At 41.0% G+C, this 72,089-nt stretch overlaps 1 protein-coding gene across 1 annotated transcript; it reads left to right on the top strand.

The window, feature by feature from the left end:
- Positions 1–13,594: 13,594 nt before the first annotated feature.
- On the top strand, positions 13,595–52,624 carry tnmd (tenomodulin). Its single transcript, XM_007894541.2, has 7 exons — positions 13,595–13,654; positions 13,916–14,053; positions 35,429–35,569; positions 36,842–36,955; positions 45,311–45,464; positions 48,481–48,596; positions 52,415–52,624. Exons 1-7 carry the CDS (start codon positions 13,595–13,597, stop codon positions 52,622–52,624), a joined length of 933 nt encoding a protein of 310 aa, XP_007892732.1.
- The last annotated feature ends 19,465 nt before the right edge of the window (positions 52,625–72,089 follow it).

Here is a 72,089-nt window from a genome sequence, read left to right as displayed (position 1 = left end):
TTAGGAGATGAACCCACACGTGAGCATCCAACATAGAATTGTTCATGGGAAAAGCAGGGTGTATTCAAGAAAAGGCCAGCAACCTTTAAGCTCTGCCCCTGTGCCTTCTTAATTGACATGGCAAAGCACATTTGAACAGGGAATTGAAGCCTTTTGAACTCAAACGGGCAGTCACTTGAGAGCAAGGGGATGCGGAGATTGAATACATCTTCCCCTTTGAACTGACCAGTCAGAATAGTTGCTTCTATAGCATGTGGCATCAACTGGTTTACCACCAACCTTGTGCCATCGCATAGCTTCAATGCATCTAGATTCCTCAGCAGCATGATTATGGAGTCCTGTAACTCAGTAGTTAGAGCACTCGCCTTGCAATCAAGAGACCTGGATTTGATTCCCGTCAGGGAAAAACCTTGGGCAAGTTTCCTTAGTCCACACGCCTGATAATAAACCCTCAAAAAAAAATTGGTCACTTCAATCCACAACAGTTTGTAGGACATTATGTGTGCAATCGGCTGCCGGGTTTCGCCCACAAAATATACAGTCAATTCACTTTACAGTATCTTCTGTGAAGCGCTTTGAGACATCTAGAAGACGTGAAAAGCGCTATATCAAATGCAAGGATTATTTTGTTTTATTATTATGCATCCAACCTTCAGTACAAATTTGTATGGAGGCATACCAGATGGTTGCAAAGAGTTTAAAAATTTAGTTGGGTAGTTGACAGCATTTTCAGCAGGGATGTTATTGAGTAGCTGGGAATTGATCAACCTGGCAGACTGATTTTTTGGAGCAAGGATTTCTCGTTGACACAACCACTTATGATTTGTGTAGTTATGGCTGAGTTTCGGGAAAACTTTGGTTTTGAGCTCTGCTATACCTTGTACAATGGTTGCACAACCTTGGGGGATCTGAAATTGGCCATCTGTTGGATCCACTGGAATTTTGCCACCCTCAATTTCCAGAAGGAGGTTGGCATATATATGCCCGAGCTGTGGAACTGCCATAAAGATGGACTCACATGTTTGTCCTGAGGTTCGTCTTCTCCACACATGCCCACAGCCTGGAAACCTTAAGACTGGCATTCAGTTCATCAGCATGGGTACCACGTTGACGGGTAGGTTCTGGCGCAGGTCTCTGGACAAAATAAGTGTCATCCCTCCCATCGTCTGGATGTTTTCCCTGATGTCCTGAAGGGTCCTGTCCAGAGCCTCAAAGACATGCTTGTGCGAAATGGTGCATTCATCCTACACAATAGTTTTACAGTCTTTTTTGATCAATGTGGCTGCAACTGTACGCTTCTTGATATTGCACGCTGAATCCTGTATGAGAAAGTTCAGTGGCCTAAAAAAGCTGCCACACATTTGTTGCAGAATATATTAGTGTAGATGTATCTCTTTAGAAGCGTGTGTGCTTTCCCCTGACGCTACTTTATTGCAGCATACCTCATATTTCGGGTCTTAATTTAAGCATCTTTTAAATATAGCTCGTCAACGGTAGGAGATCCCTCCGCACAAAGAAAAATGACCACGACTCTCCCGCTTGCAAGACCTTTCCAATGAGGTATAAATCATGGTTCTCCGTCAATCAGTTATTGCGTTATTGTCGGAAACACGGACACACAGACCTTTGTCTTTATTAGTATCGATTATTTACACCTCCCGTAGCAACAACAACAACAAAATTACATTCGTAAAGCACCTTTCACGTCTAGAGGACTTCCCAAGGCGCTGGTACAGAGTTACGGACCCGAGCTGGGGGTCGGGGTGGGGGAGGGTGGGGGGCGGGGGGGGAAGCAGGGAGATCAAAAGCACAGTAGAAGAGGAGGGTCTTGAGATGCGTCTTGAAGGTGGCGAGGGAGGGGGCGAGGTGGTGGGACTGCGGGCTGGAGTTCCAGAGGGTGAGGGCAGAGTGGTGGAAGGCCCGCCCGCCAATAGTGGGGCAAGCGAGGCGGGGGACGTGAAGCAGGCCGGAAGCGAGCAGGATGGTCGGGGGTTAGTAGGTTGGAGAGGTAGGGGGGAGCAAGACCATGGAGGGCTTTGAAGGTGAGGACCAGGATCTTGAACTGTGTCCTCTGTGTGATGGGAAGCCAGTGGAGTCGGGTGAGGATGGGGCTGATAGGGTCGCTGAGCCTACTGCGGGAGAGGACACGGGCTGCAGAATTCTGGATGATCCGCAGCCTATGGAGGGAGGAGTTGGGGAGGCCAGAAACCATTAAGGACAGAAACGGAAACCATTAAGGAGACACTTGGTAAAAGTCCCAAGTTTGGGCTATTTGAGTTTATCAGCAATATCCTTTGACACGTCATCCAGCACATTGACACTGTGCCCTTTTGCATCACTTTGAATTATTGTTCTTTCTCTTCCAAATTCTCTGATTGAGTACTGACGAGTACACGGTGGTCTGAATGGCTTTCTTCTGAGCTGTAAATTTCTATAGGTCTAACTGTATCCTCGATACAATTTCTCTTAAAGTGGGTTTAACATGAAATATCGCAAGGGTTACATTGTGCTCTCTATTAGGATATCTTTCCATTGACCTGGTTCGAAGCAACATTCGAGTCCTGCAGTAATCCTGTCTCATTTTCTTTTCCTTAATTAAGTGCTTTCATTTTCCATACTTGATAAAAAAAACTGAATTCTTCACCGCTAATTGTCTTTCTGGACCCACATTCAGGATCGTGTTAATTAAGCTGCTGTAGGACATCTGTAATTCATTCACTTCCTTTTACTGATCCTTCTTTCAGGAGTTTGGGGGGACTTGATTGCAATAGATTGGTTGGTTCCTGTACACTATGGATCTGGAGTGCTGGTCGTTCAATGAGTCATCAGGGAAGCAACCTTTACTAGTTTTTAAATGATACTTGGGAAGTTTTGGCAGAAGAGAGAAGCAAAGGCCTGAAATTCCACCTAGTTTTAGCCTGCAAGACCAATTTTTTTAGATAATAATAATAATCTTTGCATTTGGTATAGCGCCTTATCACGTAGTCGAGACGCCTCACAGCACTTCACAGAGGAACACAAGATTTGATAAACATTGCATTCAAAGGCAGCAAGTCTTTGATCTCCCATTGGGTGAGTAATATAGTAATATAATATAATGTTGCCTAGTAAGGCAATTCCACACAACTTTCTGAATATTAACAAACGTCCTTTTAAACAGATGTTCTCCTTAACAGGGAGTAGATCAGTAAATCCATTTATTTCAGGATGTTCTGAAACAATATCCATAAAAGTTAAAAAAAAACTTGCATCAAAGATCCTAGCAGGCTTTTGCTCGCTCTGTCTGTCTGTTGAGTGAAACTAAAAGCATTTTTGTTGCTCATCAGGATTTTTAGCTCTTGCCTGAAGGGAAACCAAGCTATTTATAACATGTTGCTGCTGAAGTGAATACATTTTTTTGTGTGCGCAGAATTTAGAATATATTATTGCCTTTTTACCGAGCATACATCTTCCCTCAACCCATCGAGAGGAAATAAAGGTTACAAATTGCCAGTTTTCCATAATGTTGGCAAGAGATTCAATTATTTTCTAAAATGAATGGGCTGATGAAGTTTATTATCCACCAGCAACGCAAACTGTTTTGACGTGATCATCTTCACCTCAGAAGCAGGCAATCTGAAGGATTAATGAGAAAATAATAAAACCGGCCGACTAAAGGTATTACATTGTATCTAAAGGTGCTAGCATGCTGCCCACAAGGAACCTTTCAGGGAAAGAATTGAAGATGTGTACTACAGAGCAAGCATACTAATTCCTACTGGCTAGTTACTGCTGATTCCATTCAATTAAGCTCTGAAATATTTGCCAGTAAATGGTGTCAGTGGGCATTTAATTTGACAGCAAGTAATGGTTGAACAGTTTCTTATATAAAATCACCCATGGTTTTAAACGACAAGACTGAACAAAATTACGCTTAATACCACTATTTGATCAAGGTTTCCCAAATCCTACCCTGCCCCCCTCTCCCAGCTTTAACTCCACGAGATGCCCAGAAAATCTTTTACAATCGGGTTTCAGACTAAATTAGCTGGGGAGGGCTAAGGAGGTAGGGTGAAGAGGGAACCCAAACGAGCTAAGAGCTATAATAAAATACAATTTTTAATTCTTGCTTTTACTCTCTCTGCCTCTTCCTATGCCTTTCACCTTTAAAGTAGCTTCTTCTTGTGCTCTGCGATAGGTCCTCAGTAGGCACGCTTGCTATGGTGTAAAACAAGCAGGGTAATTCAGTGTTCCCAAGGTAAAGTGCAGCAAATCACAACCGTGAATGGTTAGTTCAAAACCGAGATAGAAGTGAGTTTTAATCTTTGTCTATTTCAGTATGAAATAATTAATGCTAAAGAAAGGGATAATACGCAACGTGTGCATTAAAGCCTTTTGGAAGACATCCAATAGATCACAGTAATAGATCACAGCTTGAAACCTCATGGAAAGTAGAGCATCAGGTTTTGCTTGTGCCTTTGGAACATGGATTCCAGCAATAAAAAGCATTCCGTAAACAGGCAGTGGCACTGACGACAACAACTTACATTTGTAAAGTGACTTTCATGAAGCGTAACGTCTGAGTGGATCACAGTGGTGGGGTTGGATGCTGTGCAACGAAGGTGACCTTGAGCACAGTCAAAGTGGTAGGTTTTTAAGGTGGGATTTAATGACAGACAGAGAGAGGTGAGGCAGAGGGATCAAGGCAGGGAAGGCTCAGTCACTGCTGTTCTCCCAATAGTGCTCATCCAGAGTTGAGGAGGGCCAGCACACAGCTATTGTATACATGCCCAACTGTACACTAAGGCTTTGGTGTATTTGCAGTATGCAAAATGTCTGCTGTGTTTCGCTCCAACAACATTCACTGCAATTGAAAGTATTCACCTCAAGACGGAGGTAGATAGCTATTTGTTAGGTCAGGGTATTAAGGGTTATGGGGAATGGGCAGGTAACCGGACTTGAGGTACAAATCAGCCATGATCTTATAAAATGGCAGAACAGACTCGAAGGGCTGAATAGCCTGCTCCTGTTTCTATATTTCTAATCACCTGTGAAGAGCTTTGATACATTTTGCCATAAAAAGGTGTTATAAATATGCACGTTCTTCCGTTTTTTAATTCTATCGCTTAGATTGTTCGTTAACAATATTCCAAATCGTTGGGTGAACATTTCCTTGGCAGTGACCTTTCAAGAAATATTTTCTGAGTGGAGCTTGAATAGATTTACATCGACTGCTCTTCTAGTGCAGCACTGGGATTCAATACACATCCAAAACCACCCGCTCAAAGTGATCTTGTGAGCGTGAATCGCTTTCAGATTATGTGGCTCAACTCTGATTTATAATGCGGAAGATTTCCTACAAATTGCCATGAAAAATACAAACATTTTTGATACGTTAAAGTATCACTGCAGCAAGTTAAAGGAGTTCCTGTCCATCCATTGCATAGGCTGATTGACGTTTTGCAGGTCAATGAGGACGTACTGGGGCAGACAATCCAATAGCAAAGCAGGGGTCAATATCTACAGCAATGGAAAACTGTCCACCCATCCATAATGTGCTGCCAAATGGTAGAGAACAGTCATCCTTCACTGCACCACCATAGGATCTGACTGCAGACAGCAACCTTTGGGAGTTTTGACTAAGGGAAGTGATGTGAGACATCAGGCACAAGAGACACCGGTCTTCTTGCGCTCCAACATCCCAGAGCCTTGCAGAGGAGGGAATGCACCTGCTGAACTAGCCTGTGGGCAGTCGGCATGCGGGGCTATGATCTGGCACTAGCCAGATGGATGCTGGCATGATGGGACAGCAGGATGAAACGCAGTTGGAATTGGCACAGTTGGCGGAGCAGATGGATTCTTTCGACTGGTGTGAAACCAGCTATCGTTCTCCACAGCAAAAAATATTCCTTGCTCTGGAGTTGAGCTGTTCTGTGCGGCTCAGGGGGATTGAAGGCCATTCAGTGTGTGGAGAGCTGAGGAACAACATCAGCTTTATCTATAAAGTAAAGTACCCCCTCCCCCAACAGTACCACCCTGTGGAACAACCCTCAACAGATGGGTCCTCAGAATCTGAGAGGCATTAAAACAGAAACCATATGTTAAAAAAACACAAAATACTGCAGATGCTGGAAATCTGAAAGAAAAACAGAAGTCGCTGGAATACTCAGCAGGTATTAGCAGGTCAACACTTTGGGTCCATGACCTGGGGCATGTTGGGAGGGAGAGGCTTTTCAGGGCTAACAGAGAGGGGGGAGGCAGGGCAAGGAAGACAAAGGAGAAAATAGGGTAGAGGACAGGGGATGATGGGTTAAAGAGGTGTTAATAATGCAAAACAAAGGAGGGGATCGGGGGAATTGCAAAAAAATACACAGACCAGAGAGAGAAAAGGTGTGTCTGATACCCAGATGATGTGGTAATGGTCACAGAAGAGGGGGAGGGGGAAGGTGAGCTGTTATGGTTTGAAATTGTTGAAATCAATATTGAGGCCAGAGGGCTGTAAGGTCCCCAGCAGATAAATGAGGTGCTGTTCCTCAAGCTTGCACTGTGGCTCATTGGAACAACGTAGGAGACCATGGATGGAGAGGTCAGAGGGCGAGTGGGAGGGAGAGCTGAAGTGGCAAGAAACCGAAAGCTCAAGGTTTTGCTTGCGGACAGAACAGATGTGTTCGGCAAATCGGACGCCCAATCTGCTTTTCGTTTCCTCAGTGTAGAGGAGACCACATCGTGAGCAGCAAACACAGTAAACTACATTGGTGGTAGTAACGTAAATTGCTGTCTCACTTGAAAACTGTGTTTGGGGCCCTGGACAGTGGTATGGGAGGAGGTGAAAGGGCAGGTATTGCATCTCCTGCGCTGGCATGGGAAGGTGTCGGGGGGAGGAGAGCAACTGTTGGTGGTGATGGAGGAATGAACCAGGGAGTCACGGAGGAAACAGTTCCTTCGGAATGTTGAGAGGGGAGTGGAGGGAAAGATATGTTTAGTGGTTGGATCACACTGGAGGTGCTGGAAATGGCAGAGAATTATTTGTTGAATATTGACGCACTTTCCTTTCTCCATAGATGCTGCCTGACCTGCTGAGTGTTCCCAGCGACTTTTGTTTTTGTTTCAGAAACCATCTTTCCCTCAAGAATAGGACTTTCTTCACACATGTGAACCAGAAGATCAGAGCTGATGCTACATCATAAACTGAAAATGGGTGAAAGCTTGGATTGTTACGATCAGTTATTGCATGATTAGATTTGTGAGACAGCCTGGCTCAGTTGGTAACACTCTCGTCCCTGTTTGTGGGTCATTGCCATGCACAAACAGCTGCCACGGTTCACTTACAAAATACATACAGTCAGTATGTCCCATGACACACTTTGAAATGTCCTCCCAACCCGAAAGGTGCTACATCGAATGTAAGGATTATTATTTGATTTTGTATTAAAAGTTATAGCCAAACCTAACAATTCAATACGAGAGCAAATATTAAAGAGTTCTTGACCAGGATTAAAATGGGATTCAGTAAAATAAGGTAACAAAGAAAATCTGACTATTTAAAGATTACGCAATGGGGGAAAGAAATATAATGTATTCCTGTGAGAAAGGGAAATAAGGAGAACAGAACAAAAGACCAAACAGAACTACTCCAGAATACAGTATATGAGAAATCGAAAGTGCGAAGATTGGGAAGCATAGAATTTTCAATTGATTTAATTTAAAAGAGTATTGGAAAAAGTTACAGACTAATAAGGAAAATTGAAGATAACAGCAAGAGTAATGCAAAGAATCTTAATCCTTTTGTTAAGTTCATAGTAAATGGAATCTGAAAGACAGATCCATTCATTAAGGGCGACATTGGAAAGAGAGATAGGAGAGGACAAGGATATGGAAGATGTGTTAATAGATTAATATCAGTCTTCATATTAAGATCAAACCATCTTGAAGTTAACGATTAGTTCTTGTAATGTCTACAACATAATGATAACAATCCTTGCATTCAATATAGCGCTTTATCACACCGTTAAGACGTCTCAGAGGGCTTCACAGAATATACTGTAAAGTGGATTGACTGTGTACTTGTGGCCGAAATGCAGCAGCCAGTTGCAGACAGCATTATCCCACAATCATAGATTGAATGATCCAGTCATTCTTTAGGCTGATCAAATCCTCAGTTGACCCAATCATTCGCTCAGATCTCCCATTAGCCATTCCAACCTGTTGCAGCCATCAAGCCTGCTCTGAGGCTCCATTAACACTGAAGCTCTTTCCCCAGAGAAAGAGAACAAATTGTTATCCCCGTATTTAAAAAAAAATAAGAAATGACCTAAGACATTGCAAGAGCGGTTTGCCTAACATCCAATGCAGAGAGAATTGTTGAAAGCACGTTATGAGATTCTATCAATGTTTAAAAGGAGCACAGAGTAGTCAGGGTGGATTTACAGGTTATTTCTACGACAGCTTCAGCATTGATTTGACGCAATTTTCATGTTGGATCAATGCTAAAAGTACAGTGTAAATCATCTGTTAGGGGCATTGATTTGATTTGGAACCTTGCTCTTGAAATAAAATAAATATATATTTTTAAGTTTGCAGGTCAGTCTCAAGCTTCTTAATGTTGTTAAAAGAGCTGGTCAATGCCATTAAAAGCTAACGGGCAATTCAGACCCAGTTAACGGAGCTCAACGTGTTAAGTTAGTCGCCAATGTGCCTGGCACTCCTCACCACCCACATCAACCTATAAATCAGACCTCCTGCTACTAATCACGTAACTGCTAAAAGTGGTAATAAATCGAGACAATCCCATTATAAGCTCACAAGACAAAGAGGCAGTAAATTTTCTGGTGGGGCAGAGAATCAGCCCCTAGATACCTAGTGTTCACCAATTTGCAGGTTGCCTACCAGTTCTGGGTTGCTACGTACAACGTTGAGCACTAGAATCTTCTAGTGTTCTGCTTCCAGTATCAAAAAGCAGACCTTGTTCACTGTTGATGATTACTAATTTGCTGTCTTTTTCATTACTCATCTCTATCTGTATTGCTCCTACCATATCTAGCTCTGCTCCCATCATCTTCCCTTCTCCTGTTTCTCGTACCAGCTTATCCACCCTTTCCTCTAGATCTACAGAATTATCGTTGACAGGTAAATTACTGCCCTGTTAGCATCAATCTGTCAATAAAAAGAACTGTCCATTCATTGTAATTAGTAATCTTCAACAACTAACACCTGTCCTCAACACACCTTTTCTGTTTATCTCACTTATCTGCCACAATACATTTCCATCTCGCTTTCCCTTCTTTATTTAAGTAGTTTTTCAATAGCATTGCATGCCTAGAACCTATTTTTCCATCTGTTTTTCCTGTGTGCCCACTCTATGCTTCCTATTATTCTTCCAACCTCTCTCTGCTGTAGTGGAGTCCTGTAGCTCAGTGGTTAGAGCACTCGCTTTGCAAGCGAGAGACCTGAGTTCAATTCCAGGCAGAGGGTGAAACCTTGGGCAAGTTTCCTTACTCCACACAGAGCCTAATAATAATCCCTCCAAAAAAACAAAAACAATAATAAATTGGTCATTTTCAATCTACGACTGTTTGTGGGACATTGCTGTGCGCAATTGGCTGCCGCGTTCGCCCACAAATATACAGTCAATTCACTGTACAGTATATTCTGTGAAGCGCTTTGGGACATCCTCCCGACGTGAAAAGCGCTATATCAAATGCAAGGATTATTATTATTATTATTATCTGTCCATCTCTTCCTCATCTACTACTGACATTTACACATATGTTCCTTATTCACCTCCCCATCCAAATCACTTCTTTATCTGTGTCTCTCGGCTCTCTCTACTACCTTTCATGCATCATACGTTGACCCTTTCACACTCACGGCACCTTCTAATGACATCAATCCTCTCCAGCTCCTCTATCCTTCAGACCATGATTAACAAACAGTGTTCACAATAAAAGTCTTGCCTAAGATCATCACTTCTGACTGCTGTAAACATCTGACAAGACACATTCATCACAGCCTTCCTATTGTTCTTCATTTCTTATTATCCCCGTGGCTCTGCTCTCAAATTGTTTGCAACTCATCTGAAGTTCTAACAGCGAAGAAAAACAAAAGGAAAGGATTCATCTTAGTTTGCCAATAAGAAGCTGTTCTCAAATTTGCCGCACCTCTTGATCTAGAGAAACCAATCTGTAAGTCTACCTTAATTCACCATTTAAGACGTTCTATTGCTGATCTTGTGCTGATTGTGCTGATAAAGCAAATGCTTCATTCGTCTCAGGTACTTGTTCTTTTGATCATAATTCCGTAAAGATCATATAGTTTCTCAGGAATATCTAAAAGATAAGCCTCATAAAAGAACATCTGTTTGAATAACAAGGCCAATTGGGAGGTTCTCTGCTACGTTCTTGCAGCCACTAAGTATCTCTGCATCAAAAGATGATTCCCAAACCTAGAAAAAAGTTGTCAGCATCTGTCAGCTGGATTGAACATTTCATCTACTTTAAAGAGCTCAGTCTCGGTTTAATGAGTGGTATAACAACAGCAGAAATCAAAAGCTAACAGTTTGAAAGCTTAAGTGAGTATCTCTAGCAAAAGCCATCGATGCTACTTATTGAAAAATGGCACAAAGTATTTTTTTTTGAAATACACTGTTTCACTGTCTGCAATCAACATTTTCAATTCCTACTAAAATAAATTAGTGCATAAAGTTGCACATCCAAACACTGTCAGGTTATGAAAGCTGCCAAGTGTCACACACCTTCAGTTTACCAGCAGAAACTTTAAAATAAGATCTTAAAGTGAAAGAAAAACTAAAGAACTTGCATTTTTGTAGTGATTTATCACATCAAAACATCTCAAAGCACTTTATAATAATTATCATCAAGTACAGTGACTGCTTCTCAAGGCAAACAAGTCGCCCATTTGCACCCCACAATGCCCCACAAAACTGCCATGAGGTGAATGATCAATTAATCTGGAGTATCATCAGGTAGAATAGTGGTAGAAATTCCCTTCTCTTGTATCTTTGGGATTTTTAACATCCACCTGAAGAAAAGGCCTTTGAGAATATGAGATTTGGACAGACCAAAAGATGAAGTCCAGCTTTGAAGACAAGATGTCAGCCTGGCTCCGTTGATAACATGCTTACCTCTGGTCAAATGTTTGGGGTAGAAAAGATGGGTCTTAATGGAGGGTTTCAAAGTTGGGCAGAGGGGAAGGTGAGCGAGAATGGTAGGATTCTGGGATGGAGTTCTAGATCAGGGGGGGACAGAATGGCTGAAAGCACATGCATCAATGCTGGAGCGGGTGGGTGGATGGGGAACATGAGCCATTCCAATGTTTGCATAGCCAGAGGGAGCAGCCAGGTTGATAGGGTTACAGGAAGTCATAAAGGTAGGGAGGGGAGCGGGCATGGAGGGATTTGAAAGTGAGAACAAGGAACTTGAATTCAAACTGCTAGGGTTATTCCAAAAGCTAAACTAGTGGGCGATGTGGAAGCACCAAAAAAGGGTGGAAAAATACCTAAACTATATTGAATGGAACTCCAACCAATACTTTTCTGAAGCATGTTGTCCAGTACGTCACACTGAAATGTACATGAAGTTCTACGGCAACTGATTGCAAAAATCTGAAAGAGTCTCAGTGATTTATTCCAGTGTGGTCCAACTTTTTGGTTGCTGAGGGCCAGATGCTGGATCTGAGAAATGTCTGCGGCCATATCAGCAATATTTTATCTTGAGCGGACAGTCCCGTTGCCGACTGAGCCTGAACCCGTGGTAACCATCTCCTGGTTGGCTCGGGGCCTGCATGTCACCTGTATTTGCTCGTCGGACAATGACATTGGAAATGGTTCATGGGCCAGATGAAATCATCCCCGGGCCAGATGCAACCCGCGGGTCCTCAGTTGGACCACCCTGGTTTAATCTATTGGACGTAGCCAGATGTTGTGTAAGCTGGACTCCGAAACAAAATGTCATTATATACTGAACCCATGTGCAGTGGCGTATTCAGTAACGACAGAAAATGGGATATTAAAGTGCGATGGATCAATGCCACGTAAGTGATATTAAATAAATCAAGATAACAAGATAATTTTTTATCAGAAATATAATCAACTCTATTTATAAAAAAAATTCATGGTACCAATTTATGTACATCGATCTTTCCAGGAGGCAAAATTTCCCATATTGATTTCAATGAAATTCTGTTCCATTCAGAATATATCAATGGGGGGGGAGGGGTTATTCTCATTTAACTGCCAAATTTTCCATTTCCTGCACACAATAACACTGCTTTGCGATTTTGCAAACCAATTCAGTGGGTTGCACAATCATAGGAAATAGATATTGACCGGAAATGATTATGTGCTATAATACAAAAGCAATGAGTGTCTTCTCTTTACAAATGCTGTATTGTGAAATGCCAAAATTATACTTAGAAAGAACCGTTATGCGAACGCCATGTGGATGGCTGAGAGCAAGGCTTCTTTGGGTCAATGATTCCCTATGTGTGGCTCAGATGTTATTTAGGAAATCTGTTAAGAATCCTCCCCCAACCCCCCACGCACCCCCACTCCCCCACCCCCAATCAAAGCCTAGCACACGTAAAACTTACCAGAATCTTGCTGATAGGTTACTGAAATGAACGAAATGATGTGAAAGAGTAAAGAAATTATGCTTATAGTTCGTTATCACAACAAATGTTTAGATTTTGCTTTTGTTTCCTCTCTCGTCACAGAGGTTTGGAGGAATAAAAGTTCTTTGGCTCATTTTCTAGAACATCCATCCTACTTATGAACACATCTTTCCCTAGCTCCTGGCTTTAAGGATCCTATTGGGGGGGCAGGGTCAGATACAGAGAAAGTGGGGCAAGGTGGGTCGAGCGAGACAGGGGCAAGGTCGAGTGTACAGGGTAATAGCTTGAATTCTAAATGGTTTGGAGAGAACAAACATATTCTAAACGTTGACTTCTGTCTGAGTGAAGTTACCCAATTATGTGCTGGATACCAACATGCTGTATTTGTTCTCACTGTGCAGGACATCACACTTTTTTGGTTCACCGTGAAATTCCATGTACGTACCCAAGTAAGACCACCCTTGTGAGAAAGTAATATTGAAATATAAGTGCACCAATAAAAATAACAATGCTTACAATTGATCACACTCCCTGGACTCATCAAAGCGTTTCACAGGATTTTGCTGTAAAATGCAGCGACTGTGTATTTATTGGCAGTCAGTTGGTGCACAGCGGAGCACAAATGCAAAAAAAAGTGGACTAAAGAAGTAAACTTTGCATTATATCAAATGTATTATTATTATTATTGCACATTAAGTTTATTCAAACTCTCTGGGACTCCACGAACAGCAAAAAAAAGTTGCAAAACTTTCTTCCTTTAAAAAGTTTGTTTTCAGTAAAAAAAGAGCTTCAGACAAAAGTTGGGGTTAACTGGATTTCCCTTTGATGGTTGTGCATTTGCAGAGTCCCTTTAAGAGGTGCATCTGCTCCCCTTAAACTGAGAGCAGTCTCTCGTTTGATTAGTATAAACCTCTCTCCTGGATCACTGGACTCTCACACAATACTTCAGACTCGGAACGAACAGAATCAACGCATTAAAAAAGTAACGATGGTCGATTGCACAGCAAATATCAACCCCAAACTTCAAGGGCAGTACCTATCCGAAGAAGTGAGACTTTCTTTTAAATGTTTAAAAGTAAAGATATTTTATTGACAGCCTTGGTGGAAGAGAGATTTGTTTTGGGGAGATGCTCTGTATAATTGATAGACAGGGGGGGGAAAATGTTTGCACCGATCAATCAATCATTCAGTGCAATGCCAAAACGCTTTATTTTAATCATTTAAGCGCTTTAAAAAAATCAGTGCAAGAGCAAGAAAAAAGACTCGTTTTTTTTTGTCTCTCTCTCCTCTTCTTCTTACAAATCTCCAGGTCTTAACAGCCAGGGAAAAACGCAAGAGTTTTGCGAGGTATTTGAGGACTGGGTCGTTGGTGCTTTTTGCTGGGGTAGTTTTGCTACTGCTGGGTTGCTTCGGCATTCGCTACTACTGGAAAGGCAATGGAAACAAGGTGAGCAGTTCATATCTCCCATCCTTTTTAACAGCTATTGAAACATTTATTGCAGTCAAGCTCTGATAACTCGTCACTCCAAGGGAAATAGCTCAACTGACAACTCATCAGAGTTGATTAGTTATCCAAAGTACAGTATCACAAAAGCACCAAAAAAAAATTTGGTCACTTAAATCCACGACTGTTTGTGTCACTCTGCTGTGGGCAATTGGCTGACACATTTCACCCACAAAATTCACTTTGCAGTATGTTCTGTGAAGCGCTTTGAGACGTCTCAACGATGTGATAAAGCACTATATCAAATGCAAGGATTATTCTCATTGTCAGAGTTGACAAGTTATTCAAAGTACAACAACTCAAAAGTGCAAAGTACTCAAATGGCCAGGATTTTGAGTGAGTGACTAGTTATGTGAGCTTGACAACTTATCCCAGGGGTAAGTTAATTGATTCCCACTGTGTATATTTTTGGGTCTATTTAATCACAGTCCATTTGATTGAAATAAATCCTGGAAATCAAGACACTGTGGGGGAAAAAAAACAAATTGGCAACTAATTTAGAGCCTCAGAAGTTTGACGTTTCAGCAGTTGTTAACTTCACGCTGTGAAGTTTTTTTTCCTAGGGGTTTTGGTGACCAAAAAGTGAATGCAAAAACAGTTCAATTACTTTTTTTGGAAAGTTTGCTGCAGCCTAATGGAATTTCCATACAAGAAAGGCTACAGCCACGTAGAGGAAGAAAAAAACATTTGGATGATCCCAGACAAATTTGTCTGAAAGCTGCATTACCTAAATTTAAATAAAATTACCTTTGCCTTGAAATATTCCAGAGTTAAGTCACCTCTCGTCCCCTCCCCCACCCCATCTGAAAATGAAATTTTCTTTTGTGTATTATTACTCTCGTGATTGCTTGCAGGTGGGGAGCAAACAGGGGCTGTACAGACCATTGGATATCACATGCCAGGCCCCAGATTCTACATAGTCTTAGCCTGTAAGGCCATTTTGAACTTAAAAGGGCACAGGATTGTGAGGGAAAAAAATTATTCAAGACTTTTTAATACTGCGTAAAGCTAGGTTCGAAATTGTGATTGAATTTAAAAGTTGGCCAGTTTCAGAGAGCGGGGAAAAAAAAGGACATGAAGCAGGCCACTGTTAGTTGTGAGACAAGTTGCACATTGACAAAATCTCCACTCCACTGGCAGTGAATGGCTTTTGCAGGTGAATACAAGTCCCAAAGTCATGCAAATTGTGAGGTATGAAGCTGCTTGTATTGGCCAGTGAGCCGGCCTTCATGGCCATTCAGTCAGTCAGAACAGTACTGAATATCCAGGAGAATAATAATAATAATAATAATAATCCTTGCATTTGGTATAGCACATGATCACATCATTGAGACAGAATACACTGTAAAGTGAATTGACTGTGTATTTTGTGGGCAAAACCGGGCTGCTAATTGTGCACAGCAGTGTGCCACAAACAACAACAACAACAACAAGATTACATTCGTATAGCGCCTTTCACGTCGGGAGGACATCCCAAGGCACTGGACAGAACTCTGCAGCTCGTGTACTGTCTCGCACCAGGTTTTGCGACCACATCACTCCCACCCTCGCTTGCCTCCACTGGCTCCCCATCCTCACCTACAAGGCCATTCACGGCCTACTATCCCCCTACTTACCTGCCCGTACCCTCCGTTCCTCTGGCTCCAGTCTGCTCCACATCCCCCGCCCTAACCGCCCTACCATCGGTGGCCGGGCTTTCAGCCTCAGCCCCTCGGCTCTGGAACTCCAACCCCCAGGTCCTTCGCCGCCTCCTCCCTTTCCTCCTTCAAGGCCGGTCTCAAGACCTTTCTCTTTGACCGTGCCTTCAGCTCCCCTCTCGACTCTCTACCCCCTCCTCGCTCCCTCCCTTCCCTCCCCTCACCCTGACCATTTCCCCCCTGCTCGGGTCCCAACCCAATTGTCCAGCACCTTAGGACGTCCTCCTGACATGAAAGGCACTCTATAAATGCAAACATGTTGTTGTTGTACAGCATTTCAGACCCGAGCTGGGGTCAGGGAAGGAGAAGGGAGGGGAAGGGAAAGGAGGTGGCCGATGGCATGGGCGAAGAGGAGGGTCTTGAGGTGGGACTTGAAGGAGGCTAAGGAGGGTCGGAGTGACTGGGGGATGGAATTCCAGAGGTTGGGGCAGAGTGGCTGAAGGCTCTCCCGCCAATGGTGGGGCGGGTGGGTTGGAAGATGTGGAGCAGGTTAGAGCCGGCTGAGTGGAGGGAACTGGCGGGTTGGTAAGGGGTTAGGAGGTCGCAGAGGTAAGGTGGGGCGAGGCCATGGAGGGCTTTGTAGGTGAGGACAGGATCTTGAACTGGATCCTCTGAAGGATAGGGAGCCAATGGAGTCGGGCGAGAATGGGGGAGACGGGGTCATGGAATTTGGTGCGGGAGAGGACACGGGCTGCAGAGTTCTGGATTATCTGCAGCCTGTGGAGGGAGAAGTTGGGAAGGCCGACAAGCAGGGCGTTTGCATATTCAAGCCTGGAGGTGATGAAGGCATGAACAAGAGTTTCAGCAGCCTGAGGGGTGAGGTAGTGGACATGGATTGAGTACCACATTTTTTTTGAAGAATTATTACCCCCGAAAAGCGATCCACCAATTGACTAAGAACCTGAATCCTACTTACTGCTAGGTAAACAGAAATGTGTGGAGTAGGGAAACTTGCCTAAGGTTTTGCCCCACCCAGGAATCGAACGCGGGTCCTCTCGCTTGCGAGGCGAGTGCTTTAATCACATTGCTATGGGACTTAGAATGTGACAGGACACGCACTGATTTGGCTCGAGAATTATTTTTTTAACTCTGCTTTGCTTTTAAAAAAAAGCCCTTTTCAGGCTGTAAGCGACACCCAATGAAAAACAATCCACAACATCTTGCATCCACAGGGGTAGGGTCTTAGAGTGCTAATAGATTAGAGGCGATTCTGTAATCCATTTCATTGTTTGTTAATTACATTATTATATAGTTAGGAACACCTGTAATTCCCTGTGTACATTCACACATTCATTTGTAAGTTGTGTAAGCCTGACGCCATCAGGTGCCTCCGTGAAGCGTACACCCTGCATGTTTTATTGAAGGGCCTGATAGAGAATGTTTGATATCCTTTCTTTACTAATGAGAATCATGCATTATGGATGGTGTATCGGTGCTCATAGACATGAGCAGTGCTGAATTGTTCCGACAGGTTACTGAATGCGGTGATTGGAAATGACATAGTGGTGCTCAGGGCGGGTTTGCTAAGGTCTCTTTTTCACTCGGAATTGAGGTGTGTGGCTGGCGTTTCACAGGGTTTCACATCGCACGTACGGCTGATTGATGCAGTCAACCAGCAGAAAGCACAAAAAAAAGTTAATTTCTTATCAGTGGCAGCACTCACCTTGATGAGAACCCCTTCATTAAATTATCAGAGTCTTTATGTCTCAGTATAAAAGCTCATAAAATTGACACATTTGCATTCTTCCTCAATTTAGTAACAGCAATTTTATAAAGGAGAGCAACAGATTAGATTTTGTGCTCGTAAAATGTTATCTCCTCATTCTTTGCTGGCATGAAATAAACAAAGTTGCTCTTTGTTCTTAAAAAATGGCCAGAAGTTAATTTGCTTCATATGTTCTGTTCCAAACTGAAATCCTAGCTTTGACTTTGTATCACAATGGAAGCCGAGGTAGTGAAATAAAATACTAATGGACAGTGCACTTAAAGTAACCCAAGCTTGCTGAAACTAGGCAACTTGGAACAGAACACGGGACAATTAATGTGCCATTTTGTTCTGACACATTTGATTTGTCTACATGACTTATTGGCGGTTGATACCACCCAAGGGGCAGATTAACTATTATGAACCTTTCCTGCTGTTCAAGAAATCAATTGCTATCGTTAGACATCGTGGAAAGCTTGAGAATTATGTGATAAAGAAAAAGGCTTGCGAAATGTATCAGATTTCTTTGTTGCCCTTTATAATTATTTCAACATAGCGCCTTTTACAGTAAGTACTTTCTTAATTGATCTCATCAATAGTTAAATTAGGTTTCGAGCACGTTAAAGCGAAAACAAGGGCATGAGCCCCACTAATGGGTTGGCTATCAAAGGCTACTGTTCAGTAATCAACTGCATTCTGCAGGCAAAATATTCTACTTTACTAACTACCGAAGCATTTATTGTTGGGAGCCCATAATTCTCAATTATAGCCATGCAGCGCTCATAATTCTAAATTATCTGAGTTACTCGCATTCAGGAAAAGAAGCTGTCAGAAGGAACTTGATGGTCTTACCTTTCTTTTCAGATTTATGTGTTCAGCTAACTGCTGCCTAGCCAAGCCCATGGGTAAAACAGAAAAGAAACATTGCCAACTTCAAAAGTTTTTCAATGATGAATTTAGCTCAAAGCACGGAAGGTGAAAAGAATAAATCACCAGTATGTTTTCCTTTGTGAGGAGTGCAGCTCCTTATATTTATTTGCACTCCTTTATCAACCAAGGTACTCACCAGAAAGTCCTCTGGTCTAGCTACTGTGTTTGAGACATCCAAGAGTAGCCTAGTGGTGACCCCCACTCAGATATTCATACTCCCTCGCTGCAGTGAAGCAGCCCATTCATTGGGGAATTGGTAGCATTGGGAATTAAATCCATGTTTCCCTCAATGTATGGTACCATTTGTTTGTGTTCAAACAAACCATGTTACTTAATATTTCACTTGTGCTCTACATTTGGGTGACAGACTGGTTCAGTTGGTAGCACTCTCGCCTCCGAGTCTGAAGGTTGTGGGTTCAAGCCCCACTTTGGGACTTTGAATTAATTTCATGGCTGTTTGGGGGACACTGCCATGGGCAAATTGGCTGCTGCGTTTCCCTACAAATTACACAGTCACTGCTCTTTACAGTAAAAATCTTGCAAAGCGTTTCAAGTCATTGACGACTCTATATCAAATGCAAGGATTATCATTATATTTGCAAAGGAATTGTCAATAAAGCCTTGTGAATAATTGCTTCCAGCCAACTTCACCCTGACCATGAGTTAGAACTCATAATGATTGCATGTTGATTCAGAACAATTGTTGGAATAGTAAAGCTTCACATTTATGGGCCTTATATTATGCTGAGAGTATCTGCATGTTGCAGAATCTATTTGCATGCAGCAGTAGTAAGAAGCCACCAGCCACACAAAACATGTCTAACCTGCAAGTAAACTATACCACTAATCTTCTTGCTGCAAATTCAGATACATTAGAAGGGATTAAAAAGCTGCTCCTTCTGCTCACCCCTGGAACGTTGTTTCGTTCTCTGACTCATTGCTTGGCCCCTGCTCTGCTGTTCTGACTCAATTGACAGGAGGTTAAAAAAAGGCTATTTAAAGAAGTTTCAGCTCAGTTGGTATAATGATCGGGCGGGGGTTGGGCTTCAAGCCCTATGTCAGGACTTGAAATCATAGTCCAGGTTGACATTCCTGTGCAGTACAGGGGGGAGTCCCTCATTGTAGCAGCTTCTGTCCTACAGGTGAGATGTCTACCTGTTTCGGTGCACGTTAAAGATCCCATGATACCGTTCAAAAAGAGAAATGACTTTCCCCTTCTTGACCAACAATCATCCAGATAAATTGGTCATTCAGTTTACGGCTGCTTGCTTTGTGAAAAAATGGCTTGCGTTTTTAACGTGCACTACATTTGACAGAAATTCCTGTGATGTGGTAAGCATTATTTGAAATACAAGGTTTACTATTGTGTTCTTTTTGGACTGCAATAGGGATGAGAGTTGGATGTGGGTATGGAGGGGGAGATGAAGCTCTACATTTAGGAACTAAATCTGAAAATCCCATTACTCAGTGCAACAGTTTACAATTGGAGCGAAAAACCAGCTGAAGATTACCCTTCCAGTAATTGTTTGTGAAGCATAAGAGGTTGTGAAAATCATTAAAATAATCGTGACTTTCTTTAATAGTTTGTTATCCGTTTCGTGATATTTTTAACTGAATCTTGCCCCCAAAATTGACCGTGACAAAATTGCAGTCTCAGCGATAGTCATGAAATGATTGTTCCCAAACAGACTTCCAATTCTAAAACCCGCATTGGGATATTACGTTGCAACTCTGAGCTCAGTCTTGGCTGATGTTCCAAGCTATGCTGGAGGAATGCTGCTTTGTCCAAGGTGCCTCCTTTGGATGAGACTTTAAATCGAGGTCCCGTTGTTAAAGATCCCATAGAAATGTTCAAAAAGAGAAACAAGCTCCTCCTGGTGTCCCGGCCAACAATCCCAGAGGTAAAATCGCCCATTTAATTCACTGCCGTTTATGGGATGTTGCTGACTCGCTTGCAAAATACACAGTCACTGCACTTTCTAGTAAATCCTATGTCCATAAGTGGTCATGTATGTGGAAAATGGAAACAGTCAGGGAGTTCAGTGAAAGTTGGGGTTTGGCACAACACAGAGGAGTTGACTGGGTTGATGTCAGGGTGAGTAAAAGCGAACAAAATGAAGCAATATGGAATGTAAATGAACAGAGAGCACATTATTGCAGGAAGAAAAGCCAAATGGAGTGCAGAAGATTTGTACTGTATTGAATCTAACAGCCTGTGCTGTGCCTGTATTCTAAATTATATTTTTAAAAATCCTTTTAACACAATTACATTTGCAGACATGAGTCATAAAGCTCAATTGCGCTAGTAACACAGACATTCAAAGCGTTGTTACTTTGGGCTTCTGTTGCTAGGTACTGTAATCAATTAACTCACACATTTGTCCTTCAATACTCTTCATTTGAATATTTTTTTGAGAGTGAAAAAAAATTCAATTATTCTGCAACTGAAAAGTGTAGCAATCCGTGAGCAGATTATTTTACACTGTGCTCCACAAGCACTCTATCCGTCTCCCAGAGTGGAATCAATCTGTTGTTTCCACTGCGTATTTTTTCTTGCTCATTCAAACATCTGCACACGCAACTCAAAGTATATATCCATTTAATCTACTGAAGGCTCTTTTTGTTTGAATTCTGATGAATCTTTCATTTGTATTCCTTGCATTTGAAATAGCGCCTTACCACATCGTCGAGATGTCTCAAAGCGCTTCACAAGATATACTGTAAAGTGGATTGATAGTGTATTTTGTGAATTTAGTATTTTGTGAATTTAGCAGATTAATATGCCTGCTGCCTTAATTGGTCATTTTCAATCCATGACTGTTTGTGGGACATTGCTGTGCGCAATTGGCTGCTGAAACCCTGGTCCACGCCTTTGTCACCTCAAGGCTGGACTATGGGAACTCTCTCCTCGCCGGCCTTCCCGCCACCTCCCTCCACAAGCTGCAGGTCATTCAGAACTCTGCAGCTCGTGTATTGTCCCGCACCAGGCTTCACGACCACATCACACCCACCCTCGCTCGCCTCCACTGGCTCCCCATCCCCCAGAGGATTGATTTCAAGATCCTCATCCTCACCTATAAGGCCATCCACGGCCTCGCTCCCTCCTACCTCTCTGACCTACTATCCCCCTACCTACCTGCCCGTACCCTCCGTTCCTCCGGCTCCGGTCTGCTCCACGTCTCCCGCCCAAATCACCCTACCATCGGTGGTCGGGCCTTCAGCCTCTCAGCCCCGAGGCTCTGGAACTCCATCCCCCAGTGCCTTTGCCGCTTCCTCCCTTTCCTCCTTCAAGGCCGGTCTCAAAACCTTTCTCATTGACCGAGCCTTCAGCTCCCCTCTCAACTCTCTTCCCCCTCCTCACTCCCTCCCTTCCCTCCCCTCACCCTGACCATTTCCCCCTGCTCGGGTCCTGACCCAACTGTGCAGCGCCTTGGGACGTCCTCCTGACGTGAAAGGCGCTTTATAAATGGAATCTTGTTGTTGTTGTTGCTGCGTTTGCCCACAAATATGCAGTTAATTCACTTTACAGTATATTCTGTGAAGCGCTTTGGGATGTCTAGAAGACGTGAAAAGTGCTATATCAAATGCAGGGATTATTATTATTTGTCTCAATGAATGAAAGTTTTAAAAATTAAATCAGAGGCAATTATTTTTCTTCAGCTGTAATAATAATAAGAATAAAAATCAACAATAATGCTTGCCTTTGAGAAAGTGTCTTTCACATCGGGAGGATGATTCAAAGCACTTCATAGTAATATGGATCTACATTTAGCCTGTGAAGGCAGAAATCACCTTGGCTCCAGATTTGTTTGCAACAACCATCAAATGCCACTTAGTATCAAGGGGAAAGGATATGTGATTCAAGCAGCTCCGAGCCAGATGAGACCACTTATTCTCTTAGAAGAATGGCCTTACTATGATTTGCCGCAGCCAGCAATCTGGCTACGAATCAGGAAGAAGTAATTGTATTGAGATGAGTAGCTTTGATGGACGGACAGCCTTCTATTGTTCCCAGTTACCAGCAGTCCAGGGGAACCTTTGGTCACACACATCCTGCTCTCATTCCAGTCCTAATCTTTACCCCCTCACTACTAACTTTGGCCATAGTGCTCAACACGATTGATGCAAACCAGCGTTTTATTGAAACACAAAAAAATCAAGTAATTTATGGGTATGCAGAGTTCAATCCTGTGCCATGCTACAGATCACTCAGATACACCTTGCTGCACATCAGCCATATGCATTCGTAGGCCTTGCCTGTATCGGGCTACGCTTTGCTAAACGCCTTTCACCAATTGACTGACCACCAAAAATAATCATTGCCTGATATTCAGCCCATCAAACCATGGCGGAATACAGATTAATCTCTTATGTGAAGCTTACAGAATCAAGACACAGGAAAACGATCCCTCCCTTTAAACTTTAAAAATGGGACACTGCTTTATAACCAAGTTCTGAAATGATTACTGTATTTCGTTGCAAGAAAATTGTAAGAAAAGTTATAAGAAAATGTGCCCATTAATAGCCAAGTGAAGAAGCAAGAAAGCAAGAGGCTCTACTTAACCTTTAATACCTCTTTAACCTGCTTAAATGCCTCAGCCACCACTATGTTATAACATCTCTAAAGAGAGCCTATTCAATTTGGGTCCAGATGACCTGAACGGAGTGTGATTTCCCATTGTGTTTATCTAGAGGGCTGCTCTGTCTCAGTTCAAGCTCCGAGATGTGTTACATTACCTGCTTGATACATGCACAGACTTTTGATTAAGAGCTGAAAGCCATAAGAGATTTGCAGTCTATAAGCGACCTGCTGTGACAAAACTGTCTGTACCGCGTGAGTGTTTACTGGAGCTCATTTGTGCTCAGGGCAGCGTTTCTAACCTGCGATTCCGATCCACACCGCCTAGATTTTCTCTTTAGTAAATTTATAAATAAAATATTAACATGCAGTTTCTTCTTCCCTCAATTTTTCCCTACTGCTCCTGAAGGCAATGGCGTGTGCTCAGGTAGAGTCCGTGAGCACTAGCCTCATTTCAGCTCCTCATCCTTGCCACCATTCTTCATCTGTGAGTTTGGACAGAGAGCATTAGCAACCTTTTTTTTAAAAAAAACTATGGAGGTATTTGGTGTCACTTGGCTCAGTTGGTAACACTCTCACTTCTGAGTCAAAAGGTTGTGAGCTCAAGTCTCACATTAGGACAATTGAACTCATATATAGTCCAGGCTGGAACTCCAATGCAGTGCTGGTGATATGCTGTTTTGTCAGAGGTGCCGTGCTTCGGATAAGACCTTATGTCACATATGAGGATTATTATCATTTGCAAACAAACAATTACGTCCTCACTCAATTGCTCACACATCTGCACCCATTCCAGTTGGAGTCACTGCACATCACTTAACAATGATAACCCAGGCTGAATTTTTCCCTCTGCCTGGCATGGAGGCACTGGTGCTTCTCCAAGAATAATAGAAACTTACAGGACAGAAGGAGGCCATTCAGCCTCTCAGAGCAAGATGTTCATTCAATCCCACTCCCGGCTCATTCATACACCCCTTCAAGCCTCTATCGTTTATATATCTGTTTCCTTGCCTCTTGAAACCCACAATGGACTTTCCTCACCCTGTAATCATCTAACCCAACTCAGATCAAACAAGGATGTCTAGTTCTGAATGAATCTCATTCTTACCAGGCAGCGGTTTCATTAATTGATAATTAATTAATTAATTGAAAATTATTTTTTAAAAATTATTTTTTAAAAATCTGAATACCACAAGAGTTTACATATCAGTGCAGCTGTACATTTACAGGAGTCTGTGTTAATACTGCGTATCCTGTCACATAGTTATTACACCAGGAACACAGTGGTGTTGCAGAAGTGAAGGTTTTGATGAGTGCTTATAATGAGGAAGCGGATTGCGATGTTGGCTGAGATCCTGGATGCGATGGATGCCGGCCCATTTCTATTGCACAGTAGCTTCAACAGCAGCCTGAAAAGAAAAATGTGTGCAGAGCATTGTGCAAGAGTCATACCTTGCAAATACGCACTTGGCTGCTGCACTTTCCTCATTGACTGGGGTGTGGGAGGGATATCTGTGCAGGTCAGTGAGTGCACAACGGGTTTGCTGGTTTCCATGGGCAGACTGAGCTTGCGGGAGACCATACATAACATCCTCTGCCTCCAACAGCGAGACTGATTCTGTTTATGATGTAGGCACACGTGGCTCCATCTCCAATGACACCGGCAGAAACCACTGCTCCATTACAGAAGCTGGAGGCAACACTGGGTTTACTTTAGTGAGCTGCTGTTGATGCCACAGCACGTCTGCTGTCAGCCACAGTACATCAGAATGAGTGCCCTGTTAGTTAGTCTGTGATAAGCAGATCTTCTCTTTGACAAATCACCCACTAAGTACACCTTCGCCCACTAAATACACAAATCACTGCTCTTCACAGTATATGCTGTGAAGCACTATGGGATGTCCTCCTGACATGAAAGGTGCTAAACTAACTGTAAAGATTATTAATATTGAATCAGGATATTGTGGTAATGGAGATACCAGGCATGAGATGTTACAACTTCCAGAAAAGACTGGATATATTGGAGCTTCCCCCCCACCCTCCGACAAGACCATTGAGATATGCTCTGACAATTACAGGTTTAAAATTATGAATGGGTTTGATAAGATGAAAATAAATAGACTGTCACCACTTGTTGGCAAGTCTACAATAAGGGGGCATAAATGCAAGATGTAAAAGTGTAAGATCCAAGAAGGATCTCATAGCACGGAGGGTGACAGGAATGTGGAACTGACTGGGAGAAGCCACAGTTGCATTGAGTTTACTCTCAATTGCATTACTGTCAATGCATTTGAGAGTAAACTCGCATACGTGAGGGGGACTGGAACAGAGTGATATGCGGAGGCAGACAGGATGGTTGGGTTCTCATGTGCAGTATGATCATTGGCACGGACTAGTTAGGTCAAAAGGCCCATTTCAGTGCCGTGGATTCTACGTAAAATCAGCTTTGTCTCTCCAGTCCTCCACTGAATCTATGCAATACTGGCTTCCAAGAAGTTCCTTAGAAATCCCAAGAAAGTACATTCCTTGGCAGAAGTGAATAATTCAGTGAAGATTTTTTTTCATATCAATTGACTGAGCTTTATTCGATTTCCTTAATGGTGAGCCAAATTGTTTGCCAATATCTAATGAAACACAGGTGATGTATATTTTCCTTCCTCAGTCCAGTTGTCACCATCAGTCAGTCAAAACTGAGAAGAGATTCGGTTGAGTTTTAGTGATGAGTATTTCAATTAGGAATCATTCCCAATTGTATACCTGCAGTCATCCATTTACTTTTCATAAATTCATTCTAAAGCCTCAGTCGTTTCGGACCTCTGCCATTAGGGCTTTGAAAATCATTGTATTGATCAGTTGCTATTTTTATGAGCGGGAAACGATACGTTTTGTTAAGACTGCCACTGCTAACAGTTTTATAGAAAACCAGCTCGGAAGTGATGGTTTTGGCATACTGCATCCGTAATCACAAGTTAATGTTGTCAATCCGCCACGAGTAAGTGTTTGACACACAAAAAGGCAAATATTCTCCATCTCCCCTTACCTTTGGCAGCAGGCGAATTTATGAATGCTGTTGTTGAATTGGCTGTGCTGCATGTTCAGACCCCTTCATGTTATGGTAATTTGTTGTTCAGCTTTGAATAATGAAATAACAAGCACTGAGTGTTATTTATATTCATGACTTTTAATATTGTTTTAATGAGCTGTTTTAATTTCCAAATCCGAAACACACTGACAGCTGTTGCCAGTTGTGTAAATATACTTCAATAACTGTGGGCTGCAAAAAGTCTGCATGTAAAAAAAAACTACCGTGCGAGCTGCAGAAGGCAGAAGAAATATATTTCCAGGACAGCAGCACAAATGCCGCCATCGAGCTTGCCAATATACAAGCTCGCAAGCAGACTGCATGGTCCTTGTAGCTGCTGCCAACAGTAGATTGAAACAAAGCCCTTTAGCACTGGATGTGGTGAACATCTCGTTATTTAATGATAAAAGCGACAAAAGGATTGATAATTCATTGCTGTGATTTGATTTGCGATATGCTGTTACCAGGACTCCGTTGCATTTTGTGTACCTTTACCAACTGCGCTGCTGCCTGTGCGTTCTCTGTAGCTTTAGAGTTATCTGACTCAATTACTAGTGATTATGAGCAAACTGATTAAATATTCTTGCGCACTGCAATACCGTGCTGCAGACCCAGTGTGTTAAATTGGCTCACAAATGCTGCAGATAGGGGAAAAATAATGAGAATCCGTGGGCCAGGGTTTGAGATGCTGGGAATAGGCTGATATACAACAACTTACTGGTGACTGTATAATTTGTATCCCACAGTTCTTCTCAATGCTTATTAGCACATCTTAGGTAGGTGATAAATGAAAGTTAGCTGTAAATAGACATTTTAAATATGAAATACATTGATGTGTGCATTGGTAAGTGGCTCTGATGGTGTCCTATGAACTTTTCTTCCTCTCACATTGCCATCTGTTATCCATTAAGGTATACTCTCCATGAAGAATGAAAATAGTTAATGCAGATGAGGCCATCACATCTGCATAAATGATTGTTTCGGCTACATTTCTAGCAACAGTTTGCAGAATACATCACGGAGGAACAACTCATCTTCATTACAGCACAGGCCCACCCAGCTTTCCCTGATTAAAACGGATCACCCCTCGAAGCATTTTAGTTGAAATGATTGGCACCCACTAAAACAGAAAGACTGCAGCAAAAATATACAAATCGGAACTTATGTCTTTCAGAATGAAAGCTCATTAAAGTGTCTTAATAACTAGGTGTTGACTGTCAGCCAGGCTCAGTTCGTAGCACTCTCGCCTCAGAGTTTGGATGAAGAAGGCTCTTCGGCCCATCTGAACACATCTTTCCAAAACTCCCACCCTCCCATCCAACCATCATATCATCAAGCTGCTTACCAACATCACACTACTGACCGATGAGTTGATCAAAATTCAATTTCACCCATTCTCCTAGGTCTCTCATGGCTCAACATTATAATAGAATAATCCTTGCATTTGAAATAGCACTTTATCACCTCATTGAGATGCCTCAAAGCGCTTCACAGAATATACTGTAAAGTGAATTGACTATATTTTGTGGGCAAAACCAGTTGAGATTAGAACATAATTCCACTCTCAACTGGTAATATGAGAGAATAATAGAGTAAGGTAACCACTTGTCCATGTGTTCATCACCTCTCACCTCGACTATTCAAATGCCCTCCTTGCTGGTCTCCCCAGCTCCAACATCCACAAAATCCAGCTGATCCAAAACTCCGCCGCATACATACTCAATTGCACTGAACTCCATACCCCAGTTCCAGCCAGGCTTCACTGGCTCCTTATCTCTGAACGGATTGATTTCAGGATCCTCACACTCATTTTCAAATCCCTTCATGTCCTATGACCGCCCTACCTCTCCGACCTGCTTACTCCCCAAACCAGAACCTGCTGCCTCCACTCGACTGGCTCCAGCCTCCTTCATGTCCCTCTTGCCTTCCATTCCACCATCTGTGGCTGCACTTTCAGCCATTATGCCCCAAAACACTCTTCCTCTATTCCTCCACCTTGCCCCTTCCTTCCCCATCTATAGGTCATGCCTGAAGACCTTCCTCTTTGACCGTGCCTACGGTCACCTCCTCCCGGCTCGGCGACAAGCTCCACCACTGTCAAGTGCTCTGGGACGCTACCCTTTGTGAGGGGCACATTATAAATGCAAGTTGTTGTAGGCGCTCAAAAATGGCAGCACTGTATGCCACGTGATAACCATCACACCGCACAGCCCGTTTTCCGATCCAATGTTTCACAAAACTGATGATTCAGATCAAACCACATTATGTGAATGACGGCTGTAGAATGGTGTTTGTAGAATTACAAGCAACAGAATCATTAAGGAGAAAGTAACAGTGTCAGTACCAATTAGTCCCTAGCTGAGTTCAATATACTGTATTAAGTATTTTAACTACTTTTCAAGACTATTAACTGTGCACAGCATTTAACAAGTGAGATGGGAGCCAGAGGTTTGGGAAAGGTTCTTGCTTAGCTGCTCTGCTTGGGAACTGTATCGGAAACTGTACTGAGTCAAGAAAAATGGGTGATTTAGAATATTTTTGGGGTTAGCCAGATGTGTGACATTGGGGGCAACTCACCACCATCCTTAAGAGTATCTAACCAGATGGAAAGTTCCACAGACATATGCCAAGAAATATCCCTGTCTCAGTAATGGAATGTGCAGTCTCTCCCTGGAGGGTTGCCCCCTGCTTACCTAATTCCGGAGAGCATTAGGCAAAGCTGGCAAGATTGGGGACCCCAAAACGTGGATTAGTTACTGCTGATGTTTAACCAGTTAAAAAACATATCTTGTCACCGTCTGGCAGCTTCCTGCTGCTTGACCAACTTGGACCACCCTATACATTAAAGTTTTAGCTTGCAGTTTGAACAGGAGCAAGTGGGAAGAATCTCTGCTCCCAGTGACCAGTCTGTCTCTTCCATCCTGGCCATGAGCCAGTCTGGCTAGTCTTTCATCAGCATTTCCCTGAGAGGACTACAGACCTTCCTGGCTGAATAACCAGACTACCAAGACCATAACACAGGGTTGATTCGATTCCAAAATTCCATTGCCAAGCTTTTCACTCTGGAGCCAGCTTAACTGCTAGCAGATTTCATTTATCTCCTCTCGCACCCCCACCACCCGTGCTGAGGAGAATAATAGAATAAAAACGGAGCAAAGTCCAAACATTATTAAGTGGCTCATCTACATAACCTAAAGCAAAGAAGGTGTGAATGAAGTGAATAGATGTGGTGCATCAGCAGCACAAGGTATGATATGATTTATATCCAAGGTATTACTGGGAGGTTGAATATAGCCCAACATTACTCCAGACAGTGCATTCTGTTTACATAACAAATTAAGTAATTAAAATGCTACTAAAAATATTTTAAAATTTCAGATGAAAATTGAACTAGTGTGTGGTTTTGGATTGGCTGCTGTGCAATGCATGTTTCCAGAAAACCATCTGGTTTTAGATGTAATGTCTCCCTGTTGAAATATTAGATGGTAAACGTAACAAGGGGTTTAAGGAAAGAGAGATCATTCATTGGCTAGTTTCCAGTTTCAGCAATCTCCAGGATGCATAGTTTTGCTTGCACCATGAAAAAGCAGGTGAATGGATCACTTTTATTAATGCTCTTTTACATTGAGGCTGTCGTGTAGCCCATAATCTAGATTAGAGTGGTCCAACTCACAGGCCGATTTCATCTTGTCCACCTGGTTCACTCCATAACCCATAAATGTTATGTTTCTCGAAGGGAAACACAAAAATATTGCTTATGCAGCCCGGGGATGATTCTCAAATAGGGTTTCCAGCCCTCAGCAGCCTAAAGGTTCGACCACCCTGATTTAGACAAGAGTCTCAGTATCATGAAGAATCATTGCTCAGACTGAGATAGACCTAGTCCCTTTAAATTCAATGGGTGACCCTCTGCAGACAATATATCCTCTTGGATAATATGGCAAAATGTCTAAATTCAAAATATTAAGATTTCAAAATTGACCAGTAGAGCAAAAGAACATTCGTCATCAGACCAGGTTTTAATCAGGAAAAAGTCAAACACTTTGACTAATTTACATTGAAATGAATTGAATAAACAAAGGATTTTTTTTTGTAAGCAAAAAAAAAACATCTTCACGGTGCTTATCGATTGTGTGTGCAATTGGATTAGCTGCCATTGGAATTTTTGGAGGAACCCTTGTCTCCCTTGCTGCATTGCAGAATGTTCAAAGGAATTTTGAGGCTATTACTCACAGAAGATCCCCAATAGATATGTTAAATAGCATTGCTCATTTGTTTGGGCAGAACCACAGATTTTAAGGAGTTAGATTCAATTTGACACAACCACTTGAATTGGGGCTATTTTGGGTCCATCGGCACTCTACAGCAGCAAATAAGTAATGCACAACAGCATATTAATTGATCTTCAGTTTAGGAAAGTGCTGAAAATGAATTACCTTATTATGTGAAATTGGCAGCCTGTGCTTACTGATCCTCACGTCCACAGTGTGTTTTAATGCACAACTAAATAACAAATGACCTCTTGAATTGGCTTGTAGGTGGTAATTTGTTGCATGGAAGAGACTTTTAGAGAGTGTAAAAAAAAATCCCAGTAGTACTTACTGGATTGAAAAACAATGTTGAAAATGAAATATGGTGCATGATTTCTGAAGCTTCAACACGAGTGCTAAACTGAATAAATTATAAGCCATTGCTCTTATTTAATCATCTGAACGAGGAATCCCCTTCTTTCCACTAACTAAATGACACTTCTGATACCTGCATCTCTTTTTCCAATGACCACTGAGTTATTGGAATGACTTATTGGAATCCAGGAGGTAAACTACTGCACTGCAGATCACCAGATGCTCCATCATTCAGATAAGTGCTTTGCTACGTCTGGATCAATCCCAGGGAAAGATTTTCCTTTTGGCTTGAAACATTGAAAAGTTTGCTTCAAATCAATGATATACAGGATGGTTCTTTTTTGTTTTGTTTTTTAAACAGTTTTGTCAAGTGAACAGCCTACTTTTTTTTCTCACGTGCTTTAATGCAATAGATTAGGCTCATTATCATAACTCTTACAGTGAAATATGCGATCATTATTAAATATCAAATTACAATTGGTCTCCAACTGAAATTGGCTTTATGCTGCGCAGACATCAATGGCAGAGTAATGGCTTTAATGTGTCACCACTAATACCGCAGTCATTTTTCTTCTAGGATATTATTGTGAGCCACTTTTGTGGGCAATGCAAACGTACCACTAATGGCAAATGGTGTGGACTCTGAAGGCGGTTAACTCAGCATGAGATAGCATAAGGGAAAATCGTTGAAATTATAAAGTTCCAGTTGCGAAATTGGACCATCGAGCGAAAGGACTGTTCTTTCCTACACAGTGCTTCGAGACTCTGCCTCACTTGAAGGGTGCTATATAAATACAAGTTGTTGTTGTTCCTGATCTTGAACATGCCATTGGGTGAGGAGTAAGGATAAGTGGCTTTGTCCACTGCTATTTTATTTGCACCGACTCACAGCTTGCAAACTTCTCCTCAAATCTTGCAAAACGATATTCCCAAACCAGCAAGTCAAAATATGAATCTAATTTGCAAATATCCCATTTTGGACCTCTCAGTGTGTGTCCTATGTCTGTCTATCCAGGTAGATGTTAACGATCCCAGGGGACCACTCGAAACGCGATGGGAATTTCTACCATTGTCCCATTGCCAGAAATCCTCCAAATAAAGTTGGACAGGGAAACAATCCCTCTCAATCCACAACAGTTTATGGGACAGTGCTGTGCACAATTAGCTGCCACAGTTTGTTTGTTTGTTTTCTTTGTTTGCAATACACTTTACGATATACTGTGAAGCACTTTGAGACGTCTCAACAATGCAATAAGGTGCTATATCAAATGCAAGGATTATTATTATGATGATGGTTATTATTATTAACTTCATGGCTGTATGTGGGCCATTGCTGTTGGAAAACAACAACAGTGTCCTTCACACAGGTAGCATCTAGGAGCATTTTTAGGCTGATGAGTTTAGCTGCAAGGCACAAGTCATTACTCTTTATACTAAATCGTGCAAGACACATTGAGACATTCTCCCGACATGAAAGGCACTGTATCAAATGCAAGGATTTATAATTACTACAGTAACGCTGTCTAGTTCCTAGGACCTGAGTCCACTGCACAGAAAAATATAGGTATGAAGTGTTTTTCATTGGTTAAAAATCAACACTAACAGTTTACCTTCTCTGATGGGAAGGAGCTCATAAATATGGTGTACTAGGTTCCAGAGTTCAGTGAATCGTGCATTAAATCCTCTCAATGTTGGAGAGTATTAATCCTGGAATGGCTAATTACCAGCTATAATGACACCAGGTTGTGGAACTGAATGGAAGCAAAATGTATTTATTTTTAAAAAAAATACCTGTCCAGCTTTTCTTGGAAAACAAAAAGGATAGGGATGGAGAAAGCATTTTCAATGGAAATAAAAATAATCGTTGAGGGGCAACAAAAATGTCAGTGGTATTAATCTTACAATGGGAATGATTGGATTTTCAACAACATTGCCCCTCTCTCTCACCCTCCTGTGCAAGCATCACCTGTTTAAGTAGCCGGAGAGGGCATCGGTTTGTATAATGTTGCAGTTGATGCACTGTGACATAGTAATCATTGAGAATCCTGCTACAGCCTTTGCATCACTTCCAATTTGCATCAGGCTTAAGAGAATAGCTCGTAAAAACAGCCAAGGCCATGAATCAGTGAAAGACTGGCTTATACTTAAAAAGAAAATTGTTTTGAGAAGTAGGTAAATCCACTTATCGTAGTACATCAGCAATATTTTGTCGAGCATAGAAAATGGAAATTAATGACTGTAAAGGTTCATTATAGCTGTAGGTGTCAGCCTGGCTCAGTTGATATCACTCCCACTACTGAGTCAGAAGACTTTGGTTCAAGGCCCACGTCAGGCCTTGAACTCACACAGTCCAAGCTGACACTCCTAAGCAGTGCTCAGAGTTAAGACATTAAACTGAGATACCGTCTTACTGTTCAGGTAGACTTTAAAATATCTCATGGTTCTATTTGAAAAGAGAAGGGAGTCTTCCGGTGTCCTGGCCAATAATCCCCCAAATAAAATTGGCCATTGACTTCACGACATTACTGTGGGACATTGCTATGCTCAAATTGGATGTCGCATTTGTACAAAAATACAGTCACTACACTTTACAGTAAATCCTTTAAAGTGCTAGGAGATGATCTCTTGAGGTGAAAGACGCTATCTCAAATGCAAGGATTATTTTTATTATTTTAGGAGATTCTGTTTCACCGTATTCTGACATTGAAGAACAAAAGAGGGCATAGAACAATCTCACCAAACTCTTTCCATAGGTTGGTATAAATGGATCTCAGCCCCAATCTCCTGAAGGAAACTTCTCCATAAATACTCTCCAATCCTCAGAAATAAGTCGAGCAGAAGAAAATCTGTTTTCAACATGACCTACTTTTAGAAGGTTCAGATGAAAAGAGTTAATGAAACTCAAATAGCAAATTGGCTGACCAAGAGATCATAGGGTGAAAATTACTATGACAGTAATTGCAAAAAATTCACTGGAGATAATTTAACACATCGCAGGATGCAATTTTCACCCCATAAGATGCAATTTTGGAAGATATTTATGCTTAAAAATAAAGTATTTTCATTGCTTTCTTCTCTTATACTTGTCTATTGGTTTTACTTTTAAAAAAGGGCAATGTTCATTCAACACAGAGAAAATCACACTGGTTTGCAAGTGTACAAATTAGCTTTCAAATTGCTGGATTTTAGAATGCCAATGTGAATAAATCCAGTTAGCACTTCTCAATATACAATTCCAACTGGTTATTAATTTTGATCGGGTGCTGCATTAGCTTCCAACCCGAAATATGGTTGTTCACAGATCAGTTTACAATCTCTCTGCGAGACCAACTTATGAATGTATTTATCCATGACTCCCATTTCAGACTCGAGTGTTTATGAGATAAATTCACCAACACGCACCCACATCAGTTATGGTGGGAAGTGTCCTTGTGTGGACATGGTGAAGGCAAAATCCTACTGAGTTGCAATAGCCATGCAGTTGAGTAATCTGCTGATGCTCGCTCCTGAGGCTCTCTTTACAACAGTGTTTGTTGAGTAAAGTAATGAGCAAGCAGTGATCATGGAACCATAATTAAGCAGGAAGGGGTGGTGGGGTGGGGAAACAATAATGGACATATGGATGTACTTTACTCCCAAGTAAAGATGCTTTCCACCTTCTGAAATGGACGATATGATGTGAAAGAAAGAAAATAAAAGGCAAAGATAGAAAAAAGACAGAATAAAAAAGAAACAAGTGGGAAAAGGATGACAGCTATTTAAAATGGTTTGTTTCTTATTTAAAATTGCAATATTATTTAAGTGGGGTTGGGTTTACTATTGCAAGATTGCATCTATGCTGATGTTATTTGGCATTACTGATTTCTCAGCATCAGTAATGCACCAGCAATGAATGAAACCGGTCAGCCCAGAGAGGCAAGTTTCCATGGACCCAGAAGAAGGGGGGAGTCTAAGAATTAGGATGATGCTTGTCAAAATCTGCAACATTCCCATTCTGAGAAGATGCACTTTGAAATCACAGTCTTACTGGTAATCTCACAAGTCAGAACATTGCTTCCAAAGTCCCAGTAATTGGATTCTGATGCAATCATAATATCTCCATGAAATATAAAAAACTATTTGAAAGCAATGGCATCATCATCTACGATTATAATGATGTAGCTATGGTAGCAAGCACTCAATTAGCTAGGGGCTAATAATTATCCAAAATAGACGCTCACAATGCCTCGTATTCCCTTTCCAAATGGTGATAACTGTTGGCGTGTTATATTAGCCAGTTTGCACAATCTTACCTTCACAGGTCAGAGTTATAGCCTGTTTTAATCCAAAAGCTTTTATCTAAAATGTGTGCACTACCCAGTGTTCTTAAACTTTGTTTAACCTCTTCAACTGCACTTTGGGTCATCTTCTCTCTCTTTCTCCCCCCTCCCCCACCACTCTCCTACGCTCCCTCCCCCACCCCCACGTTTAGGTGCCCAGTCAGTTGTATGAAGCGCTTTGTAATGTCCTCCAGACGTGAAAGGCATTACACAAGAGTATAGTATATGGCACTGTATTAAACTTGTATTGAACATATCGTCAATTTACTTTATGTTCTGTGAAGCGCTTTGGGACGCCGCAACGATGTGATGAGGTGCTACATCAAATGCAAGAATTATTATTTTCGGATAATAAGTCTGAAATATTCCTTGTGATTTTAGGTGTACAACACACTGTACAGGATAAACATCCATGGCGCTATCGAGGAAAGTATAATGGAGATTAATGCTGCAGACAACTTTGAAACCTTCAGCATGGGAAACGGCAGTCACGAGTCTGTGGAAATCCACGATTTTAAAGCCGTGAGTCAAACACTTTGATCTTATTTCTCCACTTTCTAACGCCTCAAAAAAACTGCACCTGACGAAAACCTCTTTTAAGTAATTGATTTGAAAAGGAAGACAGACAACCACTGCAGTCAACAAGCTATGCAAATTAATATAATTATTTTAAACAACAATTTTCATATTTATTCATGTGAAAAGTATTTTTTGTATAACTATCTTCCCAATGATATTCTCACTCACAATAGCACTAAATATGATTAGCCACTGTTCCACTTTCTGTGCAAATAGGCTTCAACCCAAAAATGTTTAAAAGGCAAACATAGCAAAACATTGCAAAGGATTTTTTAATGCGAAATCAGAGTCGTGCAAGTGTTGAATCCTGATAACTAGAAGTGTATCCCATCGACATGTGGGAATGTCCTATCCATCTCCTAAGCGCATTGACGGGAATTCTGTTAGAGATACCGCAAGTTAGATCCCCACTGTACAAATGGGAGCAGAATAACCAGCAAACTTGACGTTCACAATCCACGGTCTGACCTTGTTGCTTTTTATTACTGGCCTTCTCCAAGTAGATATCTGCACCCTTTGATTTTTCATAAGGGTTGAAATACATTTGCTTAACATGCCAGCACACACTTTATGCACCAGAGTTATGATGCTCAGCTGCTGAAATGGTGGTTGTGATTTGTGTGGCCTATCAAATGAAATTCAGAAATAAGAAAAAGATTGCAAATATTTTACGCATTACAGGTTTGTTTGATCCAGACAATATGCCAACGACAACTAAAAGGGTTAGCCTGGACTGGACAGAAAACAACAACAAATTGCAGTTATATAATGCCTTTCATTTTGTGATGCCATCCCAAGGCACTGAAATAGAATCTGCGTAAACCTGCACGGAATTGGCTACCTCTTTCTGTTGAGAAATGTCATTATAAAGACCTGGCATAAAAGATGGTTTATTTAGCTATTGCTACTAAACAACCATGATAAAGGTGACATTTCAATGGATTCCAGCACCACCTCTTTTACCAGTAATTTCATTCATTGATCGCTACTAGAGAAGAATATTGTTAAGCTTATCATCTGTGAGTGAAGGCAACAACAACAACAACAAAGGCAATGGATGGAAAAGCTGTTTTACCTTTGCCAGTTCCAATGCAATGCTGTACATTTGACTAATAAAATATTATGCCGTGGCAGCTATTTTAGTTGTTGTTTTTCTCGTTTTGCTAACATGTCACGTCTACACAGTATGAGGAACAAATTACATATTTTTTTTAGGGACTAACAGGGATACGGTTCGCTGGAGGAGAAAAGTGCTACATCAAAACCCAAACCAAAATTATTCTTCCTGATATCGCTGCCATCAAGAATGATGAAGAATTGATTAGCCCGGTATGTATGAAAAACTACCAGCCTCAAATCCATTTCATGTCAGGTACAATAGTTTCTTAACCCTTTCAGGCCTGCAATAATAAAACACATCTGCATGAAACGAGGGGTATTTGTAATGGGAATAAGATGTCAAATGGGGATTCCTCCTAGTAACCAGAAGTATTTAACAACCTCAGTTCCAATGCTGTCTGCTTCCTGTTTCTGAGGGTCTAGTACTTTTGCTTAATGGGAAACCATCCTATTTTATGACTCACAGTCCTTATAGAATTATTCACTTTGAAGATATAGTCACTACGCAATAATGATCCTTGCATTTGATATAGTGCCTTATCATGTCTTCAAGATGTCTCAAAGTGCTTCACAGAATATACTGTAAAGTGATTTGACTGTGTATTTTGTGAGCGAATCAGTAAATCCTATGAAGTGCTTCGAGACTTCCGCCCAGCACGAAAGGTGCTATATCAAATGCAAGTCTTATTTTAATTATTACAATCCAATTATGAAATGATAGATCTCTACAGCATGGAAACAAGCTGTTCGGCCCAGTTAGTCTATACCGCTATATATAGATAACACTGTACACCCTTCCTAATCCTCTTTCCCAATATATGATCCACTGTTTTTTAGTCATTGTCAGCTTGGGATTCGCACAGTTTTGTGAATCTCACAGTTCGATATCAGCAAACCCTAAGGAGTAAGTAGCAAAAGCAAGCCGGTTTGCAAATGTCATATTTTCAAATCAAATCTTGTGTTACATTTTAAAATGATTGAAGAATTGTTTGAGGTCTCTATAACTACGGGTAATAAAGATCAAGGTTAGAAATGAAAAGAGTGTTACTGTGCAGGGGTTCCACAGTAAAAGCTGAAATGTAGTTCCACTCCTTAAAGGAATAAAGCTCTTCACTCACCATGAGGTGTTCATGTGGAATACGTTAAAGCCATTTTGAAATGTCATTTTTTGCATGATGTTTAATGCTTCGGTAACTGTGCTTAAGAGGCCAATTGAATACTTTGAAATTCAGGCAGGCCCAATTCACAGACTCTTACACTATTGCGAGAGAACGGAACAAAAGCATTGGTTAATAAAACAATAGGGCAGAATTTCGAACCTGCCAGACTCCAGCAGCCGTAATGACAGTGATAAATTCATTTCTGGCCTAACTTGCAATTTATCCATTACTGCTGGCAACCACCAGGATTAGAATATATTCCAGTGGTTCTTAGAACCGCTTTGTGTCAGCCTTTTTAATAATATTCAAAAACCAAGAGACAGTACAGAAGCTCTTCACGTGTGTTTATTTGGTCGGTCTCTCTTGCCAGAGCGATTAGGAATAACAGTGTGGCTTCATTTGCAATCTGTTTTTTGAGCCAATGTTGCTCCACGTCTAGCAACATAAACAGCCCCAGAATGAGGACTTCATTTTATAGCTTCAGCTCATGGCTTCTTCAGTTTATAATTACGTTTTCTATTTCTGCACAAAATTTCTCTCTACATTCAGCTTATTGATTTCCTATTTTAAAAAAAACTTGAATCTGGTCCCAATCAATCTTCTTTTGATGAGAATGAATTTAGCTTCCTTAGTGTTCCCAATAGCTTAGTGATATAAGACCCACAATCAGCTCTGTTGTTCTCCTCCCAATATTTTCTGCTGCCTCTGTTTTTTTTAAAAAGCAAATGTGGGCTGTGGGGATCAGTTTCAGAGGGTCGGACACCATACAGTCGGGGTTTAACATTTACAAATCTTTTTGCAAATCTCGCAAATTGGACCAAATTGTGGCTAACAGTTCCTCGAGTTTTATTCTACTCATTTATTTACACTGCCCCTGGCATCCAATGTAACTATACTTTCAATATTTAATCAGCTCATATACCTAAATGTTTTTCTCAATTCACTTTATCTAATGGTGTACCCTTCATTAATCATATTTGCTACTGATATGCTCTACTTACATTAAGCCCTATCAGCTACTAATGGACACTATTTTACATGTTTCAATCTTCTACACTACATTTGTCCATTAGCTAAGCTTCTGTAGCCTTCTGTAGAAATTTAGCTCTTCAACACATTTTACTTTTCATTCAGCGTAATAGCATCAATAAACTTGGATTGCGTTTTTTTTAACAATATCATGGACAAGCACTTGCCTCGCAAGTAAGAGGATCTGGGTTTAATTCCTGGCAGGGCGTAACGTTAGGCAAGTTTCCTTACTCCACACGTCTCTGTTTACCCAAGCAGTAATTAGGAACCCTGTTGTTAGTCAATTGATGGATTGCTATTCCTGGGGTAATAATTCCTTCAAATAAAATAATAATTTGGTTACTTCAATCTACAACTGTTTGTGAGACACTACTGTGCGCAAATGGCTGCCGCATTTCACCCAGAAAATATACAGTCAATTCACCTTACAATATATTCTGTGAAGGCTTTGAGACGTCTCAAAGACATAAGGCGCTATATCAAATACAAGGATTCTTATTATATTTTTTATGTCTTTATATGTCTTTATTTTGATATCTTTAAATGTTGTGAAACACAGAGTCCCAGGCTTGAACTCGCTGCCATTCTGCATCTCACAACTTCCCAAGTAAAACTTTCAACGCTAATCATTATTAAATTTTTAACCAATTGTTTTAGCCAATTCATTATCAATTTACAAAGCCTCATTTGTTCCAAGAGCTTTTGCTTTTCACTCATCTCTTGCGACGCATCTTATCAAATACTTTCTGGAATTTAATATACATTACAACTATCACATTACCATATTCATTAATTCTCTTACAACTTCAAAGAATGCAATGAATTACTACTTTCCCTTCCTCACTTTTGGTTGTCTGCACAATTTTTGCAAGTAGTTCAATATTGATTTTCTTCTCCTTTCCTTGCTGTCTACAGTAATTCTCGGTGAGTTTATTTCCCTTCGCATCACCGATTTTGACCATTTTGATAATCTCCTGATGCTTTCTCGCTACCAGTGTTCCTTCTCTCCCCAGTTTATTGCTCCTTCTAAACCATGAGCCTGTCTCAATTGGTAGCACTCTCGCCTCTGAGTCACAAGGTTATGGGTTCAAGCCCTACGTCAGGATTCTGAGCTCATAATCTAGGCTGACACTGCAATACAATGCTAAGGGAGTTCTGCATAGTCAAAGGTTGTGTCCTTCAGATGAGATGTTAAACCTATTCAGATGGATGTTTAGGTCCACCTGACTACACAGTTTGCATGTTCAGATTGGCATTAAAGAACACTGGCACTATTCCAAAAGAGGAGGGAGTTGTGTCTTTTCCCCCATCCCCAGGTTATATATATTTGCAATGTTGCAAAAATGCCGAATTGTAATTTTTCTCTTTTCGGAAACAAAGGCCTTTTGTATTGTAACGAAAAATGTAATAATAATCTCCAGAGCCAGTAAAAAAAATACCTTTTATTAATGGAATTATTAAAGGGTTGTGTTTGCAGTGGAGAAGTATTATCAAACAAATGAACACATATTTCTTCGTATCAAATAGCAAGTTTGTCAAATGGATCCATTCTTGCATACATTTGAGAAAAAAAATGTAAATATTCCCATTTTGTACACTTTATAGTTATAGAAACTAATTTTAATATGACCACTCTAATTATAGTATGATTCCAAACTGGCTGTTAGCTACTAAGTACCTTTAATCTCCAGGGACTGAAGCTTAAATGAAGCTCATGAATGCATGAAACAAAAATAATGGTTTCTTAAACGGTGAGGGGTCATAAATTATATAAGTTCTGCCAGTTTTAGTCAAGGTCCCCACACGACCCAGATTTACTCCAAACAATTGATTGAGTTTCTGTTAACTCAGCTATTCTGGCTGAAATCTAGGCGTATGAATGTGACATTGTGCAGTGAAGGATTAACTGCTTGTTCCAGGTTGATGCTGCCTCGTCGAGGTAATGTCAAGGATGTCAACTATTATCAATAAGCCAAGCAATTTTAAAGAGAAGTACTTTGTTATATGAAAGGACTGTCAAAGCTCACCTTTATGAGCACAGTGATAAAAGATACATGTTGTCTATATCATTTCGAAGGATGTGGACCTTCTGACTAACGGAAACACAGGCACCTAAAATAATTAGGCCTGAAGACATCTACTGGATGCCTAGAACCTGGATCATTTATGCTCAAATATGCTGAGAAATATTATTAATCTTCAAGGAACAAACGGAACATTTTAGATTAGAGAAAATACATTTACCCATCCAACCTTACAATGAAGACAACGATTCTCGTTACCGCCCAGCCATCTATCTCGGATTGTTTAATATTCAGTGAAAATATCATTGAACAATTAGATGGGGGATATGTGGAAGATTGTTCTGAGCTGGGAGCACATTCTCACGTGTACACAATATAGCAGAAGTTAAAGAGGCAGAGATTTTGGACAGGTACTGGGAAGCATTTCTTTGCCCAAAGGCCAATGACTGGAACAGGTTACCAGTAAGATGGGTGAGGTCAGGACACTTGAACATATTCAAGACTGAGATAGATAGATTTCTTATTGCAAAAGGGATTAAGGGATATGGGGATAAGGCAGGGTTAGGCTATTAGCTGGAGTTAGATTAGAAGATCAGCATGATTGAATGGCGGGGAGGGCTCGAAGGGCCAAATGGTCTACTCCTGCTCCTACATGTTATGTTATGTTATGTTATGTTTTGTTATGTTATGGATTCATTTTAAAATGATCCAGTTTTAAACTGATGTGTGGGAGGATGGATATGTCACAATTCTGGAATGAGGAGACAGTCAAAGAGCCTTCTTCATCTGAACCTCTCGTGATTTAACCAGTTTCCTTTCGAAACAAAAGATTGTGTTTTGCATTCCACTTGCCTCTCCAGCCATAAGCCCATCATTAAGAAAATATTAATTCTACGCAAGGTATGTCCAATGAAGGACCCAACCAAAAAGACTCGGGTAATTCAAGAGGAACATCTGCTATGATAGAAGGAAGGCATTTGCCATTCTCTTAGCACCAAGATCATTATCGTATCTTAAAGAGTGAGCTAAATTGCACAAAAAATGTAATTCAGTCTTAATTTGGGAGACAATTTCCCCTACACATACATTGAAATTGAAATCTTCTGTTATTTCTAAACCGCTAAGATAGTGCAGCTGCTTGAAAAGTACTTGCAGCTTACTAGTGGAATATGCTGCTGTGTTCACCCACAAAATACACAGTCACTATACTTTACAGTATAGCCTGTGAAGCACTTTGAGACTTCTCAATAATGTGATAATGTGCTGTATCAAATACAAGGATTATGCTGTGCGCAATTGGCTGCCGCGTTTCGCCCACAAACATATGGTCAATTCACTTTACAGTCTATTCTGTGAAGCGCTTTGAGACGTTGAGAAGACGTGAAAAGCGCTATATCAAATGCAAGGATTATTATTATTATGAATGATTAACTATTTAAGGACTGAGGTAAAAAAGCATTAGGAAGGATATGCCATTAGTTAGATCATTTAGATCATCAGCATTATACGTCATCTCGTCCACAAAGCCAAAAGATTCAAGGAGCCACTTTAAATTGCTCCCAAAAATCCAAGTCATCAGATTCCGGAATAGACTCTCAACTTCTAATACCAAGACGTCCTTAAAATACTCGAGTAAATTTGTGAAGCAGAGTTTGTTGCCTCCATAGAGTCATCTCAAACTTCTTAGAGATTGATTTTTCAGAGACCTCAGCAAACCTCTGGACTACGCAGCATCAACATCACCAGGGACTCATTTGACCATGAATAGTGAATACATTACTGTGCCTTGAATTGATGGTCTCTCCAGTGGAGAATAATGATACTCAAACTGTACTTTGTCCCAAGATCTTCACCATGCTGTCAAGGCCTTTCACTCTTGGCTTTTTCCCTGCCAACTGTATCAAACATATTGTACTGAAACTAAACAGATCTGTTCTGGCCACCTTTGCCATTTCCTCTCATTCTTTATCACCCTGTAATTTCTTGTGCTGTGTGCATTCTGCCAGGAGTAAAGCAACAATCACTCCTGTGACAGGTTAGCAGTGTGGAGAGGGAAGCTGGCTCCTCATCACTTTCTACCAAAGCCCGGGAAAAAACACCTGATTTTGAAAATGTTAAATAATAATAATAGTTCTTGTAACAAAAACAGAAGTTGCTTGGAACAAATACAAGAATAATAGTTCTTGTATTTGATATAGTGCTTAATCGCGTAGTTGAGACGTCTCTAAACAGCCTCACAGAATGTACTATAAAGTGCTATGACTGTGTGTATTTTGGGAGTGAATGTTACAACAGAATTAAAAAGAAATGCACAATATTAAAAATGCCCCCTTTTAAATGCCCCAAAATAAGATATGGTCCAGGTAAGGTCTGCCCCTGGCAAAAGAACCGTAACATCTTCAGAATCGGGCATTTTGTCCAAATGTGCTACTCCAAGGAGCACCCCTGTCACCCTTGCCTTTCAGACACACTATTCCTCTTCATTGGAAGTCTTCAAAAGATTCCCAAGGGAAACTTTGGAAAATTTGATCTCAGCTTTAGTAATCGGGTGCAACCACATCTACATTACTTAATTTCTTAAGCAGTAGAGTGTAAGAACTTCAGTCTTCCATCGTTAACTCAGTCGCTGTGCTGATATCTGTCTTCTTCTCTTTCAATGATTAAGTCTCATGAATACCTAATCCTCACATACTGATGGATTTACAGTATAATAACCCACAGGACTCACTCTTTTCTCTCCAAATTGGCCACACCGCAACTTCAAAACTAACTCTCTGTTGACTCTGTCAATCAAGACCTTGGAGCCTGGCTTACAGTCAAAATATGAGTTAACACCAGCGAGCAGATTTAAGCAACATCTATCTTAGCCTGACTTCAATGTTCTGAATACCAGCTGGGTGGATGTTTTGGAAAGATTTGTTCCTTGCATACTCCTCCAAATTCAAGTCTGTGCTTGCAGGGAGAGATAGTAACACAACAGCTTTGCACCACCCAACTTCAGACCTCGACGTAGGAGTCAATAATATCTCACAATAGAAAGAATAGTCCTAATTTGTCCAGATGACTTGACCAGCAGTTCTGCTGACCAGCAGATCAGCGATGTCTGCTCTGAATACTCTCGCTCGCGATCTCTCTTTCCTCCTCCTAAAGAAGATGTCTTTAAATAGGGAATTAGCTAAGGAGCTGAAGCAGAACAAAATAAGAAGATACGTAAAAATAGCACATGATTTGAATTGGAGTAGATAGCTCCAGTAGAGGAGCCAGCAGCACAAGATTGATGGGCCAAAAGGATTCCTTCGCTGCTGTAGTTTCTTCGCTGTTTTAAATACCAAATTTCTTTGAATTTTGGTTAGACATAATATTCAGCCTCTTTTCTGGTCTGTTGTTTGTCCTTAATCACACCTAACGTCAGGACATTACCCTACTGAGCCATTCCTATTTATGGCCCCTGATCTGTGTCTCTAAACAGATTTGATAATTCTGTTGAAGTGCTCTGGGTCGCTATCCCACGTGAAGGGCACTCTATAAATTCAAGTTGTTGTTGTTAATGTTTTTCATCCCTATATTTTATGTGCGCGCATGCGTGTGTGCTTGTTTGTGTATGGTGGGGTAATCAATATATTTAAGAGCAGTGTCGATTCATTCATAAAAAATTATGGGCAAACTCAGCTTTGCAATTTACAGTTTGTTGTATATCAGGAAATATTTGAGAGCCATAATGTAAAAGAAATATGGTTTTGTTTAGTAAACTTTTACTTTAAAAAAAAGTTATTAATGAGCATGCAATCTTAAAAAAAAAGTTTTGGCCAATGAATAGCACAGGTGATTTAAGTTCCTCTAACACTATTTTCATCCTTCTTTTTATACTCTTCTCTCCTCCTCACATTGTCAACCTGAGAGATGAAATGTACAGTCGTACAACAACACTGCACTGTGGGAATAAACTTGGTCTATTTTTAAAACTGCTGTTGGACACCTTTGAAACCAAGAAGATGGTTTGGTCAATGCCACTGATAGCAAACAATCTATCCTGAAAGACAGGCTTCATTTAAAATCACTGTGACATTTGAAGTCCTTTTTTGCATTTCCTAATGATGAAAAATGGGTTAGTGCACAACATTTCCTAATGAAATTCTGCTAATCAGTGCGTGTGGAAAAAACCAATTATACAGCACCATATGTTCAAACCGGAGTTGAATTTAATTAAGTCTTGTCATTTGCTCTTATTGTACTACTAATAAATTCAAAGTTTTCTAGAATTCAACTTTAGATGAAACTGCCAAGTAAAAATAATGAATTCCTGCTTTTTGGCACTTGACAAAAAGGTTAACGTACGCCATTCATTTTAACAGCAAGATGAAATTATGCCAGCACAGTTTGATGAGTCTCTTGTTTGGATGGCAGCTGAACAACCAATTAAGGACCAACATTTTCTGCTGAATTCAAAAGTCCTGGAAGTTTGTGGAAATCTTCCTGTATATTGGCTCCGTCCATCATATTTGAAAGGTAAGAAGACTAGAAATGCAAGTATCAAACACGTTGCATGTGGGTTCATGTTAACAACAAGGGGATGTTTTGTAGCTCGTAAATTAATATGATCAAGTTTTCTTGTCCAGTCCTATGATGCTTATAAGAGTGAAAGACTTTGATTACCACATCAATAATTCATTCCATATTAATTGGTTTAGTATCTGTGTGTACTTTTAAATTGAATGACTGGTTCTTTTCTTAATTAATTATGTAATAGGGATAATGAGACATTGAAGATTATTGACAATGTTTTATTACATTTTCAGAGAAAGACAAACTTACTTAATGCACAAAATATATAGCTTGGAGGATATAAACGTCCTGACCTCCCTCTCTATATATAATATATATACAGTATATTCTGTGAATCTCTTTGAGAAGTCTCAAATACGTGATATCAAATGTAATGATTATTATTATTAAATATATATGTGTGATTCATATATAGAGGGAGAGGTTAAAAGGTTTATATATATGATCTCAACCCCAAGATTAAATGACAGCCTTGTACCAACAAGTGGCCAGGTTTCTTTAGACATTTAATTATCTGAAGTTTGGCTTACTAAGTCTTTTGGTGATCTGCTCTGTGAGCAATTTCTTGTGCATCCCAAGTTCAAGGTTACTAGAGTTATATTAACCATGAATTTCTGACAGATTAGGGACTAACCATCTACGTGGGTGTGTGCGTTTTCACCTTATAAGTCATGCCCTCCACCATTGGCAGCTGCGCGTTCAGCCACTGCATGCCTCAAAATTCTGCTGCACTCTTCCTCTATCTCTCTGTCTTGCCCCTTCCTTCTCCAATTTCAGGTTGTGCCTGAAGACCCTCCTCCTCGAGCATGCCTAGGGTCACCTCCCCCACCGGCTCAGCGTCATGCTCCACCACTGTCAAGCGCTCTGGGACGCTACACTGCGTGAGGCGTGCTGTATAAATCCAAGTTGTTGTTGCTATTGTTGTTGCACCACGTGTGTCAGTCTGGCTCAGTTGGTAGAACTCTCACGTCTGAGTCAGAAGGTTGTGGTGCAAGCCCCACGTTGGGTCTCGGAACTCATACCATCCAGCCTGACATTACTATGGTCTGCATAGGGTATAGGTGACCTCTGCATGGTCGGAGATCGCGTCTTTCGGATGAGATGTTAAACTGAGGTCTCGTCTTTCTATTCAGGTGGTTGTTAAAGATCCCACGGTACTGTTCAGAAAGAGGTGTTTTTTTTTCCCAGTCTCCTGGACAACGATCCCCCAATTAAAAATTTGTCACTCAATCTGTGGCTGTTTGTGAGACACTTCGGTGTGCAAATTGATTGCCACCTTTGCCCACAAAATGCAGTCACCCCCTTTACAGTACATCCTGTTGAAGCACTTTGAGATGTCCTCGTGAAGTGACAGGCACTATATCAAATACAAAGATTAATTATTATTCCTAAAACAAGTCCAATATCAGGAGCAGCTTCATTGATTTACGATAAATACTACATACATAATACATAAACTGTAATCAGGAATAAAATAATTCTGCTCATCTCATGTTCTGATTTCTTTCTCATGTTTATTAAGCTTGTTTTAAACAACTTATTTTTTCTGACGAAAATATTAAGTCCAAAAATATTTGGTTTCTTCATGGGATGACAAGCAGATTTGGAGATCTCATTTATTCAGACAATCATAGCAAAGACATTTGAAGATTGACAAGATTGCAGCATAATGCGGCAAGCTTTGTCGCATTTCTGTTTATCAAAATGCAGAAGAAACGTCTAAATGAGAATATTCCTAGCTGACCCATATTCCCCACATCCGGCAGACTGGAAACTTGGGACATGACAAAAGACAAATACATTTTGTTTGACTGCAGTTTACCAGGCTTGAGCTTAGTAACGATATATCTGTTGATAATTACATACTTCCACAAAAAGTTTCAATGAATATTGAGCCAAGGACCATCGAGGTAATCAATTTGATTGCTAAGGCTTAACACAAAGGATTAGGTATTGAAAACCACAAATCATTTTCATAAACTTAGAACGAATATGCTGAACATGTGCATCAAAGCTGCATTGATCATAAATGAATGAGTGTCAGCTTATGGATTTCATTTGTCCACAAAAGTAATTTGTGGGATGTCCTTCACTGCACAAACACTGTTCCTTCAATCCATTCGTCGGATATTCAAGCCATGGTGCATCCAATTTAATTGGAAATGAAACTGTCAATAAGTCAAACAACAAAAATGGATTAAATCCATAGATTTCTGCACAGCAACACAAATTTTAACATGAACATGCTTTCATAATGATGAAAGCACACCCTGTTCAGATTAGTAGATTGCTAAGCACGCTAAAGAAGGAGAGGCTACAGAAACTGGGAGTCTTGACACTGGAGAAGGGAAATATGGCGATCCTATTGAAGCATTCAAGATCTTTAAGAGTATAGGTGACCTCATCCCTAATCATGTTTAGTACATTACTAATTGGAGCAAGAAGACACGGACTCAAACTCAGAAGAGAACAGAACAGGTTAGATTGAGCTACCTCACACAGAGCAGTGAACGTGTGGATTAGACGACGCTGGGAGGCACTCAACAGGGAATTAGAGAGTTGTTTGGCAAATAAATCAAATTGAGGCGTATGAGAGATGAAGTGAAGCCCAATTTGTTTAATTGAAAAAGTTTGGGATCAGCATAATGGTCTTTTCCAGCTCTGTAAATTCCCACGTTCTTGTTGTAAAAAAAGAACAGAAATTTCTATCCACAAAGGTTTAAGGTCAACAAACCAGAAATGTACAATATGGTCTGCTGTCAATCCTCATTTGGTCCCCGTGCAACATTTGAATTGATTTCTATTTAGTTGCTAGCTAAAGGCATTTTAAACACTCGGAACACATGCAGTAGGAATTAGACCATTGAATAGGAAAACCATATGCCAAGTATAATTTTGAGTCTACTAGATATAAAGAAGCCCTTTCAGGTTTTGACTCTGTGTTGTACGTTCTTTACAGACACAGAATTCTATGATTTTGGAGATCCGCAAGAAGTTGCTGGAGAGAACGAACATGCGACCGAGCTCAAGTCCCAAACGAACAGGAAGCGTCCAGCTCGTGACATTCATGACTACGTAAGTCCCTTGTGGCACCTTAAAAAATAATTAGTGTTGATTTTCTAACAAGCTGTTTAAAACAAAACAGCAACAATCTGTTGAGGTCGTGTAAAATCATAAATCTGTGTTCAATGACAGAGGTACACATAGCATAACAACAAAATTACATTTGTATAGCGTCTTTCACGTCGGGAGTCAAAGGTGCTGGACAGTCAGAGCATCGGACCCGAGCTGCAGGTTGGGATCGGGGAGGATGGATAACGGTTGGGGAAGCAGGGTGATCGAAAGCATGGTTGAAGAGGAGGATTTTGAGATGGGTCTTGAAGGCGGCAAGGGAGGGGACGAGGTGGAGGGACAGCGGGATGGAGTTCCAGAGGGTGGGGGCAGAGTGGTTGAAGGCCCGCCCGCCAATGGTGGGGCCAGGGAGGCAGGATCGGAGGGGGTTAGGAGGTCGCAGAGGTAGGGAGGAGCAGACCATGGAAGTGAGGACCAGGATCTTGAACTGTATCCTCTGTGTGATGGGAAGCCAATGTAATCGGGCCAGGATGGGGGTGATAGGGTCATGGAGCCTGGCGTGGGAGAGGACACGGGCTGCAGAGTTCTGGATGATCTGCAGCCTATGGCGGGAGGAGTTGGGGAGGCCGACAAGCAAGGAGTTTGCATAGTCGAGCCTTAATGTTATGAATGCATGTATGAGGGTTTCGGTGGCCTGCGGTGTGAGACAGTGGTGGAGCCGGGCAATGTTGCAGAGGTGGGGGAAGGCAGAGCGGGTCATGGCACAGATGTGGTGTAGAAAGGATAGTTGAGGGTCAAACAAGGTTCCAGACTGGCTTAGTAAGGTGGAGTGTGCATCCATAGGTGGTGATGCTGTCAGTGTCTGAGGTGTGGAGGCACTGACGGGAGCCAATCAGGACTCAAAAAACTTAAAAAATACGTTTTACAATGAAGCGATAGCGACACAAATGATCAGTGGGTAATGCATTTCTCTCATTCCCTTTGCTGCTCATAAAGACCTGCAGAATGAAACATTTTTGGCAGCCTGAAAGACTAAAGTCACAGTGTCATTTTGGGCTTCAGGAATCAAATAGGAATTTACAATTTAAATGGTCAGATTGTTAAAAATCTGATTTAAGATCCAGCCACTAGGATTTCACTTTTTTAATAGCCTCCCCCCCCTCCTATACCAGATAATAATCCTTTCATTTGATATAGCACATTAACACGACATTTCAACGTCTCAAAACGCTTCACAGGATGTACTGTAAAATGAATTTGACTGCGTATTTTTTGGGAGAAACTCAGCAGCCAATTACGCACAGCCATGAAATAAATGACCAATTTTATTGCCAGGACAATGGGAGAAAACACCTGGTCTTTTCAAATAGTGCCATGGGATCTTTAACTTCCACCTGAACAGGCAGACGGGACCACAGTTTAAAGTCTCATAAGAAGGACGGCACCTCCAACAATGCAACCTATACCAAGTACTGCATTGGAGTGTTAGCTTAGACTATGTGATTCTAAGTCCCGATGTGGGACTTGAACATACAGCCTTCTGACTCAGAGGCGAGAGTGCTACCACTGAGCCAGGCTGACACAAGAAGTATAATTTAAAAAAAACTTTCCCTCCCCTCTCATTTCTTTCTCTAACATAATGATTGAAATCATATTGAAACGCATCAACCAAGTTAATTCAAACCCCCTTCACTCCTAGAACAGTTATGTGGAGGCTTTATTGCTTATCAGGTTGTGTGAAATGAATTTCAGGTCACTATCTAATCGGTTTTATTCTTTTTTTTCTCTCATCCCTGGTTGTTGGGCCAGTTAATCCGCTTTCTAATCACATGTGTTTCTGAGCTATCCTCAGTCTCACTTGATGGTACAGTAGTGTGAGGCTCCAGTTGTACACAATTTACCCCTCGATCACCCGCAGTCTATTTCCTCACACAAAGCCTTTTATGTTCCTGGCCCCGCTAGTGCCAAAATTCATCCAAAACTAGTTAATTTACTCAATATAATGAGTGTTCATAATGTTGGAAGCAAAAAGATATCGTTTCGGCAGTGAAGCAGTGTGAAGCCTGATATATACGCATTGCATCGATTGGGAGCTATTAAACCACTACAATACTAGCAGCCAGCTCTTTAATCAGATTTTAAAAACTACTCCCTTGAAATTTCTTCGGATGTTACTAGACTTTCAAGGGGTCATTTGGGAACGGGAACGGAATCAATTCAAAACTTAGTTCAATTAGAGGGAGCTCTAGTTGATGTGCTGGAAAAAAAACAGCCCTTAGACTATTTGTATCATTTTTTTAAAAAAAATTATATTCGTGGCAATTTGTTGAAAAATGTGCAATGTAAATGCATCGTGCCTATCCTTGCGATATGGGCTGGATGCAAGATCTTGAAATCCATAGGTTGTAACTGGGTAAACTTGCTGATAATACATTTGCACCAGAGACCTATCTTTACATCAATTTCAAGACCTAATAAATGCCTCCAACCTGACTAATTAGGGACTTTCTTTTTAAAAAAATGTTTGTTTGCAATAAAAATTAGGTGCACATGCATACTCATTTCATAGCAGAGAAGGGAATTTCTCCCATTGCCCTGGCCAACAGTCCCCCGGATAATATTATTCATTCACTTCATAACCGTTTGCAGGACATTGCTTTGTCAAATTGGCTGCCGCGTTTGCCTCCAAATACTCAGTCACTGCACTTTACAGTAAAATCCTGTGAAGCTCTTTGAGATATTTTGACAACATGATAAGGCGCTGCATTAACAATAACAACAACAAAATTATATTTATAGAGCGCCTTTCACGTCCCAAAGCGCTGAACAGTCAGATGTCGGGGCCCGAGTAGTATGTGGGAGGGGTGGTGTAGGGGTGAAGGAAGGCAGAGATGTGGGAGGGAGACCAAAGGCACGATCAAAGTGAAAGGTCTTGAGACCAGTCTTGCAAGGGAGGAAGCGAGGCGAAGGGACCGTGAGATGAAGTTCCAGAGTGTGTGGGTAGAGAGGCTGAAAGCCCGGCCATCGATGGTAGGGCAGGTCGGGCGGGAGACATGGAGAAAATGCAAGGATAGTTGTTGTTATTACAACGATTTCATAACCCGAACAATGAACTACAGTTAACGAAGGGGCAGAAGTCCTTTTGTTTCCTACTCATAGCGAAGCACAGCCACAGGTCTATGCTCTAAACAGAGCTGCTTGTTCTGACAGCCTTTCTGATGTAAGCTGATAAGTATTATATTTTCACTGTGGGGCAGAAGTAGCTCATCAAACTCTGGGACTGTTTATGTACAAAGTTTTTATTTTTTTCCTCTAACTTCCAAGTTCCGACAAAACCGATCAGCAACCGTGGCTTATTTTGGCTTTTGAAGCGCATCAATAAAAAGATTAGCGAAAATAAAATTTAAGTTTTTTTTTAAATTGCCGGTAGGAAGCAATGGATGAATTCTTGCAGCAGATAATGTTATTTTCTATCATTTCCAAAATAGATAAAGGACACTGGGCTGTCACATCGGATATAAATTAGATTGGCTTGTATTCTGTTATTGCTTGTGTGGACAAGGGAAATTGAAGGAAAAATGAAGATGATTAGATGAGATTTACCCCTTCGAGATGCTTCTCTCGCCGCACATTACCTAGTTTCACTGTAACAAGTATCTCGCGTAGATAAATCCACTGACTGTCATAAAAGATCTGTGTACTGCCCAATAATATTCACACTACTGCCCTGCTCTGTATATTGAAGGTCTTAAGCAAAGCAAAAAGAAAATAAATGAACGCCTTGACTCGAGAGGATTTAATGTGCTTCTGTATCTTTGCAGACAGAGAACGAAATCTACGTCGATCGCAGGCTGGACGAGCAGGGTTTCTGTTGTGCCGACTGTCACCATGGACACACACACTGCCGGCGTATATGTGAACCTCTGGGTGGCTATATGCCATATCCTTATTATTATCGAGGCTGCCGTGTCATTTGCGTGGTTGTCATGCCGTGCAATTGGTGGGTGGCACGCATGCTGGGGAGGGTGTAGAAAGACAAAGTTCTCTCTGTTTAAGAAGGGTGATCGGCCAAGTTGCCTGGAAAACACGTGGGTCGTTCTTTGTATTCATTTGTAGCCAATTTCCAGATGGTCCATCAATTACTGACCACTTATGATCACTTCCATTAATAATAATAATAATAATCCTTGCATTTGATATAGCGCTTTTCAAGTCGGGAGGACGTCCCAAAGCGCTTCACAGAACACACTGTAAAGTGAATTGACTGTATTATTTGTGGGCGAACGCGGGCAGCCAATTGCGCACAGCAATGTCCCACAAACAGTCGCAGATTGAAATGACCAATTTATTATTGTTTTTGGTTTTGGAGGGATTATTATTAGGCGTGTGGAGTAAGGAAACTTGCCCAAAGTTTTGCCCTGCCTGGAATTGAACTCAGGTTAAAAAGGGAAGGTTCGAATGTTTCACATTCTTCGGAGGGTGTTGTAAATAAGATTGTGTTCCACATGTTTAAAACATGATCTTCTCGCTGACTTGTTCCTCTGCAAAGTGTGGAGTGAAATGCCAGAATTAGTGAACGGTGAATGTAGGGGGTCTAATGTGCTGTCGTTGCTAAAAAAAAATATTTCGCTCAAAGTCTTTTTAAAGGAACGTCCTGTCACAAAGGTCTCATTAAGCCCAGACTCCTGTTCAGGTGGACTTTAAAATATCCCATAACACTATTCAAAAACACAAGTCCTGGCTAACAATCCTCCAGATAAAATTGATCATTCATTTCATGTCTATTTATGCAACATTGCTGTGTGCAAATTGGCTGCTGGATTTCCTTACAAATATACAGTCTTTACAGAAATTTCCCATGAAGTGCTTTGAGGTGGTTCGAGGCTATTTTAAATCAAGGATTGTTATGTTATTATTAAAGACTGAGCAGAAATAGGATTGTGATTTTTAGTGATAGGCATGTGTTGGATCCCACAATGTTCCGTAATATTCACTGTTTTCAAAGTCTACCGCCCGACGAGAAAGATGCTATATTCATGTAAATTGTGAAATTTTATTTCTTCCTCGCTTGGCTTGTTTCAAAAGTGGGTAACAACCAGAAGCTCAAAATGAAGCAAGTGTTTAGTTCCTCACTGTCACAATTGAACATGTTTAGCAAATTGCCTCTCCTGACATAATCTAAGGCAAACAATTCATCTTTATTGGAATTTCAGTCTTCAGAAAAACTTGGCAGGCAATCACAAAATATGAAAATGTGTTAACCCATTGAACCACTTGAAACGACCTTCACCCTTGTTGCCCTACTCTCTGGAACTCCATCCCAGGGTCCCTTCGCCTCCTCCCTTTCCTCGCCTCCTTTAAGGTCTGTCTCAAGACCTTCCTCTTTAACTGATACTTTGGTCATCTTCCGACCCCAACAGCCTTGGTCCCCACCCCTCCCGAATCCAACCCCCAGCTCGGGTGCAAATCCTTGACTGTCTAGCGACTTGGAACGTCCTCCCGACGTGAAAAGTGTTATATAAATGCAATTTGTGTAAAGTTTACTCTCAAATCGAAACACCAGAACTATACATAAAGCAAGAGGAGCAAATGTTCTAATGTATTCCTATATTGCATGCATATTATACTTATCAACATTATCATAGAATAATATTATAATTAGTACTCTCCCCTATTGGTTAGAATCATAGAAATTTACAGCACAGAAGGAGACCATTCAGCCCACCAAGTCTACACTGGCTCTCAGAGTAAGGCATCCTTTCAATCATTGTTGCTGCAAATATTTTTTAAAATAAATAACTAAATATACTATTTTGTCAAAAAGTGAAGTTGTGTTAAAACAATAATTAAATACTTAATGTGTTTTGCCCACAAAATACAGTCCACTTTACATTATATCCTGTAAAGCGCACTGAGACCTCTCAACGACGCGATAAGACTTCATATCAACCGCAAGGATTATTATTATTTAACAGAAGTCTTGAGCTTCCGGTTCAAAGTCCTTCCCTGGAAATGAAAAAAGACTCCAAGCAGGAGAGGGAAGCACTGTAGAACACCAAAGACATTTTATTTGCAGCGCTCCAAGACATTATCCTATGCGAAGTGTACTTTATAAATGCAAGTTGTTGTTATTGCTGTAAGTAATCTACAAGTTGGGGCGTTCCACACCCCATAATTTACCATCTTCTGTTTCAATGAGCACATTCAGAAAAAGTCATAACCATGGTCATTTCAGATGGGGCCAAAGCAATTTATCTTCGATTTATCTCGCAAGGAAAACATTACCTGCCTGGTTATGTACAAATTCTTATAACTCTGCATGGATTAATAAAAATAATTTTCAAAATGCTCACGGTTTTTGGATTTGTTTTCCAACATCATTATCATTTGTGGAGTCCTGTAGCTCAGTGGTTAGAGCACTCGCTTTGCAAGTGAGAGACCTGAGTTCATTTCCAGGCAGGGCGAGACCTTGGGCAAGTTTCCTTACTCCACACAGAGCCTAATAATAATCCCTCCAAAACCAAAAACAATAATAAATTGGTCATTTTCAATCCACGACTGTTTGTGGGACATTGCTGTGCACAATTAGCTGCCGCGTTCGCCCACAAATATACAGTCAATTCACTTTACAGTATATTCTGTGAAGCGCTTTGGGACGTCCTCCCGACGTGAAAAGCGCTATATCAAATGCAAGGATTATTATTATTATTATTATTATTGCAAAGCAAAATGAAGTGTCAGACTGTGGAGCTACAGTGTGATTCAATTGGTGGCAAAGCCAGTCAGAAGGTTGTGGGTTCAAGCTCAAAGTGCAGCCTGATTGATGTTGTAAAGGAGGCGCTATACTTCAGGTAAAAACTTAAACCAAGGTCCTGTGTGCCCTGTTCAAGTTGACATTAAAAATCCTGTAATGCTTTTGAAAGTGAGAAGGGAGTTTCTCCTAGTATGCTGCACCCCCTCCCCAAAATAAATTTGGTCATTTACATCAGGACTGTTTGTTATACGCAACAAACATAGTTATACGCAAATTGGCTACAGCGTTGGTCTATAAAATACATCCACCACACTTTACAGTGTACCTTGTGAAACACTTTGAATTGCCCTCTGGGTGAGATAGGCACTTATATCAAATGTAAGGGTCATTATTTATTATTATTAATGAATCCCGTTCAAGATTACCATGACAAAGACCTCATAATGGTTGTATTCTTACGTGGTCTGGTACAGTGATTATCAGGTATATTTTCAGCTCATCAAGCATTAAGGCACTTCAGTAAATTAGCTCATTTGCCTCCAAGCCAAAAATATGCCACTTTCCAATCAACCGCATTTAAATTTACTATAGCAGCGAGTCAAAGCATCCAATAGAAAGTCGGTTCAAATTATGCAAATGTATCCATTAACAATTGGAAAACAGCCACTTGACCCCTGTGATGTGAACACACGCTTGTTAAGGAAAAGACTGCAAAAATGACAGCCGCAAGTAAAGTCACCAGGACAGCAGATATTGGTGAGCTACACATTGTGGAAGAATTTATCTAAAAGGAAAGGTAGTTGTCCCAGGGTCAAAAAAAAAAACCCTGTGATGTTATATTGCATGTTGAAAGGCATTGCTGTCCAAAAGGAATAGGATCTCCTGGACACTGCATGGCGAGGACTGCCATAAATCCATAAGTAACCTTGAAAGGATGCCACAATCCTTCAAATAAAATTAGTCGTTCACTTCATGGCTGTTTTGTGGTACGCCGCTGTGTGCAAATTGGCGGCTGTGTTCGCTTACAAATACACAGTCACTGCACTTTATCATAAATCCTGTGAGACATTTCAATGTGATAAGGCAAGGACTAATATTATGAGTATTATAACCAGGCAGGAGCCAGAGAACAGATATGTGAAAAGTAAGGATATTAAGGGATACAAATAAACGGTGGGGAAATGGGATGAAAGATCTGCCAGAATCTGATAAAATCTTTCTAAGTCTTACACAATCTTGGTTACAAAACTGCCAGAGATAGTCCCCAAAGTGCCAATTCATTCATTTGTAAAGCTACATATTATATCTTAACAGATGTTTTTATTTCCTCATCTATGACTATTGCCTGAGTGCTTCGCTGAAGTGCTGATGGGCATTTTGGAAAATGGAAGGTGAGGTGGAAGATAATAATAATAATCCTTGCATTTGGTATAGTATCTTTCATATCTCAATGGGCTTCTCAGTATGGTTACTGTGTTTCATGGGCGATACATTCAGTGTTGAACCTGATAATGAAGAGGACAGCGGAGATGATAAGGTGACAAGACAGTGGTGGATTCCCTGACTTCACTATCCTCTGCTTTCGAGGACCCAGGTTTGGAGTTATAAAGGACAATTCCAGGACAGACATCAGGAAGTTTTTCTTTACCAAGTCAAGGCAAAACCTCAGGTGAGTTTCCTTACTCTCAAGTTTCCTATTTACCTAGCAGGACCTAGCGGATCGCTTTTCCAGGGGTAATAATCCTTTTTTAAAAAAAATAGTAATAATTTGGTCACTCAATCCATAATTGTTTTTGGGACACTGCTGAGTGCAATTGGCTGCCGTGATTTGACTGTATATTTCGACTGTATATTTTGCCCACAAAATACACAGCCACTCCATTTTACAGTAGGAGTACTTTGAGAAGTCTCGAAGACGTGATAAGGCGCTATATCAAGTGCAAGGATTATTATCATTGTTAAATCCTAGAACAGGTTGCCAGGAAAGCTGATTCAGGCAAGGACACTACATTCATTTAAAAAATCAGCTTGACGCTGTGATGGGAGGATAGTTGGGTGGGTGTTCTAGAAGGATGAGATCAAATGGGCTGAAGGGCTTTCTTCATCCAGATCGATATTGTGATCTTGTGACCTTCATCACTGTCTTCCATCTCAGAACAGACATTTAGGGCTTAGTCCAGAGGTCAGCTGCAAGGGTTGGTTCTGCAACGATAGTAATGGGGGCAAAATCTGCAACATTTTGCAAGGGTTTCGATGTAGTAATTAGCACACCTCCATAATTATGTTCAGAAATGTCACAAGTTTCTCCCATAGGTACTAAACTGTGTAAAAACAGGATAGAGCCAGTGGCACCTGTTCCAGGGATAGTTGTCTCATGAATTTAAATGTGGCAATTGCTGATGGCAAACACTTTGAGAAATTCTACAGACATCCCAACACACAAGTGGTATATTTTCCACAGTGTCTGCAAGCTCCAATAATCCTGATTCAATGGGTGATAGCTAACTATATTTGAACGTCTGCACAAGTGAAGCCAGGTTCCAGGCAACTACAGCGTCTGAAAGATAAATCCACAAGCACAAGAGCTGTGCTCATCATTCCCACTGGTGTTATGTGTAGATCATTGGATTGAAACAGAATATTGAAATGTAGCACCAGTAATCCTCAAGTACCCTGCCATAAACCGAGATTCAGGCTGAAGTTTCAGAAGTCCTTGCTTCTTCTACTCCGATTGTGGACTTATAGAGAACAAACAGTACAGCCTTCATTCTTTGAGGTTGTAAAAAGTGGACTTAAAGAAAGAATAAGGCATCCTCAAGTCCTTTGAGCATTGAATTTACTATTGAGGGCCAATTTGGGGGACTTTTTCCAGGAACTAGTAGTACATCATGCAAACTCAAGGGAACCTAAAAATAGATCAGTAGACATAATAATAATACTTGCATTTGATATTGCACCATATCACGTTGTTTCAAAGCACTTCGCAGGAATTGCTATGAAGTGTAGCAAGTGTATATTGGTCGGTAAACATTTGGGCAAAGAACGCGTCGGGGACTTTTCAGATTTCCTAATTAAGAAGTCATGTTAAGGAATAATGAAAAATTAATAATAATAATCCTTGCATTTGATATAGCGCCCTATCACGTCTTCGAGAAGTCTCAAATTGACTCCGTCATTATTTTCTTCACCCTGGCAAACCGCTGCAATATTCCTGGATAGATGCGGGATTTCGGGAACACAAAACGTGCCAGTAGTGAAGTGCATGATTGATCTCTTGACTTAAGCTCTTCAGCCAGTTTGTCCACCCATCTTTTCTACTTGTCTTTCCAGGTGTAGATGAAATCCGATTACCGGGCTAAGGAAATGAATGGTTGCCTCTTGTAAACATTTATGAATCTGTTGAGTAGTGGTGGATTGACAATGTCATAGGCAGTCTTTCTTGACAAAGTTATGGACGTATACTTGGGTTTGAAAGGAGCGTGCCATTCAACTCCCAACTGTCCAGTGATCAGAATGATATAATCTCCCTAAAATTTTGAAGTGTTTAAACTCAATGATATCATGATGTGGTGCATAAATCTCATTCCCTTCCCAATTAATCACATCCCAGCATTGTTGGCTTGTGGTTCAGTCCTAGCCCTGAGGAACACTCATTGCATTGCATGCTTCCACCAGCACACTCTTCTGCAACCACTCAAGACTGAATCCATTTGTTCAGCATTAAATTGCTGCAGATTAATACTGTACTAAATGGATTTCTCCACTTTATCAATCCTCTTCCTATTTACTATCCTCGGAACAAATCTCATAAAACAGTGACTATCACTGGTTAAAAACGTCAACCTTTAAAACACCAATTCTAATTAAACCATTAAACATCAGAGATCATACTGATATTAATAATAATAATAGCATTTTCTATAGCACCTTATCAGGTCAGGAGCACATCTCAAAGCGCTTCACAGCAGTTGCTGTAAAGTGTAGTGGCTGTGTATTCCTGCAGGAGAACGTGGCAGCCAATTTGCCCACAGTCATGAAGTGAATGATCAATCGTATCTGGGGGATTGTTGGCCAGGATCCCGGTAAGAAAAACAAATAAAGTCGACTGAGAACAGTTCATTCACTGTTATGTTTACTTTTGCAACTGAGCCAAGGTTCCTATTTCAATATGGGCAGGTTAAGGAGACTTGGAAAGATTTGGTTCTAACTGTGCCCACCTGGCGAATGACAACACTTACCAGCCATCGCATGATACAGTGACAGGTAAAATAAGCTCGCTATCATCTCCATCAAGCCAAGTGGCGCTGAAGGAGGCGGAATCAGCTGCAACAATCAATAATACCAATTTTTTTTAATTACACCAATAAGCACATTGGAGGGCAAATGAGGCTGATGATACGATCATTATCACTGGCAAGAATTATTCAGGTAGGATTATCCTTACTTGCAATTGGAATCTATATTAACGACTCCTGTTATGAACAGGCCGTAAATTTGGCCCCCACACTGTCAAGCACCGGCTTCCCGAACATGCAGCACAGGCCTGTCAACAGGCCTCAAACAATATTGTTTTAATTCTGAAAAATGTCAGTTCCAAGACATAAAGAGCACAGCAATAATGAGAAGCACTTGGCTTACTGTCTGTCTGGCAGCTGCAGTCCCCTCAGACTCAGGTTAGCCACCATAATCCAGCTTTTATATAACTACAGCCGGGAGGAAAGAAGGATATCATTCAGATCCAGTTTGAACATCTCTGGTCCAGAGCTCTACTGCTTACTTCTATTTATTTGTTTAAATATTGCATATAAACGTAGAGAGCGAAACACACAAACTGAAGAGAGCAAGAGAGAGATATGTGGATAGAGAAAGAAAAGGTGGGGACGACTTCTTAGCCTTGAGATGTCTGCCACATATATAACAATTCTCGATTCCATGGACTGACTGGTACCACAGCTTATTTGCAGCTAATTTCCTCAGATGCTGAAAAATATACAAATATAGAAAAAGTAAAGCTGCTTAAAGATAATAAACCCGCTTTGTAAAATTAGTCCACGGCCACCCTTCATTATATAAATATTCATAAGTCAATAGTTTGGCTTTATTCAATACTTATTCAGGAGTCATTGAATCCTACTTTCAGACAATCAGTAACTGCATTATATAATAATAATAATCCTTGTGTTTGATATAGCACTTTATCACGTCTTCGAGACATCTCAAAGCGCTTCATAGAACATACTGTGAAGTGAATTGACTATATTTTGTGGGCGAAATGCAGCAGCCAATTGCGCACAGCAGTGTCCCACAAACAGTGGTGGATTGAAGTGACCAATTCATTATTATTATTTTTTTTAAGGAATTATTACTCCAGGAAAAGCCATCCGTCCGCCAAACGATGAACAACTGGGTTCCTACTTACTGCTAGGTAAACAGAGGCGTGTGGAATAAGGAAACTTGCCCAACATTTCACCCTACTGGGAATCGAACCCAGGTCTCTCACTTGCAAGGCGAGTGCTCTAACAACAGGACTGGCAAATATTGGCAAATTACTATTGAAATGAGGATAGCACATTATGTGTTAAGTTACCATTTAGTGGCATCGTGATAACACCACGAAATGAAGGTGAGGACAATGGTAAGTGCTTTTGAGGCAACTCTCTGAGCATCAGTAAATTTACTGACCTTGGCAGACAAGTACAACTTAGGCTGCACTGTGGCTGGTAAATTATGATAAAAGTTCACAGGTAAATAATTGATTCTTGTACTTCACATTGTTTTAAGTAAAGGGTAATTAACTTCACTATATTACTTTTTAGCTTAATACAAATATAAATTATCGGTAATAAATAACCTGCATTGCTATTATAGCCAGTAAAATAAAGCAGATATTATGCTGCTACTACTTAAGGATAGAATGCACAAAGTGAAACCCCAAAACACAGCTCTTTTTTGTACACTTACTGGATTTAAATTTTTATTAATATGCGCTGATTTTTTTCGGGGATTCCTCGATAAGGAATCTGAAGGGTGGCTTTTTTCTATGCCTGGAGACCCGTAATGTACATCACACCAACCCTGAACGTGCCACATGTGTTTTTTTTCTACTGTGCACTGACCAACAACTGAAACAGGTGGAAAAATGCTAATTGTTTTTAGAAGTATTTAATTGTATTCAGCACTTCAGTGTTTAACTATATTCACACATCCAGAGGATTGGTGTGAGCGCCATCATTTTCATGGCAGATAATGATCCGTCACCATGTTCGATGTGATATCTATGCATAACATGGATGGAGTGATGAGGTGAAATGCATCTCTGACAACTTGTTTCAGCTCCTCCGTAGTCTCATACTTTTGTTTTGTAACAGAGGATAAGAGGACTTTGTGGCCATCTGTAGATTGCATGAGAGTGGAGTGGAGTTTCTGAGTGTCTGTGTGGTAAACTGCAGGTTTCCTCACTAAGGGATTCCATTTGGAATTATTACCTGTTGGACCCCTTTGTTGACATGGCTTACTCAGAGGTGTGAGCTGAGCTTTGGTGCATCACTTGAAGGCTATTCCACATGGCGGGTACATTGGATGTTAATGATTCATGTGATGGAATGGCCTTTCAGTCAGTGAGTCAAGCAGGATATGAATGGCAACATCTTCAGAGCTGCAAGGAGGAAGCTTGCTGTTTTTTGTCCAGCGCAGATTAACTGCAGAGCCAACCTGCGATGTCAATTGTGCCAAAAGTAATTGTGTTATGTGACACCTTACTGTCAGGTCACTGTACATCTGGGTAGAAACAGACTGTAGGATTTCAATCATTGAAATAAAACTCCTGAAGGTCTGGGTTAACAGGTACCTCCTGGAGCTCTGTGTGACATGGACAGAGATTCTGATTATCTCTTGGCTTGTTTAGAAAATTACCCTATACTAGATCCCATTGTATTGGATTCAACTGGCGGACCTTGGGCCGATATCATCCGGGACACCCCTAACTCCAGTTCATCTGGCCCACCCGCTCCCTCCATAACCTGTAAATGTTATAATAATGCTAATAGTAATAATCCTTGCAGTTGATATAGCGCCTTATCACATCCTTGAGGCATCTCAAAGGGCTGGACAGAATATACTGAAAAGTGAATTGACTGTATATTTTTGTGGGCAAAACGCGGCAGATAATTGCGCACAGCAGCGTCCCACAAACAGTTATATTATGTTTCTGGAAGGGATAACCCCAAAATATTGCTTATGCAGCCCACGGACGTTTCTCAAATAGGGCATCCAACCCTCAGCAGCCAAAAGGTTGGACCAACTGCGGAAGCGAGACAATCAATTTAGACAGCTTTTTTCCCTGGAATGGTTTGCAACTTTGCGGTGACTGACTGTCATGGCTTGGGCTCTTTTTGACCCTCTTTTCCAGGAAGTTTGATTTTCCGCTTGAAAAAAAAGTAATTCCTCTGATTTTATGCATTTCCTCGCTAGAATATATAATTTTAATCTCAATAAAAAGCAGTCTGGAATTTGCCTTGCACAAATTGGCCGCTTCCATCCTTTATCCCCAGAGTGCTGTGAGCCATATTCACGCAAATAGGTCAAGTGGTTTATTTCCAGTTGTCGGAACTGTAACTTTGACTAATTTCAACTAACATCCCATTGAAGTGGCCATGCTTAGCAATAGCTGCAAAGCTCTGGATTAGAAACCTGCAGAGGAGGGTGAACATCTGGTGAATGTGATTAACATCTGGTTAGGACGAAACATGGAGAAACGGGCACATGGGGCAATCTGAGAACATGCCACATGGGGGTTGGGGGAATTTCTCAGGTCAACAAGTGCGCTGATTTGGGTTAACACAGAAGTAAGGAATCCTGGCACACATAGTTAATGTCCTACACCTAAGGGATATCTCACTCGGATTTGCAGTCTCTCAACTACTGATGATGTTTCTTCCCACTTCAGGAAATATGTCAATTCAGTTTAACTTCCCGTTGACTGGGCTCGGAACCCATGTGGTGAAGCTGAGCTTCCTTCTCCTTTTATTCAGCCTGGCTCCGGGCTGCCGCAGCCTGAAAGCTGAGAATCTATGATACTGTTTAAGTGATCATCTGTTTCAACGGCATCGTGAGCAAACACTGCAAACCACTGTGTCAGCCTAGTTGAGTTGGTAGCGCTCTCACTGCCAAGTCAGAAGGTCATGGGTTCCATGCACTGCATCGCTCACAGTCTAGGCTGAGACTTCAATCAGTGCTAGGGGTGCACTACACTGTTAACAGCTGTCACCCTTTGGATGCAACATTAACCCGAGTTCGCGTCTGTCTGTTCAGGTGCACCTTGAAGATCCCAGGGCAGTATCTGGAAAAAGAAAGGAGTTTCTCCTGGCGTCCTGGCCAACAATCCCCACAAATAAAATTGCTCACTCACTTCATGGCTGCTTGTTGGGCACTGGTGCGTGCGAATCGGCTGCCGTGTTCGCTCACAACAAACACTGTCACTCCATTTTACAATGTCCCGTTAGGTGCTTTGAAATGCTTTGAGGCGTTATATCAAATGCAATGATTATTATTATTACTTGTCTGTCAGTGCTACAACAGAATGTAGTAACCTTGTGCCTTTTGGTACATCCCTCATTTGTTCCATTAGAAATCTGATCTGTACAACAATAAAGGCCTTTTTAGTTTTGTCATTGTTCACAGAACACATTGTGCACCATCAGGTTCTTATCTTTACAAATGTTTGTGCATTCAGCTAAACACATCGATTTAATATTTCATAGTTCATTCACCACGAGACTCGGCTAAACATTGCTTTTCATATTTCTCTGAAAGAGAAAGTCTTGTTACTAGAAATCAAGCAACCTCCAAAGAATTCTGATTATGCCTGGCACAACTTTCCTTCCTGTCTATTTCTGTTGATGTGTTGAATATTTAAGCGTAAAGAGGGAATGCTGATGAGATCGTCAGGGGTAACTGACTGAGTTACTAACCAGACATTTTGAGGGAATGGGATTAGCATCCAGAGATTGATCATTAACCCAAGCTCTCAAGTAATTGTGTTAATTCAACTCTAAATGTTGCATTCATTTTGTTTGCAGTGTCATATGATGTCTACAAAATACACAGTGCCTACTCTTTACAGTATATCCTGTGAAGCGCTTTGAGACAACCTACCAACGTGAAAGGTGCTATATCAAATGCAAGGGTATTTTTTTATAATTATCATTGGAAGTACTGTTCCAGTTTGGTTTCTGCCAGTGGTGTTATCAGCATTCACAGCTGAGAAAAAAATAGTGACGATCCCAAAAATTCAACGTTTCCAAACAGTAGCCATTGAGGCAGTGGTGACTATGGGATTTTGAGCTGTGTTGGTGTGATCCACGAAGGAAAATCCAGAGTCGGCAAAGTCCCAAAATAGGGACATCGAATAAAGTGGTCAGTGTTGGGCTCAAACAGAGGGTTAATACTTCCTTCGTTCTGAAGAAAACAGCAACCTTGCAATGTACCACTTATTATAATATTCAAAACGCCCAAAAAATAATGGGTTAAAAAAAATGAATCAGAATTCCTTGTTAGTGATTGATTCTTGAATTAAATGAATCCAGATGGTGAAACTCTCTCTCCTGGTCCCCTTTCCCCCTCCCAAACCTTAATAGATACAGTTTTCCATAATTACATTTCGTGCCCCCACGTGTGTGGGGAGAGATAAAGAACTGTACCTGTGAAAGTACGGCGTCTCATATCCCTTATTTAAAAGATATTTAACGTTTTCCTGTGGGGATCGATATCAGCTGTGTGCAGCTTGTCTGCTTATAGTGCTGACCTGTGCTCTTTGCTCTGAGTTTTACCAATCACACAGCAAAAACCAGGAGCAAAAAAAAAGATGACTGGGAAAGCAAGCAAGAAGTGACAGCAGATCAGTTAGTCAATATTCCAGCAATGTGCCAAGAATATTTCTTTCTATGATTATTTTGGCATCAACAGTTTCTTCCTCTTTCTTCCTCTCCCTTTCTCTTCGCCTTCCCCCCCAACACCCCTCCCCTTCTCCTACACTGTTTGTATTTAAAGATTTAAATGTTAGGTCCCAAATGAAGCATGTGAATGAATAGCTTTTATGAGGAACAAAAGCCTTCATGCACCACCTTTGAATAAAAGGTCACACAATGTCACTATCCTAGCCCGCTGGAAAAAACAGTAATTATTTATTTCGGCTGTCAAAGTCAACCGTATGCAAATGGTGCTTTGAAAACGCTTTAAATTCTGTCTCATTTCACAGAAAGTGACTGCAGAATTGACTGTAGTAAAGCGCAATTATACGATTTGTGCGTGCAAAATGAAGAGTGTCTTAAATTCCTCCAGCACGCTCATATGACTGCCTAAACTAAGAAACAAGCTCACGTCAGTCATGTTTAATTGTGCCTGCGTTCAGTTTGTTGGGCTTGCAAAACTGCGAAGCAAAAGAAAAAAAGAAAAGAAATTAAAAAGTTTTCTTGCCTGTGCAATTGGGATAAGAGCAAACAAGAAAACTTCTTGTCTGATAGGTGAAATCGTACAAGGTCAGATGGAAAGGATCTGATAGGAAGCCTGGAGCATTGATCACTGGTATTAAAGGTTCTTTAGGATAGTCAGCATGGCCAGATAACTAATGCTGTCTTCAGCTAAAGAATCACTTATTTGTTTTAAGCAGACAAGTAGAAATAGGCTAACTGTTGCCATTGGGACAGCTTGTCTGCAACACAAACAGAAAAATAAATTATCGGAAAAAAAACGCATTGCATGAATATTCCGCAAAGCTACTGGTGAAAGGGTTCATCAGAAATTAGACATTGTTTACAATAGAGGTTTCCTGTGAAATATAAATCTGTCATTTGCTGTCACTCTGGCAAATTCAATGCGATGCATAGACTTAAAGCATTTATGAGCTCAGATGGATGCCAATAATGGGAGACCATTGGTATAATGTATGGAAACACTCAACAATCCCAGGTATCTGTTTTTAACCTCTCCGAGGCCACCTATAAAACAGCCGCCACTTTAACTGCTAAAGTGTAAGGTAATGAAAGCTGCTTTAAAGTGTCTAATACACATTGCCTTATGTGTCATCAAAGAGATCTATCAAATGAACACAGAAGGTGAAAGTGTTGTTTCCCTTGAAAAAAATAACTTGTTTCCATCCAGAATGGAACAAGTGTCTCCAAAACATGAGACGGTGTTGATAACTTTTTGTCCAAAGCTGCTTTTTCATTACAAAATGTTCTCTTTTCCCAAAGGCCAGAGCTGTCATGTAGGCTGAACTGTGTTGCTGGTCTAACTCTAACACCTTGCCCAAGTGGCTGCTATTTATGTGCGAGTGCTAACAATTAGTGCTTGCGGGCTATTCGACCACTGATCTTGTCATCACTTGAGAGCCAAAATTTCTCACCGTCTTGTGTGAGAAGAAATTTCTCACCGACCGTTGAATTAAAGTTTTGAAAAAGTCTTAATTTGGAAGTCGGCTTTCCGCAGTTCTTCAACACAATTGGCATCTCCGTTAAGAATTGATTTAACAATTCTCCAAAATACATGAGATCTTCCCAGATAAAGTTGATCATTCACTTCCAGGCTGTTTGTTGGACATTGCTACGGGTAAATTGACTACCACATTTGCTTACAAATACATAGTCACTTCATTTTGCAGTAAAATTTTGTGAAGAGCTTTGTGACATCGCGGTGACATGATAAGGTGCTATATCAAATACAAGGGTTGTTATTATTTATCTTCAACCTTAAAACAATGGTCTTCGAACTAAGACTGTGTGAAATTATGGAATTCATCAGAGGTCATTGAATAGTGGTCACCATCAGGAGGAACCTTACCTGAAATTCATCTTCCTGGCCTTGGATGCCAAGGTCAACGGTAGCAACATTTATGGTCACCCCAGCTAAGATCAAGTAAGTCAGCACAGATAAAACTCATTGGGAGACACATTGGGAGACCCAGAAGGCAATTAATTCAAGCAAAAGCTTTCAATTTAGCTTCCACGTTTAGAATACAGCTCCTCTATTTCTTTTCCTTGGCTTGAGAGCATTTTTTTTCTTTAGGCTGCTTCTCAGGAGAAATAAAGAGGACAAATGGCAGAACGTATGAACCTGAGACCTCTCTTCTGCTATCTGGGTGGGTGCTACTCTCAGACATGAAATTGACCTTGATGATATCCGTTTGTTATAGCTACACAGCTGCCTATCTGCATGGTCGAGTACTTAGCTGTTCTTTATGGCTCTACTGGTCTGAGACGTGGATATGAATATATTCATGCTATTGATTGTTGAATGTTATATTTGCCCATGTTCTTTTCCCTATATGAAGGCGTAAATGGCATAGTTTTAGGAATGAAAATTCAAGAGTTTTTTAAAAAAAAAGAAAAATCGGTAAATATTAATTTTAATATTGCAACGCTGCGCAGTGGCAGCTCCAAGAAAAAAATGAGTACGAGCCTTCAGTTTAAATTAGATAAATTAGATTAAGGTAAAAGTACGAGGCTGAAGAAAGCTACAGGCATTTAAGAAAGTACGTAACCTGGATACCACTTGAATTTATATTTGACCAGTTTTCGTATAACTTTCACAGCTGTTGGAAGTTTTCCCTTCAATCACTTGAAATGTAATAAGTCTTATTCTGGCTAAATCCAGCTTTCCATGACATATTACTCTTGTGTTCCAATAATGCTCTGCTATGAATCACTGGTCAAATATTAAATGCAAATCATTAGAGTAGTGAAGGCGTTTCATTTGAACTTTCCAGAACATCCATAAAGACCTTTGCCATCTCACATTTTTCTTACTCCCACTTTCTCTTCGAAAAGCTTATTCAAATTACACTCTAGATCATCGAACTCTCTAATGTCAACCCTCATATCAGAAGCAGGGACATTGCACAGCACTCATACCTGTGACACACCTCTTCCACACTGCTCCATCCTAATTCCCGTTCAGACTGCTAAACTGGAACACTCGGATTCCCTGGGCTTCAGACAGACTCAACAAACTAAAGTAACATTCACTCTTGGAAGCCATCAGTCGGTCAGAGATGGCTGTGAATGAGTTCTCCTCGCAATAGATTGCAGAGCTTTTTGGAGGTTGACTACAGAATCTAAAGCTGTTTAGTCTTAACTGTGCTATTTAAAACATCTTGATTTGGAAACCACACCCCACTTATTCAATGTATCCAATTCAAGTTGATGTCCACTGAACTCTCTCTCTCTCTCTCCGGGTTTGATTTAGTTTATAGCCTTATGTGTTGCCACAGGCAATCATTTCAAAGTAACATCATCCAAGCAAAATAGAATGATTTCAAACATAAGCCCAGTTTAATTGGGAAAATGCAATGCCTGGTACCACAGTAAAGTACACTAAACTGGCTGTTCAATAAGTGCTTCAAGCAAATAAATTTTTTGTTGTGTGCCCACAGACATAAAGTGTGAAAAGCTGCATTTGTAACACGTTATCTAATTTACACTTTCCGTTCAAACTTATTGGTGCTGAGTTGAAGGCTGGCATTAACAGAAAATTATAGCTTCACTTCAGTAGCCCATTAATTCCAAATTTACAGTCACTGTGCCAAAATTACAAGGAATAGCCACAAGGGGTTTAATTAATATTCATTGAATTACTGATTGCCACAGTATCTGAATATTAATTTAGTAATTCGTAATTGTTCAACTTCTGTTCTTGAATTATATACCATGTTGGGTAAAAGCTCATTGGAAAACTGTGCACATGTCTGTACGTACCTGCAAGAAGGGACTCTAACTTATTTCATCGGTGGTGTACCATGTCAATTTGTAATCTGTTTCGAAGTTCAATCCTATCCCTTGATTTTTAATGAGCCCCGTTAATATTTTCCCATCCATCTGTCGGTTTATTGCTGTGTCTGTAAAAGTGTTGAATAGCACACATATAAATGGAGCATCTTCACCTTCGAAGATCACAGAGAAACTTTGCAAGCAGAACAATGCAGTCTTTTTTCCGTCCTAATACGGGTTCTGATTTATAGGATGGGTTAACAAGCCACATGCAAAATTCTGCAGGTTGGGTTAACCAGGTGCAATAATCTTGTAATACAGAGTGTCTGTAATTCCCTCTCTGCACATGGTTAGCACACTTCGTGACCGCTTAGGCTAGACCTCTCTGCTGCTCATGTCACAAATCATCATGTTGTCGAAAGTTCTGTTCAGTTCTAAAGTATCCTCCCTTCTCAACAGTAATGTTCTTCATTAAAATAATGAATTGTACGAGCTCTCCACTGTGAAAGGAATATAAAGTAAATTGTCCTTTATTAGGGTAGTTATTCATTTCATAGAAGCATAGAATAATAGAAATTACAGCAAAAGAGGCCCATTGATCTGAATAGCCTCGCATCATATAAAATTAAGAAACACAATTTGAAATAGCACTGCAGTGGCTATGAAAGTTGCAACAGTTCTTAATAGTGGCTGTAATAATGCACAGAGATGTGTTGAGCAAATTTGCCCTCAGTTGGTTTGGAACACAGAGTGGGAGCCACAATCGAGATTGAAAGAGAGAGGATAGAATTCAACATTCTGTGTAACTGACGAGAAAGAAACAATATACAACAAACAGCTCGATTTCTACAGCACCATTCATGTAACATCTCAAAAGCTCGGCCATTGATGGTGGTGCAGGGAGAGCAGTGGGGTCACAGCAAGCTTGAGTTAGTTGAGTGGAGGGGCCGAGCAGTAGAGTAGGATAGGAGAAGATCGAAGAGATAAATGGGTGCTACACAGTGGATGGATTTCTAGGTGAAGGTCTGGAAACAACAACAACTTGCATTTATATAGCGCCCCCAGAGCGCTTAACGATGGCGAGGCGGGGTGGGGGGGGAGAGGGCGGGGGTGTTGGTGACCATAGGCATGGTCGAATAAGAAGGTCTTCAAGTGGAACCTGAAGCTGCGGAAGAAAGGGGCAAAGGGAAGGGATAGAGGAAGAGTGTTCCAGAGTTTTGGGGCATAGTGGCTGAAAGCGCAGTCACCAATGATGGAACGGTCATACGAGGGACATGTAGAAGGCAAGCGGAGGTAGCGGATTATGGGTTGGGGGGTAAGCAGGTTGGAGAGGCAGAGAGGTGACAGGGCATGAAGGGATTTCAAAATGAGTATGAGGATCTTGAAATTGATCCGTATGGTGATAGGGAAACAGCAGTGCTTGGCTAGAACTGGTGTGATGGGGGTAAGGAGTTTATTATGCATTTAGTATGCGGGCGGCAGAGTTTTGGATAAGCTGGATCCTGTGCACGGGGGGAGCTGGGTAGACCAACAAAGAGGGCATTTGAGAAGTTGAGTCGGGAGGTGACGAATGCATGGGACGAGTGAAATTGACCTGCTGGGAGTCAGATTACCAGTGAAGCATGATGAGGACTGGGTGATGTGGATGCATAGTGTGGTGCAGGTGAGGGTGCGGAGTTGCAGCTTGTGAATGACGGAGCTGGAGAGACCATCAAAGGGTAAGTTGGAAAAGTCTAAACGGATATAGAGTAAGTCGGAAAGCGGGAATGGGACTAGGAGCCACACAACAACACAACAACAAGATTGCACTTATAGAGCACCTTTCACGTCAGGAGGACGTCCCAAAGCGCTAAGGCACACTAAGTTCCACACTATGGACCACACTATGATCTGAGACATGTGCAACCACCGTAGTTCTATTTAGCCACCATGGAACCTCCTTTAAGGACAGGACTGGGCTATAGGAATAGCAACCAGCTATCAGCATGACTGCCAAAGGAAGAATGTATTTACAGCTGCCTAGGATACGGATCAGGGAACGGAAGGGAGAAGCAAAAGGATGGGTCTTCCACTTCAAATGGAACATGTCACAATAGCAAAGAATTCTAATTAACAGTTTGACCAAAAACTGATGAAATACACACACACAATGTATAACAGCCAATTTTGAAGTGTAAACACATAGGAATTCAGACTCATTCAGATGTCAGATTCAGATCATTTTAGTGCTTTATTAAAGCGAGGCACTTACAGCTCTCCAGCACTTGCTGAGCTAATCTCTTTGGTGATGGAGAACGATTTTAACACTGTATATTCTTGCCAAATTTTGGCACATCTCCCTGTGATATGCCACTTAAATGACCTGTTCCAATTATTTCCCCTCTGCATTTGGAATCCAGTCAGGAAAGTCCGAAAGGAAAAGATTTCTTTGAACCGTTTTCGTTGGATAAAATGAATTTTCAGTCCTTGACATTAAACTCTTTGGGGATTGAAGGAGAGATAATTAAATTTATTGACACAAGAAAGTTATGTAAATTCACCTGCAAACTATTCCCCGCATTCATACCCGGTAAGTATGATGTAATCTGACCCAGCTGGTTCATGTAGAGGAAGATGTTTTAATTTACTACCAGATACAGAGGAAATTAGATTCTCATGCAAAACATCTGCATAATTCACTGTTGGAAATTGTGTAGATGGAAGCATTATTTTACGTTTAAAGATGGATTCAAGAATCCTGGCTGTACCTAAGTTAGGCTGAGGCCAGGCAGAATAGCAGTAGGATTGGTCTCGGTTGTCGTGGGGGGCGGAGATGGAATGGGGGTGGGGGAGAAAGAGAGACGGAAGAGGAATGAACCAAGGTTCACATTTTGAATCGTTATACTGTGACCCTGCTGGAAAGTGTGCACATGAACATTAGGTGGGAACCTTCCGTCTCTATTACCAGGCTGTTGCTCAGGTATGTGGCAGATGGCACACTGT

The sequence above is a fragment of the Callorhinchus milii genome, unplaced genomic scaffold (assembly GCF_018977255.1).
Source record: "Callorhinchus milii isolate IMCB2004 unplaced genomic scaffold, IMCB_Cmil_1.0 Scaffold15, whole genome shotgun sequence".
Taxonomy (NCBI): domain Eukaryota; kingdom Metazoa; phylum Chordata; class Chondrichthyes; order Chimaeriformes; family Callorhinchidae; genus Callorhinchus; species Callorhinchus milii.
This window is presented reverse-complemented; position numbering and strand designations above follow the sequence as displayed.

What these genes read in the sequence shown, in the direction of transcription:
- tnmd (XM_007894541.2), top strand. Translation starts at nt 13,595, where the DNA reads ATGGTCGATTGCACAGCAAATATCAACCCCAAACTTCAAGGGCAGTAC. An exon ending in GGCAGTACCTATCCGAAGAA is followed by an intron (nt 13,655 to 13,915) that starts GTGAGACTTTCT and finishes ACAAATCTCCAG; the next exon opens with GTCTTAACAGCCAGGGAAAA. An exon ending in ATGAAGAATTGATTAGCCCG is followed by an intron (nt 36,956 to 45,310) that starts GTATGTATGAAA and finishes TCATTTTAACAG; the next exon opens with CAAGATGAAATTATGCCAGC.